General features: G+C 32.6%; 4 protein-coding genes across 7 annotated transcripts; 1 reads left to right on the top strand and 3 right to left on the bottom strand.

Moving 5' to 3' along the window:
• Positions 1-5791: 5791 nt before the first annotated feature.
• Positions 5792-12288, bottom strand: LOC105345130 (aggrecan core protein-like). Its single transcript, XM_066073727.1, has 4 exons — positions 11846-12288; positions 11571-11650; positions 10562-10658; positions 5792-6086 (listed from the first exon to the last, which is right to left on the bottom strand). Exons 1-4 carry the CDS (start codon positions 12210-12212, stop codon positions 5848-5850), a joined length of 783 nt encoding a protein of 260 aa, XP_065929799.1. The 5' UTR covers positions 12213-12288; the 3' UTR covers positions 5792-5847.
• Positions 12289-14310: 2022 nt separating this feature from the next.
• Positions 14311-20289, top strand: LOC105345129 (protein LSM12). The gene is made up of 5 exons (XM_011453173.4): positions 14311-14471; positions 14980-15113; positions 15415-15524; positions 16294-16420; positions 19576-20289. Exons 1-5 carry the CDS (start codon positions 14336-14338, stop codon positions 19651-19653), a joined length of 585 nt encoding a protein of 194 aa, XP_011451475.2. The 5' UTR covers positions 14311-14335; the 3' UTR covers positions 19654-20289.
• Positions 20290-26602: 6313 nt separating this feature from the next.
• LOC105345128 (WAS/WASL-interacting protein family member 1) lies at positions 26603-47420 on the bottom strand. 4 transcript variants are annotated; one of them, XM_066072789.1, is made up of 8 exons: positions 47140-47420; positions 44416-44616; positions 39755-39907; positions 38057-38170; positions 34350-35206; positions 31810-32059; positions 30579-30683; positions 26603-28533 (listed from the first exon to the last, which is right to left on the bottom strand). In XM_066072789.1, exons 2-8 carry the CDS (start codon positions 44603-44605, stop codon positions 28496-28498), a joined length of 1707 nt encoding a protein of 568 aa, XP_065928861.1. In that variant the 5' UTR covers positions 44606-44616; positions 47140-47420; the 3' UTR covers positions 26603-28495. The 4 variants fall into 4 exon arrangements, with proteins under 4 accessions (XP_065928861.1, XP_065928860.1, XP_011451472.3 ...); XM_066072788.1 differs by having other exon boundaries at positions 26603-28536; positions 47140-47419; XM_066072790.1 differs by having other exon boundaries at positions 28471-29697.
• A 6745-nt stretch (positions 47421-54165) lies between these two features.
• LOC109619579 (uncharacterized) lies at positions 54166-57880 on the bottom strand. Its single transcript, XM_034453236.2, has 4 exons — positions 57811-57880; positions 56004-56059; positions 54825-54992; positions 54166-54446 (listed from the first exon to the last, which is right to left on the bottom strand). The coding sequence occupies exons 2-4, from the start codon at positions 56050-56052 to the stop codon at positions 54208-54210; spliced, it is 456 nt and encodes a 151-aa protein (XP_034309127.2). The 5' UTR covers positions 56053-56059; positions 57811-57880; the 3' UTR covers positions 54166-54207.
• Between the last annotated feature and the right edge of the window lie 3068 nt (positions 57881-60948).

The following is a 60948-nucleotide window of genomic DNA, read 5'->3' as shown; positions in this document are numbered from 1 at the left end:
AAAACAAATACCATGAAGAATTATTTTTTAATCAATGACAACGTTGATAGCTTCTTAATGTATCTGGTAAGCACTATACAGTATAAAACTTATTTATTCTCTTAAAATAGAGTCAAAATCTATAATATTGATACAATTATTTTCTAAATACTACTTCCTTCAGAGGATAAAAAGTCGTTTTTTGAAGAAAAAAAATTGTCACAACCATCTAGCCCACTATTAGCAAAATAACTGAACTTTTCCAAATAGTGGCATAAAGTGTAAGATAATAAATTAATCACTGCTACACTAGGTGTGTGCATATTCAATGTAAATTAAGTAAATTCAATGGAAATAATGAGCACGTACCTCCGGTTTCTGGCAAAAGGAATGAATTTTTGACCCAATCTTCTTCCGTTTGAGAATAGATTTCTATTAAGGAGGCGCCGATACTACTGCAATAAGCCTGCAATACAAAAAGACTTTTATATGTTGCATTGCCAACATTTTGAGTTGAAGCTTAAGATGAAAACGCGAGCCGCTGTAAAAAAAAACACCATTTTGTTACGTTAAAACTTTGATTCATTGAAAAACAAATAAATCTGAAAATAAACAGGTTTATATTGTAATTCAACGATAATAATATATGTCTATTATATATTAAGTGTGAATAAGCAGGAGGCAACACCTAGCTATTCTAGTTTTCTCCCTATGTGATCCAATTAGGGGGCTTTATAGTTTATAGCCAAAAACTAAGTTCATAGGTTTTAAATTAGAATTACAAAGATTCCTAAATATTTAGACAAATTTCTTCTTTATAAAGAGTTAACTAAAGTCTGAAAATGACCACGGCTATTACACTTTATGAAATGTACAACCTGTGCGTGGCTCCATTTTGTTCCAATTGCACTGAAATAATAACAGTGACCAGCAAAGAGAGCACAATCATTCTTACACGCTGGAAAGAAACAATGGATAAAACATTAAGATGGCGTTTGAACTTTTAGTTTGTCGTGTCACGTTATCCTTATAATTATTCGCGTTTTTTCATAACTAAGTGTCGATATTATTTAGGAAACGACAAAATAAATATAAAAACAGACTCGTGATCATTGATAATATAGTATAGTACATGAGATAAGTTCTTTTTCAGGATTCAACAACATACGACTGAATCCCAACTGGGAACTCATTTTAAATCAACTACGTAAGTTCTAGTTTAACCTTTTACATGTCACAATTTGTCTTTATTGAACAAATGTGTGTAAAACATGCCAGTGGTTTACTTCAGCATAAAGACATTGTAGTTTAATGCACTCAAACTCAAACTGTAGATATGTATGGGTAGCAGCATGGATTATAGAACATGCTACAATGTACAATAAAAACAAACAACTGAACACATCACTGATTATTCATAACAATGGATAATTTTTTTATCACCTTCTGTGTCCTCCCAGATTTCCCATCCGGATGGAATCTCTACAAGGTTTTCGTTTCCCAGTTTGTCCGTTGGGCGGCATCTAAGAAGTTTGCAAAGTTCCAAAACGCTGTTGTAGTAAATAGCCGCACACTCAGGGAGTTGATTAATGCATCTGTATGTGCACTCCAAACGGTTTAAAACGTTGACCGTTTTGATGAGACATGGAGTTGTTTCCATCTCCACTAATTCATTGGATGATACCTTGTCCAAAAAAATTCCTTGATTTTCCCCAGTAGCAAAAATCTCTTCCACATACCATGTTAAACATAGAAAAAGACTGTAAACGCACCATTTTTGCCTTTCTGGAAATTTCATTATCTTATTAAATTTTCTCAAATGTCAGTGAACCTCAGCTGTGTTTTTATTTTTTGGTTATGAGGCATTGCTCCTCAAAATTATATTTAAATACTAAGGTTATATTGAACTACCGTTCAATAATAATACGAAACAGAATTTATGGAGACATCGAATTTCAATTAGGCTATACTGGTGATGACTGCGACATTATAATGTTGTAAAGATTTTCATTATCATCAAAAATATAATAACAATGATTGTGAACAGAATTCTTAAACTCAAATATTATAACAAGTGCAAAATATTTGTTAGATAAGTTTAATGTTGAATAATTTATTTGGTTGTTTTCATTTTTTTAAAAAGAAAGACAATAACAGAGTAAACACGACGATTAAAAAAAGCCAATACAATGATTTAAATGACGCTAACAAATTATCACATACGAAAAAACCTTTGTTGTTGATTTCAATAGGTAATAAGTGTATGAAGATTTTTATTGACTAAAAAATAGGCCATTGGTATATGAGGTACATATTTAACAATTATATACAAACAAGAAATATATTGACGCAGAGGTCAAATTGACGACCACAAATCACAATTGATTGTTTCTCCATTTAAAATGGAAAATATCGAGTTTTTTATGTGTGCTACAGTTTTAAGTAATGATCGAATTCTTGGCATCAGTTATTCGGAATTATGATATAAAAATAATTTTGAATATCAAAAAAAAAAAAAAAAATTATCGAGTTTTTTATGTGTGCTACAGTTTTAAGTAATGATCGAATTCTTGGCATCAGTTATTCGGAATTATGATATAAAATAATTTTGAATATCAAAAAAAATAATTTTGATAACAGAAAATATTTTTAATATAAAGAATTATAGTATCTTGCTTGATTTCAAAACTTCAATTGTTGGTATCAGATCTACATTAAAAAACGATTGACTTATTAAATGCTCCCTGTGATTCAGTTTTTTTAGTCATATCAAAAATTGTGCTTCGATCCTGAAGAGTTATATAAAGAATTATAAAGTATGCTTATGTTAATTCGTGTATCATTATGGCAAATCCGTCTATATCTAAACTGATTAGCATTATTTTTCTGCCTATCTGCGATTTGTCGTAAACTGATAGAGGTACGAGCAAAACCTTTGAAAATTGACGACAGTAAACTTAGCAGGCATACAGTCAGTGCTTTCAATTAATATAAAAAGAATTTCCAACAACACTTTCAAAGTGCACATTATAAAAACTGTGCAAATACAATATGAAAGGTTTAAATATGAGCTAACATTTATATAAATTTTGACAATGCTTTTAGTTTTTCCACATTAAAGATATTTATCAACTTCTTAAAATCATTATTTAACTTACTTGGATTTTCACAGATAGCACATCATGTTGTTTGACAGAGACACCCGTTAATTTGTGAAGAATGTTTGCTGATCTATACAGACAATCAGTAGGTAACAAAAACTTAAAATATCTAAGCTTCACTTCTATAATCGATAAAGAAGATCAACTGTAAGATAGAAGATCAACTGTAAGATATCTTACTTCTCACGTTTTGATTTTATTGCGCAGATTTTTATTATATTTTAAAGGAATATGATTTTATTAATTTAAACCTCACAGATAAATCATCATTTCATAATTACACAACATTCATAAAGAAAATATATTTCAATTAAAGAAACAAACAAGTTTTTTATGGGAACTATTTTCTCGTTCATAAGGTTCGTTCGTCGAAAATGACAGAAACAAGCAATTTTATGAATTTTCAATATACTTTTCTTTTTATTATACTTTATTCATTAAGCAGTACAGTTAAGGCGGCAAATAAAAATATCGGCAATTTTTTGGTAATGAAAACACGTATACTTTAGTTAAACTGGCATGTCCTTTTTAAAATCAAAAACAGTCACTCAAATGCAATATACATGTATATTCTAAAATATAAATATATATAACAGTACCATATTTTATGTTCATAGTGGTCACGTGATATGACAGTCGCATGGTACAAGCAGATGTATTTGTGGTTTTGAGGTCATTTAAAAAATTCAATATTACAAGGGCATAATCTTGTCAAAAATCACAACTGAATTATAAAATAACTTGATGTTATATCGTAGATTTTGAAAACGTTTCGAACTTTTTTAGATAAGATTATTTGTTAGTAGAAACCGTAATTTATAATGAATATGTTGAATAATTTTGAAGGTCACAGGGTTAATTTCATCAAAAATAATTAATTTGAAAGATTTTACAGGGAACTTAGAAGCTTAAAAGTTACATAGCATATTTCAAATTCACATGTAAAAGTTTGTCAGGATCAGGTAAGTGTATGCCCTTGCAATAAAGTGATTTATTTAGGTACTCAGCTTTAAGATATTATTACTTATTAGGTTAGTTACTGACTCACTACGGAAATTTATTGGGTTGATCAATCTCATAGATGGCGAGGCGTAGCCGAGCCGTCTATGAGATTGATCAACCCAATATATTTCCGTAGTGAGTCAGTAACTAACCTAATAAGTGTTTTGTTTTTCCCAAAGACTATCAAGCGACATATTTTATTTACAAATAGCGATGATCTGCGCAAAGCCTTGTACAAAATGCCTAACATCTCGTCCAATTTAACTCATTTCTTCAAAATTGTCAATCTCACCTTTCAATTACTCTTTAAAAATCTTTGCTCCAACCATGTTTACTTACAATGATTTGTTGCTATTCAATTTTAAATGTTTTCTCTCTTTCTCTGCAGAGATTTGAGCAAATTTCGACGCTGCCATTTTGTTCTGCTCCAGACAAAACAATGTGACGTCAATATTCTAAGGGCAACTACTCTAATTTTAAAGAATTTTAAAGGGCAACTTCTCCAAATACTTCAAGAACTTACGGCATGCGGTTTATGTATTAAATACTATGAAATGTCGAAATGAGTAAGCGAAACGTCGACCAATGACGGCCATATTGCCTAATATTATTTTTCACCAAACAAATATAGAGATATAGGAGGCAATCACGTGCTATGTTTAAACCAATGAAAGTGTGGCATTTCAGTCCGAGGGAAAAGAAATATAAAAATATATATATATATATATATATATATATATATATATATATATATATATATATATATATATATATATACAAAACCGAGGTTGCCTCATTATACGCTGCATACTTATAACAAAATGAAAATAAGACTATATAGGTAGCATTGCACTAATAATACTGTTCAACAGAATATTCTTTTATAATTTTCCGGAAATCTATGACATTTATTTTTCTTTGCTAAAAAAACTGCATGATAGCCTTCAATGACTTATCTAAATGCGTCATTTTGAAGCATATGATGTCATATTTTGTTGTACAGGGAGAACATCTCGCTTATTTTCCGTGTGTACGATATAACGGACATCAAAATTGTAAGTAATATCATTTTTTGTTTTCAAATAAAAGATTAGTATAAATTAATGGTCTGCTAATAAATTAATAAGTACTTTCGAGGTTTGTGATATACTGTGATGCCATAATGCACGTTTCCTGTACTTTTTGTCTGAACGGAATTTATTGACTTTACTGTGCTGCGTATTCACATATTTAACATTTGATAGGTTTGTGCCATGGTCTATAGGTCCTGTGTGACTTCTACAAATCTAAATTCTGAGAGAGTGATAGACGGTTAGCAAAAACTCGTGCTAATATGTGAAAAAAATCTTCGAGTTTTTTTAAGCCAAATTTTGCGAGAATTTTACCTTTAAAGTCATATATCTAAAATTTGACATCATTGACCCAATGTTTTACAAGTATTATGTCAAAATGATACTGAAAATATATCTAGGCATACTGGATAAATCTTATAAAATTCTTGATATTCAAAATGTATAACTTCAAATCAAATTGTAACTATTATAGAATTTGCAAAAAGGTTTAACTAAATTGCCCATAACTCAGAGGGATGAACACTGAGTGTGTTTCGTCTACAGATATCGTTGATATACTTCTCAAGAAATTCTTGATACAACAACATTGAGGAGTGGCATACCTTAAAGTAGGTATGCATTTATTCATGGTATTACTTGGCCTTTTGACAAAGATACTGAACAATTTCGTAAAACGCCCAGTCATTCCCTTCTCCAGACCGCATCAAACCAACACACTCCTGATCCCCATTTTTATTGTTGGGCTGGCCAATGGCCCACTTTGGATATACCATTGATTTTCCGCTGTTATAAACAAATGTAGAGGACCCATGCTGAAACGAAGCACCAATCCAGATATGACAATCCCACTGGGTGGGGCACTGTGCTTTAACTGCAATGAACGTGTAAATCAGTTATATAAGCATAGTGGTCAAATCAGGAAAATAAATGAATGGCAATTGATGGCAATGTAGTTTAGCTTTCTACAAAGCTTTTCTTATACACGGTAATTGATAATGCAATCTTATGTGCTATTCCGGCTCTAACAGTTACTACTGGGCTGGATTAAAGATCGCAGCTGCTACCGTAGTTACTATTTTAGATACCTAGGCCGTTTTGAAAGCACTGAATGAATTAGTGTTGTTATGTTAAGCTAGCAAATCGTTTTAGATAATAGTGGCCACGCATAGCTAGGTAGCTATTAAGATCTTGCTTGAATAGTAATGTCACAAATTGTAAAAATGTATATCTGAAGAACTTTTTAAAGCATGCTTCACTAAAAATAATTCCCATGCAGAAGGTTGAACCTTTCCTGTGTTCATCTTTCAGAAAATTTGAATATTAACGTTAAATTTGTTTTGTACATGTTAAAGGGTTTTGCCCCATACATCCAAGATCTGTTCGATATGCAATGTGTTGTGGTACAGCGCAAAAACTCTTTGCAATATTTCGGTGACGATGATACTCCTGAATAGGTCTATTTAATACCTTTCAAACGGTTTAAACACTCGCCTTGAACTCCGCAAAGCTATAAAATTTTAGTCAATACAATACAGCCAGTCGTTGACCACTGTTTTAAGAATGGTTGAGGATATTAAATAGAAAATTACAAAAGACTTCTGCCAGATGAATGCCGCATTTATTGAAAGATGACCAAAAACGGGCATGAGTATAGGAGCCACTCACGAATTATTATTTTTACGATATCAATTACATATGTTTTGACAAATAATAAACTCAATGCTTAATATTATATGATTTCTTAATTGCTATTTTTGTTCAAATTTCTACCTAAAATATTCATGGGTCTTGAATTCTTTTTTAAAAGTTTTGTTTGTTTATTTTTTTGCGGGGGTGGGGGGGGGGGGTGCTTGTGCACAGATCCAGAAATCAATAACGAAGTAAATTAGTAGGGGCTGGCTTAAGTCAAACTGCCACTTCGCTAGACAATTGCAAGATATTCGTCCCGCTCCTCTATAAATCAAACCCTACAATGTTTTTTAGAACTGACATTCATTGTTTGTGCATTTCAGCACTGAACTAACATAATTTAAAGTATTATATCGATTTGTCATTTGCGCACCCCCATCCCCCCTAACGATTTTGATCTTCCCCCCTTCTGCAGGCATGTCTCGGTCCGAACATATGTTTCGATCTTTTTTTCAATAGTTTATATCAAAATATTGAAAAATATTTATAAATCAGAGCCTTTGTAAAACAGACTGTCATGTCATTTATACGACTATATTAAAATAATAGACTCGAATTTTTGGGCTTTAATACCGAGAAATCGGAAGAGTACTGTCTTTTGTTTTTTATATTTTAAACATTATTGGCACTTGAAGATTACCAATGCAGCTTCATTAGTTTTCTCCAAAATCGTTTCGGAGCGATTCTGCAATTTTTTGCTACATTACGGGTATATGGTAGGCATTTTAACAGTGGTATAGGCCTGTCCCGAGACACAGTTAGATTATTCTAACTAAGCAGAGTGTAGTGAAATTAATAGCATTATTGTAGGCTTAAAGCTTTATTATGTAAATTTATGGCAACAATACGATGTGTCGATGTATCTATTTTGTAAATGTCCGATATCATATACAATGTCAACCCGTGCACGCACGGGTCAAAGTTTAGTATATATTTATTAGTGATGAATGTTTGCTTCTAGATTAAAGTAGTCTATCTAGTATTCATTAAGTAACACATACTTAGAACATTTAAGCTTCACTTTTACATGTACAATCGATGAAGAAGAGCAACTTTACAAAGGAATATGTGTGGGACACCATAACATATCAATGCAGAGTTATAATCGTTCAACTTTGCAACAGCTCTTGTTTCTTTTTTCATATTTCATGCAATTCATTATAAAACACTTAATTTTGGGAAAAGGAAGTGTATATAGTAAATAATTTCAAATACTGAATCTACACGTGTCAGAAGAATCAGAATGCTTGAATAGTCATATCACAAATTGTAATATTGTATTTCTTCTTAAAGAGGTTCTCTCCTCAGGATTTAAGTTGCCATTTTGGATCACCTCCAATCTGAAAATTCTGCATCACATATTTATTCTAGTAGTATATTTATTTTTTTACAACACCCAATAAACTTTTAAAATAAAATTACATTTTTAAAGGGTTAAGTAAGGGACTATATTTTGAGGCGGAAGGTTTTCAAGAAGAAAATGAACAATTTAATTACTGACTAGTTTTAGAGTACTGTTACTTTAGCTTCATAATTTTCAGCGCAGACTAAATTCCAGATAGTTTGCGTATTATGATATATTCATGGCGTTCTAAAAAAAAAACCCATATTAAAACAATATTTTGATGCTTCTATCGATATAATTTGGCATATTTAGCTTATATTTCATGAAAATTAAGAAAAATTAACTCCCATTTTTGCCTAAAATAAGCTTTTTTCATGCTATATCTCAAATTTTTGAGATATGACCCCTACTTTATTTTTATTTTTACATGAGACATTAAATGTTTTGGAAAGATGACATTACTATAATTTTATTTTATTTGCGTTATAATTTGATTACTCCAAATGTTGTTGTGTTCATTATTTACTGGTCTTTGAAGCCACCAGTAAAGCAATTAAGGATTTTTAAACTTTGACTTAGATTTTACTTTAGTCACTACATGTGTTCAACATTTTACTGTTTTTAAATCGTAGTTAAATGATAGTTCAAACTATAAATATTTGTTTGATTTCTTCAAATTATCAATTTTCATGTCAAATTCAAGCAGAAATTTCAGGAAAATTATCATTTTTGTTTGGGGTCCTATATTTCCAAAAAATGACATGGGTCAAATATAAAATAAATGAACATTTTAGGTCCCCATCTTAATATTCAAGAGGTTGTTGGATGAATGACATTACTATTATTTCAGGTGCCAACCTCCTTGAGAACTGTTTAAGAGATGTTAAACTTTATGCATCGTATACTTATATAAAACAGAAAATTGTCTTTTCGTATTTGATAAACCCTAGGGTATGTGGTAAAATTTTCTATTTACATTCTATTGTTTTTCCCATTAAATTCTATGATTTTTTTAAATGCCTCTGAATACAACAACCTCATCATTGCGTATGAATTTTCAATCATATTATATAAGTTGTTTCATAGTATTGATTTCTATGTTATGAATTTAAAGATATATTTAATTCTAGTTCACTTATTAAAACATCGTATTTTACAATTATTAAACTATAAAGTTGAATTAATGGTTAAAAGCAACATTTCAGTTTCATGGATTATATTTCATGCTCACGTCGACAGTCTATATGTGATAACCAGTTTAATCCGGTTTTAGAAAACAGTTGTTACTAATTTTTAAAAAACCCTCCGTGATTTGTGAATTGTACAGATTTATTTAATAAATTAATTGATTTCATCCATGAGGGAATGTAAATATAAGCATTAAATGTATTCGTCGTGTCAGTAACTGCCATCAGCATACAAATTAGAACCATTTTAAAAAGAGCTTGGACTATTGGTAGTTGTGTCAAACAACAATGTGATGTAGGCCTGTCTATTTCACTGCTGGCTCTTTGAAATCAACAAGATCTGTCTGGCTTTTGAGCTAAGACTACGCAATCGGTGCATATTTCGCTTCAAACCGCGTCATTTTTGAACTTGTTTTGACGCAAGAAAAAGATAGTTACGTACTACCGAAAGTCCAAGGTCTTCTTTAAATGGCTCTATCATAAAACTCTCTAACATATGCGTCTTTGTCAGGATTTAGGCATGTTTGGTTACTTCATGATAGTGCTTCGTCACATCCATATGAACTTGTGAAGTTTGAGAAGGTTGTCTCGCAAACCCCATACTTTTCAGATCTAACCGGTACCCCATGCGACTTTTTCCTTCTTTTTTTTTTTTTAAATTTAGCTAAGCCATCAACCGGTGCCTCAAAATCGGCGTACCATAACGAATTTCAAAAATGGATTCATATATTGAAATTTTGAATTTTTAACCGCGGAGAATACTCTGAAGGGATATAATGTTCATTTCATTAATTGAGTCGAATGCTTATGAGATATCGAGCAGTAAACATTCATAAACTTTATCGAACAACCTTCGTATTTACAAGGCAAAATAGTTAGAAATTGGGAAAAAAAATTACGGCTGAACGATGCAGCTCAAGTCCTAATTTAATAAAACAAATCTACTGTTGTTTTCAGTGTGTGTGGATCAATGAAAGACGTTAACGTTATGAGTTTACTTTTTTTTGTTGAGAAAATGCTTATTAGGTCATCTTAAAATAATTTGGGTTTTCAGTTTAAGGTCTCCAACATTTTTAAGCTAAACAGGGTTAAACTATTCATTATCACATAAACTTCAAGTCTTACCTCCCGTTTCTGGTAAAAGAAAAGAGTCCTTCACCCAATCTACTTCCTCTTGAGAATATAGTTCAATCAGATAGCCGCCTCTACTATTGCAATCAGACTGCAATATGATGATAACACAGTTAACAGAGTTTGCTCAAATAAACAAAAAACATATTATATAAAAGCAATTACCGGAATATAACATATCTATGTAGGCAGCTTAGGCATTTATATAATATAAAGAGCGTAATGCTGTTAAAAAAAACAGACGTGGGAATTTGTATATCCGAAAATGCAATCTTTGTTGTTATTTTTTTTTTTTATCTGAGTATGAATTTTGTGCTGTTCTGGTTGTTTATCGTTCGTTATTCTGGCATACGTTTTGAGTTGGAGTACAAACAAAAATCACGTTGAACTTTGAACTCGTTTTGGGTCCCAAGTATTTACCTGGGGGTCACGGTTTTAACAATTTAAAATTTTACTATCATAGAATCGTTGCATTGTGATCTCACAAATTATAACAAAGAAATTCTTGTGAAGAAGATTTATAAACAGCTTTCGTTTATGTCTCTGTACTGAACTTTGACCCCCTCTCCTCCCATTTGGAGCTCCAGTATTATAGTCCAGGGGTCACAATTTTGAACATGCATTTAGTATCTAAACTATCTTATTATGCTTGTATAGTGCAGTTTTTAGAAGGTTTTTTAAACATTTCCCCATATATTTCTATGTTAAACTTTGAATCCCTCGAAGGGGCCTAGTATTGGTCCGTGGGTTGTGGCTTTTACATTTAAGAATCTACAGTTTTCTACACCATTTGAAGATACGTGCATAGTTATTTCATAAATTGTATCATTGTAGTTCTTGAAAGGAAGAATTTTTAAAAATCTCTATGTACTTCAATGTTTAGCTTTCAGGCCCCAGTATTTGTCCGGGGCACGGAATCTACACTATCTGATTTAGATCAAACCCAGATTTTCTAGAATGGGATAGGTAGTGGTAATTTATAAATATAGCAATTTTTAATCACCACGGCGTTGTTCCATATTGTCCCAGTTGCAATGAAATGATAGCAATGGCCTGCAAACAGAATCCAGTCCTCTTCACATGCTGAAAAAGGAAGAAATGTATTGAAAAATAAAGTTAACACAAGTACTTCCATCACTGAAACTTTATTGCTTGTAAAATTATGTAAAAATTCTCAAAAAAAAAAATGACAACCCGACCTAGATTACTGTGCCTTCTTTAATTATTACAAACTTATAGAGATATTTTTGAGCTTTGTGAGGCAATCATTTTCAATACCTTTAATGTCCTCCAAGAGTTCCCATCCAGAAGGAATTCCTACCAGGTTTTGGTTCTCCAGTCTGTCCGTCGGGCGACATCTGAGAAGTTTGCAAAGTTTCATGACTTTATTGTAGTAAACAGCCGCGCATTCAGGAAAGTGATTTATGCATGAATGGGCACACCCCAAGCGGCTTGAAACTTGGGCAGATTTAATGAAACATGGAGTTGTTTCAGCCTGCACAGCTTCGTTGGGCGAGACCTTGTGCAGATAGATCCCTTGAATGTCTCCCTCTGCAGAGATCGTTTGCATATACATTGCCGAAAATAGAAAGATACCAATAACTGACCATTTCTGCTTGTTCTCAAATCTATGATGCTGCGACATTTTCAAAATTTTTGAATGGCAGCTTATCTTTCGTCCGTTTTCAAGATTTTAGTAATGATGTGTTGTTCCTAAAAATAATGTTTATATACATGGATGGTGTTGTCCTTTCGTTCAATAGAAGTAGCCAATGGAGATTTATGTTTTACTGTAATTATGCTATCATAATTATAAAAGCACAATGAATAGATTAAAGAGCTCATGATGTTAAGTGAGATATTATTATAATTAAAGTTATCAATAAGTTATAATAACATACGACGCATAAGTAATTGATACTTGAATGTTTAGTTTAAAAATCAGCACAAGTACTAGCAAAGTAGGTCAAATACGTTAAACTTTGTGGTTTGGCGGGGTTTTTTTTTGTCTGATGAATTTTAAATCACAAAATTATATATTACGAATTGATGATTCTGACATTATAATTAAAACGACGTCCAAATATTAACATGTAAAAAGTCCCTCTGTTGTTATTTCCACCCCGTATTGTATACGTTATTGTTAAAAACTCTTTGATTCCCTCGCAGATTGTTTGTCTCTTTGTTCAATAGAATGCCGTATTTACTGAACGTATTGATTTGAAGGAGGCTGGATGGTCTACACATTTACCATCAGATCTGCCTCATACTTTTAAACATTATATATTTTGCAATAAAATATCATTTAGTTTTTTAAAAAAGCCCAACTATTTTTTAAAATTTGAACATTTGCCTCTACGTTTATACAGAGCTGTACAAAGAAATACCTATATTTGCTCGTTCGATACTGTCAATTCAACACAGATGGTTCTGCTTCTAAGCTATGAATATGATGCTTTGTCTCTTGATTTATATATTATATGATATCACCGAAACGCGAATTTTGTGTTGAACTCGTTCATCAAAAGGAGTATTTGTGTTGTTTAAAGTGCACCATTAACCAATAACAGGAGAGAACAGACGCATGCAGAGCATATAAAGAAATTAAACACAACCGACAAATGTTGCTTATACTTCTTTCTGACGCTTAAAATTAAAATTGACATTTTCATATTTCTGGTAGAGAACACCCCCCCCCCCCTGTTTTCTATAAATTTTGATAATGAAACGTTATTGTTTCTAAATTAAATCATTGTTCCGATATTAGGATTATATTTATAGTTGGATGGAAGGAACGCAATACAAAAGTTTACATAATATTTTAAGTAAGACTGAGGCTAAAATACCAAATAATATTAGCACAAAAAAGGAAAGAAATAGAAGCGTTGTTTCTGATTTTGAGTGTGGAAAACTGAAGTGGGACAAACAGACGGACGGACGGACAGACGGACGGACAGACAGACGGACTGACGGGCGCAGAGGAAAGCTATAGTCCCCTCCGGTGAAAACCGGTAGGGGACTAATAAGAGATGCGTAAGTACGTTATTAATTGGAAATTGTATTTACATTATCTATATAAGTTATAGACTCTAATCAAAAAATTATGGAAGTAGAATGGACACAATACCCAAGTGGCTTGCGACATGCAATTAATGAACTCAATTAGAACCTGATTTAATTATTATTTTTGTTCACATTACTACCTAAAATATCAATGGGTTTTGAATTTTTTTTATTTTTGTTTGTTTGTTTGTTTGTTTTCATTTTTTTTTTGGGGGGGGGGGGGGGGTGATGCACAGATCCAGAAATCAATAACGAAGTGAATTATATTTATATAGTGGGGACTGGCTTGACTCAGACTGCCATATCGCTATAGACAATATTTTTGATCCGCTCCTCTCTATATAAATGAACATGTAATAAAGTATGTTAAAACATTTCATAAATTAACCATTATGATGATTAACATTATGGCTATCGTAGAGTGCTTATGCATTTCAGTACGAAAATTAGCATACATGTAATTTAAAGTAATCGATTTGTCATTTGTGCCCCCCCCCCCCCCCCGGTTTTGATCCGCCCCTCTTCTGCAGGAAACACATTTTTCGATCATTTTTTTCAATCGTTTTGAAAATGAAATTGAAATATGAAAAATACTTATAAATCGTATTCAGAACCTCTGTAAAATGTAGAAAATATTTCCCTCTTATTCTTTTTTACAAATGGTCGTAAATTTGATATTTTGTGCGGGACAGGCGTCTTGAGAAAATGAAGATAGACATGGCTGCCCAAGATGGGGAATATTTTAATATCGGAAGTATTGTCTCCTGCACGACGTGTTACAACCAGAAAATCCAGGGTGAAGTGTTAGCTTTCGACGAGGGCACAAAAATGCTTGCGATCAGTATCCTTTTTATCGATGTTGCCCCGACGGAAGCGTGTAAAATCGGCTTTGTTTACACGAAACGTCAAAGAAAAGAGTGACCTGTGAACGAAACTGCGTATTGTTTACATCAAACAGTCAAGTCTTCAAAGTCGAAAACAGTATATTTTTTATGAATTTGAACTAAGTTTTTGTGTTTTTTTTGTAAGTACAACGATTTTAATGTATTGGTAAATGTATTATGATTAGAGTGATTAGGTACAATTTCCATGCATGTACATGCACATAACATGCATTGATCCGAGGGATCATAAAGCAACCATTCAAAGACTTTTGTGGTAATATTAATCTTTTGACATGAATAACTAGCAACAGTAGTTTAGATTTAAACACAAGCAAAACTAATGTTATTTGTTTGCTCTGATATATGAAGGGTGATGAAATCCATGTTATCATAATGTAAATGCAAAGCAAGGGAAAATTTTTAGAGGGAAATGACTTGCAAATCATGAACCTTAACCAATAATAGAATCATCTGCAGCCAGTGGGAAGCGAGATGTCCATGATATAAGGATGGTCAACTTGTCCTTTGTTAGCCACATCAAGGTGACAAAAGAATGCAATGACCCCCCACCCCCACTCACTAGCATCAGTATACAAAAGGTAAGAGTACTTTTGTTGATTATTTATCAAGCAGCAGGAATTAATAATTGTGTAATTTTTACCATGAACCATTCCTTGTCTTGTAGTAGCTATGACACATACTACTCGATAAAGCTTAATTGCAAACATAAGTCATCGCGAACTAGTTTATCGGAAAGTTAGTCTCGAGATAAAATCCTTGCGAATAAAAATTGGTTTACTAAAGAATAGAAAATGTAGTATAATGCATTGGATAGGTCCAATGTAATGTTGGCTCTTTCTCGTTCTTTCTATGCCTACATTGATATGAATTTTCTTGTAGATACAGAGTAGATTACGACAGAACTTGGACGAGAAGAGAAGGCAGGTGAACTACATAGGTATCGGCGTAACCCCAGAGGGCCAAAGGGCATTTAACTCAATCGTCAAAACGTAAGAATATTCCCCAGAGTGTCAAATTTTGTTCATGGATAAACTGGAGTGGGTTGATACTTGTTGAAGAAATATAAGGCTTATTTTGTTATTTCATAAAGTTATAATTGTAACGTTTATTGACATTGCTGAAAAAAATGAGGAAATGTAAATTACATATTTTTTGGTAATGATTGCAATCGGTTTATGGTAAACATGCTATAAATGCTGTGTAGTGTACATCAATATTTTGGCAAAAATTGATTTTTCAGAAAAGAAGTGTATTTCTTGATGTTCCTATTCCTATGCACATATGTATGGCATTTAGCGATGTGATAGATTTATAGTGGGAAGTTGCTTTCCGCTAAAAACGTAATAAATTTAAAGAATACTCAGCTAAATTTAATACTTTTATAATTCACTATGAAACCAGACAAAACTTTTTACAATATATTATTTTATTTACATATCTTTTTTAAAATCAGGGATATAAAATATTTTCACTGAGATTTTGTTTATCGCTTTTGGATCCACTTGTTCAAGGGAATAGTGTTGTCGTTTATGAATTTCAGAGAAACACTAGCATACTTAACAATCATGACTTAACAAGCTGAAAGTCTTTAAACCAGTTTGTTATTCCTGCAAACTCCTAGAGAGGTATAACTGTAGATCCTTATTGTTGCTGCAACATGAGACATTTTTTAAGAGTTCACATATACTCATACAAAATGCATGGAAACATTTTTGATTAACGATTTGATGTGCTGTACATGTTAATTATTACCAACAGATTGAATGAAGTCAGGTGGAACGGGAAAGACATAGTAGTGATGGATGAAGTCAAAATCGTGCCGCCATATGGACCAGAAAACTGCACAGGGAAGGAGGGACAACTCCTCAGTCACGTCAAAAAAATTGTAAGTGGCAACATGATTCTGTTGGATGCAAATTAAGGAGGCTGGATGGTCAACAAATTAGTCATCCGATCTTCCTTAAATTTTAAAATATAATCTCTTTAGCTATTAGATAACTATTTTTTAATTAAGAAAAATTCCATATGATTTACCTTTTAGCTATGAGCATTTTCTTATAATCTTATATAGAGCTCTCCTATTAAAGGAGATCAATACAGTCTAAAAATGGCCTCGACCATCAAGCCCTCTTAACAGTTTATCAGTTATCTAAGTAGGGTCAGATTTCATTGATTGTTCTAAGAGTATACGTGGTATAATGTTACTTTATATAAATGAATTTCTGGTATACATTTGAACATCCTTGGAGCTTCATGCTGGTATGAAGGTAGCTAGCATTGCAGTACAAATATATGACCAGAGTTTAGTAGATAGGTTAGTATGTAATTTTTTCTGCAATGCTAGTTACCTTTATAGCCGGAATGAAGTACCAAAGATTGCATCATAGTGTTTGTATTTACATCTACCTTTTAAAAATGCTATCAATAATGTTACCATGAAATGTGAGTAAGCTATGTATATTGTTGATTACAATGTGTCACGAAAAGAACAGCCAATTTTCCATAAATGTGAGGGTCACTATAGTAACTACAACTTCTAGGAAGTCTTGGGTCAGTCCTTTGAGTTTGTGATCACAGTGTAGCTCTAGTTTCGGTTAATCAAAAAATAATCCTTGTAAAGTTAACAGAAAAATTATGAAGAATACATCAATGAACAATTCACAATTATTTAAATTAGCTACTTTAACTAAAATTTTCACTTATAAAGCTAAACAAATACACTTAAGGAAGGAGTCTTTTCTGGTTTTCGACTTGTCAAACGTAAATTTGATTAATTGTTCATTAAATCAAGATGAAAGGAAATTAAAATAGTATATTTTTCTTTCTTTTTTACTATCATACAACTTGGCATAGAAAAATGTAATCAATGTTTAGAATGGAACAAGGACTATATTTTTGGCGTAATATTGGCGTAGGAAAATATCAAATGTTGCGCAATTCAGAATTGCTGCAGATTATATATATATAATGAGTCTGTTTTAGCATTTTAAAAACAATAACAATAATGTTGGATTTTTTTTTACTAATGTGAACTAATAATATGATACTTGGGTTTCAGATAATGTTTTTAAAATATGATTTGCCTATCAAATAACATTTTATAAGCTTTTTAAAGCGCCCATTCTATACATTGATTTTTGTGAAAAAATCACTAAAATCAGTTTTTCTCTCTTATGAAACGGTCAATATATTAGCTTTTCTGTCAATTTATATCTTTATATAAAGTCTTCATAATACATAAAAATTAGAAATATTTTATTATTGGAAGCATAAAAAAATAATCAAAATTTCTTCAAAATTTAAGAAAATTAGAGGAAATGCGGGCTAAGCAATATCAATTTTAGTATAAATATTTATTCCAATTTAGTAGTATAAGCTGATAGACACTCTCATGGTCTATGATTTCATTGAAGATTTGAATCTTCAAATCTTAAACAAATGTCTACAGAACTATAAAGAGCTACACCTATTTTTATCAATCTTTACGTTGAGGAAAAAGGTAGTGACCTTGACCTGACCTTTATTCGAAAACAAAAAGGTCAAATTTAATTAAACTGATAGAATCATTAAGTAATATGATCCGTTTGACTGTGTCAAAATTTCATGCATTTCTTATTATAAGAAGTATGTTTGATAATGAAAAGACTCCTTCCTTAAAAGCAGTTTAGAATGCGTACCAATGCTAGGTCGTTTTACTTGATCATGTAAATTTCTGTCTTGTCATACATGTACAAATTACAAGTGATTTTCTAAAAAAATTCAGAGGGAAATACTTAATGGATGTTAATACCCTGTGATGGAGACTGTTTCAATTATGTAATGATATATTTCTGTATTATTTGTGATTTTGCCATTCTTTGAGACTTTTTGCCAAAATTTTCAACTAAGTGAATGAGGTCAGGGCTGCGTTTTACAAAAGAACTGATGGCTTACGACCAAATTAATGAATGCTATTTAATCAGAAACTAATCAATGTTTCATTCTCATGGCTGTAAAATGTTGTCATGGACAACAAAGTAGCTGTATAAATATGGTTCTAAGTGTTGTTCTTTAGATATTAATCCTTGAAACTGAAAATATTTACGACTTTGTTGTAAGTTCTTTTGTAAAACGCAATCCTGGAACATAAAATGTTCAATCATCAACTTTGATATTTGAAATCTGCAATTCAAGACTAGTCTTTGACATAAGGGAGATTGGGATTCATTAATATCAAAATTAGCTACATGTTCTAAACTGCAGCCCACATGCACATTTACAAAAATAATGTTCACAAAAAGGGATAATTGCTAGTAAACAAGCAAAGTGAAATAAAAGTACACATGTTTTTTCCAGAAGTTTGGTTTGTTTTAGATACATACATCGCTTGGGGCTACATTTGGACATAATAACTGATTTTGTCTTGATCAGGCTTTGACACAGTTAAAAATATTTTGCGACATAATGTCATAAAAAAGATGATTAGATAAAAATGGTCATTATTGAATACAATACGTGTAATTTAAAATCTTAAGATGTACAGCATTTGATACTGATTAATGACTCAGACTAACAGATTCAACCAATTTCTTGTACCTCAAAAAGCAATACATATACTTGCTCGATCAACACAGATTCATCACAATATTATATCACCATGTAGGAAAACATCATAATAAATCAATTTTCTTTTTTAAGAAGAGTTTGATTTAATGATTTTTATTCTGTAAACAGAGACATCAACCAAAAAAAAAAAAACTGGACAGAAATACAATGTATGTCCAAGTCTTATGGTAGTTTTTCATCCAATTCTTCTATTGACTGTTTGCTAAAAAAAAAGTTTTGATTTGAAATATACATGTACTAGCATAGAATTAAAAAAGAAAAAGTATCAATGCTCAAAGGACTATCATAAATTAAAAGACATTAGACTGAAATGTACTAAAACAGTAGTGAAAAAATTTGCACATTGTATGATCTTTATAATATTTTTCTCCAGATGAAAAGTGCTGTTGTATCATCGATATAATGAATATTAATGAAATGGTATCTTTTTTTCAGCTACAGAAACACCACACTGAAGAGAGTCAAAAGTCTGAACAGAGGAAGTCTGCCTCCCCAGTTCCTAGTGCATCATGAACAAACTGAAACATTTTTTTACAAAGGGAGACAATTGTATACATACAAATACACACACACAGACATTAAAAAAAAAAATCCAAGAATCTTACATAAACATCTGAACTTTTTTTTTGGATTAAAAAAAAAAAGTTTTTTTTAACAAGATAAAATGCAACTTGCAATATATTTGTGTGCGAATTAATGTAGAGTCTGGAGCACTTTTGTTTTTATGTTTTATTGAAATACTGAAAATGAAAAATACAACTGAAGTACGTAGGAAACACAAGAGGTCATATTTGAAAGTTGTGGAAATTCTTCAACGGTTGTTATGGCATTGTCAAGGAAGCTGGCTAAATGTCCATCAAACTAGCATTTCGCATGGCATAGTTTTTAATTTTTTGGAAAAAAATCTCAATTATGTTGTAAATTTTAAGATATGTTAAAGAAAGAACTGAATACACTATGCAATACCAGATTAGAAGGGAAGAAATTTTGAATCATGTCATCAATTTTAAGGATTTTATATACTGAGAAGAAATGTAATGAAATTGTTATAAAGGGGAAAACAGTGATTGTATGAGGGAAGAGTTATTTATTGAAACAAGAAAACTTAAGTTGTGTTGTTTGAAGATTATTAAAACTGATAATGCAGGACTATGGTGTTTCTCTTTTATGTTTGTTTGGAGGAAAAATAACTCAGTCAATGCCTTTTTATTATGAGATCATTAGATTTTAATTTAAATGGAATTTTTAGGGTGTCCAGCACTTAGGAATTAAAGTGTAAATTTCGAAACACATCAAAGCCATTTTTGGACTATATTAATTTAATGTCCTTTAAACAAATAGAGCTTTGTATAAAGATACTGGAATCTACTATTTAAATTTTAAAACTTCTCTCTATTAAACAATAGTTGTAATGGTTTGGTTGGATGTTATTTACTGCATAAGATATTAAGGAGGCTGGATGGTCAACAAATTAACCACCTGATCTACCCTATAACTTTAGATATGATCTATAAATCCATAAACTTTTGTTTAATAAAAAGAAGTTTTAAAATTTGAATAGATTCTTTAAAACTGGCTCCAATAATTAAAGAATTATATATGATAAGAGTTCAATTTGGCCCCCATAATTCACTATTTTTTAAAGTGTTTTGGGTACAAAATGTTATGTTATGATTTAGAAGAGTTGATATAAAATATATTTTTCACATATTTGTTTGATTTATTTGCACTCACTTGCTGTAAGTGACACTATTTCTATAATTCAATCAAAATCGGACGAAAATTGACATTTTTCACATCTTTTTACGAATGCGAAATATAGAGCCCATGCTTGAACCAGGACAAATTTTTTGTCACTTATTAGACTTAACTAGATACATCTCTGATTAAAATATTTTGTTGGTTCAAGCATGCACTCTATGTTTCCTGAAAGAAAAACTGCTTGAAAACAAGCTATTTTATGCAAAAATGGCGGAAAAAGGTTGTCTTTACAATGCCGTATTTCTAAATTGTGGGCACTTGAATCAAAATGAACATTATATAAGTAAACACATCACATATATATCTGTACAAAGAAAACAAAGAATTACAGTAAAATAATGATATTCCCTTTAGGTGGCCATGTTAGGCCCATACCATGTATAGTCCTTTACATGTAGATAATTCTGTAGTATTTCCCTTCATTCAACAGTATACAATATTAATACGACAAATATTGACTCCACAGTAATCATTCATAAGACAAAAATGAGACATCATGTGATTAGGAAAATATATACTGCATGTACATGAATATGAATGACATTATTTACTTTGGTTTCAAGATCATCAATTTCCATGGATTTTCCGAAACCAGCAGTTTTGTGAGTAATGGCTCTAACAGTATGAATTACTGTCAAGCTTCTTTAGTTGAATTTGGAAACCTGCTTCAAAAACAAAATCCACCAATATTTGCACTCTAAGATCTAGCTAGAAAAATGTAAAAAAGCTGGTGATGCACCCAGTAATTTCTATTCAAGCATCTTTTTTTCTCCAAAATTCACAAAATATTTGGAAGCAATGCATTATTGATCAAACAATTGATGTGCAAAGTTATGGGGCACCTTAAATACTGCAAATGAATTCATATACATTTAGAAGAGATTAAGAAGATTGTAAGCAACTTTTTCAAGGTTTGCAAGAAACATACCTTTTTGTCTGTATGGTAATATTCTAACGATCCATTCCTTTTGCCAGTTTGTCTATTGTATATCTTAGATCATGAACATATGCTTCAGGGTAGATCGGAATGTTGGTCATTGTTACTGGGGGGGGGGGGGGGGGGTATATACTATTTATGTAAATATTCTTCTGAATATTCTTCCCAACAAAAATTCAAACAAAATGACTGTAAATTCAGTCGTTGATTTGACTGGTCTGCTGGTCTAACATTAAGGGGGATGTGTAACCATCTTGTACAGCTGTTGTACACTTGAGTATAAGAATGTAAACATTTCTTGAACTGGCGTGTTTCTGCCCGAAACTGACCAACACTGTTACAAGATACAAAAGCAATAAATATGAGATTCTACATATTATGCTTACAAGAACAGGACAATGCCTTTTTTATAACTTATAACAGCTGTCAAACTGCGCAGCTACACACTTATTTTAAAGATTTAGAAATCTAAAAAAATATGAAGGGGGTTCATTCGAGTCCTCTCTACAACCATTTGTTGAGAAAACGTTTGAATCTTGCACATTGATGTTGTACTAACTTTGCCTCAAAATGGGATACCCTATTTTTATCAGTTGGCATTGGATCTATTTATAGAACAAGAAAAATCCAGTCTATACTAAGCACTCTGGTGTCTATGGAGACACATTAACGTTACTTTTCATAAAAAAATTAAATGTCGATTCAAAACAACCCGTGTTGAATTGATATACATCTCTATACCTGTCCCAGTTTTAAGGGTTTTTGTTCAGTTCTATAGGAATAAGTTGAGGTAAAGTCTTTTTTGAAGTGGGGTACGGGTCCAAAAAGTAATTGTTTTAATTAAAAAAGTATACATTATATTTTAATGAAAAAATGTCTTTAATACACTGCACAGTAGGATACCCTACCTTGAGACAAAGTTACAACTTAAATAAGCAAGCTTAGACCTTTTCATGACGAATAGTTGTAAAGGGGACACCAATAAACACCCTTCATATTTTAATGCCCCCTCCGAAGAAGGGAGGGCATATTGCTTTGTTGCTGTCAGTCTGTCCACTTTAAGTTTCCTTTCATTTTCTTTGCAGAGGTTGCATTTTTTGAGATAAAATTTGGTATACTGATTTATTTTAATGATACTTGGTCAAGGTCGATATAGGGTACGATCGAGCTATTTTCGACAGAGTAATTATTAATTGTATGCCTCTTGGACGTTAAAAATTCTATTTATTTGCAGTTTCCGTTCATTTTCTTCGCTGAGGTTGCACGTATTGAAATGAAATTTGGAATACGGATTTATTATGATATTTTTTTTAATATCTTGGTCAAGTTTGATTTTGGGGACGAATGCGCATTTTTTGACAAAGTTATGCCCCTCGTACTTAAAATAATTCCAATTATTTGCAGTTTCCGTTCGTTTCCTTTGCAGAGGTTGCACATATTAAAATGAGATTTGGTATACTAATTTATCATAATATTATCTAGGTCAAATTTGAATTTAGGTACGATCGAGCAATTTTAGACATTGTTAGGCCCCTTGGGCATAGAGAAATTCCACTTATATTTGCAGTTTCCGTTCATTTTCTTTGCGGAGGTTGCACATATTGAAATGAAATTTGGTATACAGATCTACTTGTATCATAATAATGTCTAGGTCAAGTTCAATTTTCGTACAATTGAGCAATTTTCGACGGAGTTATGCCCCTTTGACTTAGAACAGTTTCAGTTATTTGCTGTTTTCGTTAATTTTCTTCGTGGATGTTTCCAAGGGAGGGGGGCATAAGTGTTTCAAAAACATCTCTTGTTTTTTCAGATTTTTAAATCTTCAAATTAATTAAGTCTTTTGCTGCGCAGTTCGACAACTATTCTAAGAATCGGTCTAGGGCATCATTTGTGTCTTCAGGTTCCACAATTCTTATGTTACCTTCGTACCAAGTCGATAACTGCATAAACTGAACAAATTTATAATCAATCGAATGGTAAAATGCAAAATAAATTTGTTGCTTATAGATTTTTCTCACAAAATCTGCCAACTGAATGAAGAAATCAACAACAACTGAATGACTAACTTATTATTCCACAATTTTGTTATGGGTAAACTAATATTTGAATGAGAGATAACAAAATAACATAAGACTACTTGACATAATGTAAAATAATTAGAAAAGCATAAATGATTGAATGCAGTATTTAATTCACAAAAACTATTTGCAATAATCATTTATAGCATAATGAAAACTCAACGTATATTCACGTGAACAGAGTTTAACTGTGTTCTTAAAGGGGCATGGTCTTAATTTTTGTCAAAAATTATTTTTCATATTTTAATGTTAACATTGCTTCAGTAAGGCATTTTTAATAGGCAACCAACATTTGAGTGTCATTTGTTGAGCTATATTAAGCAAGCTACAATTTTATTTTTTGCCTTGTTAACAGATTTTGTTTCACATTTTGAATGTTAATTGAAGGTAAAACTTCAGTTTCAGACCTAAAATGAATGTTTTAAACGTTAGGAACTGTTTATTTATGGTTAAAATGAATAAGATGTTAGACAAATCAACTTGGAAAGATTTTTACTGGTATATTGAACCCATGTAAACAAAAACGTTGCACGAGCCTTGTTTACATGACAACGAATTGAGAACAGTGTATCTTGCTTATTACTCTTAGACTGGCTCTCAAATTTGGTTGATTGACAGAAATGCATTCTTACAGCACTGCAAATAATAAAAACAGGAAAATAGAATTTGAACAAAATCGTGACCATGCCCCTTAAATAATATGCACAACTGTCTCTCAACACAGTGCACAACTGCTTTCCTAACACAGTCACAACTGCTTTCCTAATGTTCATAGTCACAACTGTCTTTTCACACAGTGCACAGCTGTATCTTCATTAAGTGCACAACTATATCTTCATAAAGAGCACAACTTGCCCACTTCACAAAGTGCACAACTGCCTTCTTCTAACAATGCTCAGCAGCCCTCTCTACATAATGCACAACGTACTGCTCTCTTCACAAATACCGGATGCCCCCTCTACTGGTATATTGAACATGCAGCCCTCTCTACATAATGCACAACTGCTCTCTACTGCCCACTTCACCTAAAACACAACCGTCCTCTTCACCCTCTGCACATAATGCACTCATGTCCACTACACAATACGAATGTCCTCCAAGCAATGCACAACTGTACTCTCTAAAAACACCCAACTGTCCTCAACACAATGCAATGTCCTTCACACAAAGCACTTTTTAGCTCACCTGAAAAAGCTCAAGTGAGCTTTTCTGATCACTTTTTGTCCGGCCTGCATCATTTTGTCTGTCTGTCTTTCTGTAAACTTTTCACATTTCGACTTCTTCTCCAGAACCACTGGGCCAACTTCAACCAAACGTGGCACAAAGCATCATTGGGTAAAGGGAATTCAAGTTTGCGAAAATGAAGGGCCACACTATTTTTCAAGGAAAGATAACTAGGATTTATTTGAAAATTGCTGATATATATTTTTTCAGAAGTCTTCTTTTCAAAAATCATTTAACCAAAAAAGCTAGAACTTGTATGGAAGCATTCTCAGATAGTGTTGATTCAAGTTTCTTCAATCATGGTCCACGGATGATCAGGTGGGGCCACAATGGGGGGTCGAATTTGAAGTTGTACATAGAAATATATAGTGTTAATCTTTAAAATCTTCCTCTCAGAAGCCAATCAACCAGGATAGCTGAAACTTGTTTGGAAGCATCCTTATGTAGTATAGAAACAACTGTGTGAAAATTATGTACCCTGGGGATAGGGTGGGGTTACAATGGGGGTTGAACTTTTACTCAGGAATATTTGGTGTAAATATTTTAAAATTATCTTCTCAAACTAATCAGCCAAGAAAACTGAAGGTTGTGTGAAAACATAGTCAGGTAGGGTAGATTCAAGTTCGTTCAAATCATGATCCAAGGGGGTTGGATGGGGTCACAACATGGTGGGGGGGGGGATACATAGGAATGTAGATAGAAAATTATTTTAAATATCTTATTGTAAAAACCTCTTGCCTAGAAAAGCTGTAATTTTACTGAAATCAACCTCAGATAATGTAGATATAAATTCTTTCAAATCAAAATCTTGAAGAGTAGGGTGGGGCTACACTGGGATTCCAATTTTACAAAGGAAAATATATAACTTTGATTATTTACAAAAAATGAAATGTTATGATATATGGTTTTACTTATATGCAAGCATATTGTCATATTGCTGATTTTTTCAAATTGTTTAGACTTTGGCCCCTGGACAAATATTTGGCCTCACAAGGATTTCAGAGCTTGATGTAGGTTTATATCCCATGTATAAACAATTGTTTAGAATTTTTTGAGAACTGCAATGCTCAACAGGTGATATGGCTATAAAATCATCCTGTTAGAAAAGGGACTTGATTATAAACATAAGAATAACCAGGGGGGAAAATTGGACTTTATTTATACAGGTTCTACAGTATCCATATAGTTTGTATTATGACTCTGTTAAGCTGATTTATCATACCTATTGTTCTTCAGGTGAGCGATGTGGCCCATGGGCCTCTTGTTTCAATTCTTGCAGCTTATACCAATACATAATAACAATAACAGGAATTAATGATTAGTGAAAATCAATTATCCTTTATATATTTTACAGTCTCTCAAAACCGGTACTTATTTTATACACGTAATAGACACCCTTCCAGTTGCATCTTATACTAAACTAAAAGGTTTCCTCCCAAACAGAAAACAAATGAACGCCAAAGTGTTTATATAAATAACTGTATTTCTTAAATAGCATCATGACTGGGATAGAGACATTATAAATAAATATTTTAGAAAATCTGAATGCTGTCAGCCTTTCATATTTAATTAAAACACTCAGTTCAGCATTCAAATAATATATCCTCTATCACCATATTTACGCATTGTTATTGTTATAAATGTCATTTTCGCTGGATGAAATACATGTGCCTAATGAACTACTGTTCATTTCACGGAAGAGAGAATACATCATAAGATTTAATATATGATTTTTAATAATCAATCAAGATATTATTCATACCAGTAATAGTAAATCACAGAATATTCTCTTTCGTTCATTGTATCAACGGATTAGGTATAAATAGAACTAGTAATGTGTTATTAAATCCAAATCCATTGATCATAAAATATCTTAAAAATCTCTGCTCCTCTAAGGGTTTAAGAATACAATCAAATATGTAACATTTTCAAAAGAAAAAAAAATTAAAAACTTTCATATGATAACTTTCCTATGGTTACATTTTGAATATGATAGAGGTATTTTAGATTATACTTGATTTCGGATTAACAAACTCATTATACGTAACAGATCTGACTGTATTCAAGGAAGTGCTGATAGGTTTAAGAAAGAGGAAGGTGTATAGAAATACAGGAAAGAGTAGTAGAAAAAGGGGGAATATAGCACTTTTACATAAACATTCCTCATAAGTTAGCATCACACACACATATAACGGAATGCAGAGACAATGGGTGCACTCAAACTCATAGGTCAAAGAAAGGTCAAGGTCGCACACAGAGTAAATAAAGGGCAAAGTTCACAGAAAGGTCAAGGTTTACAAATTTAAAAGGTTTTAATAAAAAATGTCTTTACTGTTGATTTACTGAATGGAAAGCAAATCAAAGAAGTTATAGTATGAATTGAAAATTAAATAATTAAAGAAAGGCATCTGGAAAATATTTTTTCTTCCATACACATTAAGTTATTAAAAAAAAAGATGAAAGTGTTTGATGGTACATCTATCAAATAAAAAAACAAAATGCTGGGTTGCAACAGAATCTTTGACAATAAGCATGTAACAAACTTATATTTCCTTGAAAGGGAAAATATAACAAAAGAAGCACCTGCATTAAAATGGAAATGTTAACCTATTACCAATGTCATGGCAAAAAAAAATGATAGACAGTTAAGGCAAAAAAGAAAATAAAATATAAATACAAATCTGCTGTAAAATAAAAGGGGTTCACAAGAATATTGATTCCCTAAAACAATACAAAAATAATTTTTGATTACATACAAAATTGCTTTATTTAACTGAATACATTTGAATGAAAATTAACAAGTGCTGTGCGAGATATGCATTTTTACTGTATAGGCTGGCAGCTGATAAATGCACCCCTCCAGTCAATATTGGCCAGAAAAATCCCCAAGTAAATTCCCTCTTTCAAACATTTATACCTGCTCATTCAGACACACACTTATTTCTTTTACTAGGATATATTTAATTCCAAGTTCTGTGTAAATAATTCTCAAGTAATTGCTTTGTGCCCTTTTTTTCAGGTACGAGAAAAAAAAGGAAGCAAATAAAATCATCATTGAAAGACTGAGAAAAAAAAATCCTGCACTTGTCCATATATCAGGAATCATGATATAAGGATATAAATGACAGCTGTCAATCATTAATCTGACAGAGAGAGTGCATATGTATTTGCTAGTATAATGTCTTGTGGGCGGGGCCACTTGTCAATTGGGCGTGACAACTCATCAATGTCCAATCTGATCAACAGATTGTTGTAAATTGATCCTTCTGTGGCCCTAACAGATTCGTCCATTGAACCATTTCCTTTAGTGTCTTTTTTCACTTAAATATAAAGGTTGGTGGATCCAACAACAGCTCTATTTGGGGGGTGGCGGAGGTGGAGCTCGTTGATTGCCTGCTGAAGAAAAAAAGCAAATTGTTACAAGTATGCTCATTTCTACTGTGAATAGCCTTTTATAACAATACAGTGAATTGCCTTCAATATTAATAAATAATGAAAACTATAAAGCAATATTTTGGATGAGTTAAAAACAAATTGTGTTTTCTTTGTATCCTTTGTTGATATGGTGCTAATCTTGGATGATACCAAATACATAAATTGAAGCAATAAAATATTGGAAAGTTATAAATTTACACCCATTGAAATATTCTCCTAGATATGTGGTATTCACAATACATGTAGTTGAAAGTTCCAGTACTATGGTTACACGGGTAAATTCTGTGATTTCTGTCAATCTTGTTTTACGAGATATAAACATAAGAATTTTTTCTTAAAATAAGGCGATCCTTAAAAAAAAATTGCCGCCTGGGGGTTTCTAGATCCAGGAGGGAGGGAGGGATTATTTTTTTTTTTTTACTTTTCAAAAATCAAAGTTTAACTAATTAATATTTGTTAAAAAATAAAAATCTCCATATAAAATAACTTCTTTATTTTTTTGCTAAAAAAGTTTTATCAGCAGGTGGTATTTCAATGAGGAGGGAGGCAATTCCAAACAATCAATAATTTTATTTCGGCCTAGTTTTTACTATTTTTAAATTCTGTCATTTAGAATAACTGAATTACTTGTACCAACAAATAATGTATGTTACAAAGGAAATCAATTCATTACATCACCCATATCTAATCAAGTGGGATCATTTATGTGAATTTTTCTGAGTTATATTTCAAGCATGGTCTCTACATGTCATACAACTCAGAATAAATCTCAATACTGAAAACACCCTTGATCAGATCTATGTAACTTATGTAATAATATATTTAAGTATAATGTTTAATCATATTTCTTTGTGTAAAAGTAAATACACAAAGAACATAACAATGTATATATATTTTTACGATCCATGCAGTGATTGGGTACAAGATTGACCTCCCTTGTACATACACAAAAAAGATGAGAGAGAATATGAATATTCTGATGGTATAATCAACAGTAAGGAAATAAAAATAAATACACAAGTAATACTGATTGTTGTAAACTGAAAATTGTGTATATAAGTACAAGTCATATTCATATAACTTGCTCTCCTTACCAACTTCACTCAATATAAACACTAAAAGCTACAATAAGGAAAAGCTTGGATTTCAGATACATGTATGCAAACTAAACAGATTTTCTAGCTATGATACAAGATTCAATGGTTGTATAGACCTCTGCTTAAAGCTTTCCTCATTGTGCATATTCTGTATAAGATCATATAAAACTTGAGTGTGGCCAAAAACAAAAGTTTGCCCAACTGAATTATAAAGTATATATACAGATTTGGGTAAAAAATTTGGAATGCCTCATTGGATGTTCATTCCCCTATACCTCAGACCTGAAAGTTCTATGCATACATAATTAATGTGCTAATTATTATCATGATTGATTGAAATAATGTAATAAAATACTATAGTTTCCTATCCATTTAATTAAGATTCCTATCCATTTTGTTCATACACAAAAGCAGAAGTTATGAAACAAACAAACAACTATGAAACAAACAGTTTCCAGATTTATGAGAGTGATGGAGCACTGCTGAGGATCAGAGGTAATTTATCAATGAGGAAGCATTTGAAACAATTTGTTGGTGTCCAAAAAATGTGCATCAATCATTTTTCCCACCTAACTTAAATGTTATACATGTATTTTTGTATTCTCTTACTATAGAGGATACCTTGATGATGTTAATTCACATTTGTTATAATTTTAAAAATAGATGACACACTGAAATCGTTGTAGTTAAAATTAAGCATATTAATATAATTAATTCAAACTGTGAAATAAAAACTGGATATTTAACCTGATATTTGATTTACAAGATAAATGCAGTTATTAAAATTGGGGGAAAACAGTTATTTTCCCTGTCGTTCAATTTTATGCTAAACATTATGGGAGATACTTATTTACAATCAGTTATGAGCAATATCTTTAGCAAAACCCTGTAAATGTGAGTACATACCTTGATGTCTGGGATTTTTGCTGGGGTAATTTTTGTTAGAGCCTGTAAATGGTTCAGGAGGAGGTAACTCATTCCCATTGTGGAATCGGAATCTATTTTCAAACTCTACAAGAAATTGATAAAACACAACTTTAAACTCATAGTATGCATTTTAAGAATCTAATTTATACCATATTCAAGAATGTGATACATCATACATGTACAATCAAAACACCCTTTCCCCCCTTTTCAACTAAATTTTTGTCGACTTTAAGGAAATTCCTATCAGTGCTCATGTGAAAATAATGAAATGGATAATCGACACCTACAATTTGAAATGACTCTTCAGTGTTTGACAAAAAATTGAAATCTATAGAAATTTTATGTAAGTTTACAAGTAGGACATTGTTGTTGCCAAGAAAATAAGACATTCATGTAAACTGTACTTCCACACTGAAAAAGTTATTGGCAAAGCCACGAAAGTACGAGCCGCATGTTTCCTGTAGATACCAGAAATTTTTAAATTTTCTTTTTTTTTTAATAGAAAAAATCAAAACACATTACTGTATTCAATTTTACACAAAATCTTAAGCTTACTGGTACATAAAAATCTGACATAATACCAGGCAGGAAGTTGTACACACACAAGGTAGAATTAACTTCTCTAAACTTCCTTAATTTTTTTATATATAACAAAACATGTAGTCTGATTTGAAAAATATTCAGCTTTGAACAAAAAAAACTTGTAATGTAGAAAATTTTTCAAAATCAACTGTCGTAAATCTCCTTATATTATGAAGAACTCTTCCTTAACAGAATAGTTCAAAGATTTTCAGAGGACCATTATAATTGGGGAAAAAGTGACTTTGGTTCGGGAAAAACATTAAAATAAAATCGTAAAAATTTATTGACAGTCCACCACCAGCTTCTAAAAGCTCTCTGTACAGCAAGTGATGGAAATGACGGATCTACTCTTACGCCACTGCAGCAAAGAATATGTTTATATTTCATTAACAATTTAACATCTGATTGAAGAGAGTTTTGAGGGTCATTGCATCTGTTACAAATTGACCTAATGTCTTAAAATCTAAATGAAAAAGTTCATACAAATAATTGAGCAAAAATCAATAAAGCAGGATTAATAACATCCTGTTCACGTATAACTTTAATGCTTTGCACATAAAAAGTCTTAACAACATCACACTGTAAAGTATTTGGTACCTAATTAGTCCACTTTACATTACTGACTCACCATCATTATCTCCGGAGTAATTTCCCGAGGACCGCCGTACTGGAGGGGGTGGGGGTTGCATGCCACCACCGCTGGGTCCTCTTGCAGGAGGGGGTGGGGGTCCTGGGCGCCCACCACCTTGCCTTGATATTGTTCCCCCAGAGAGGGAGGTGTTGGAAGATGTTCTGGCTGGAGGAGGGGGTGCTAGTTGTGATGAGGAGGCACTGTTCCTGGGGAGGGGAGGGGGCCTAGTTGAGGGAGGAGGGGGAACCTGAAACAAAACAACAATAATCATTTGATGGTGACAATTTTTAAAACAAAACAACATAGTCAATGGTGAAGGTTTTTTGTCATCACACAAACATAAATGACTGCTTTTTCTGCAGAAAAAATACTTGCAGTTATTTCAGAACTTCTCAAATTGTGTTTGGTCACCCCCCCCCCCTTTTCTCTCTCTCTCTGTCTTACATAAGAAAGCCTTTCATCCCATATTAAACACATATATTAAAAGAATACATGTCCAGATTTCATACTTGTGACCTTAAAGAGGAAAGTTCAAAGGTTTTATGAATTATATAGTCAACTCATATTCCCTTAACATCATATTCAAATTAAAAAAAAAAGCACTTGAATTTATAGGGTTTTTCTGCTTTCGGTAGAACTGGATTATAAACTAAAGAAAACAAAACAAGTTCTCTTTATACCCACTTTAAAATCTATTGTCACGGCCAGACATGCTTATAAGTCTACAAGTCATACAAGAAGATCAAATATAAACAAGCACAAGGACTTAAATCATCTCAAAACATCTTAACCTAACTTCCTGTCAGTGAAATCTTAGACTCTTAGTACAATATATGTATATATATACGTAACTATCCAAAACTAAATGATCCTCCCTTCAACCCTCTAATTAGAGGAAAAAGAAAGAGAGAATGGGCAAAATGAAACTTAAATTTATAATGATGTATCAAATTAATAAAACGTAGAAAGTATTTTCCTCCTTTGATAAGTATTTGCTTGTTTAAAACAGAGAAACGACTTTGGTGTAGCTTGAATCACATCCATGTAGAGGGGATGACATTGATGAGGAGTCACCAGTGCTATAGAGGATGCACTTGTGAATAATTAAGGTTTTATGAACAAGTTTGTCATTCATTTCTGCATAATACAAATATTATACATCATGGATAATATATACACAACACAGTCACTCCCACACACTAAGTGGTTGTGTACATCACTGGTGAATCAAAAAAAAAAAAAAAGATTTTCCAGCAAGCATGATGCTCATACATCTAAAAGAGATATCTTGATGCTCTTAAATATTAAGATTTCATTTATCTAATAAGAACTCTGGAATCATTTGACTCGATAAATTATATTTTAAGATACACAGATACATGTATTGACGTGACTAAAAAATTAAGATACCAGTACTGATTAAAACAAGAACAGTGTCATTCATTAAATTATAAAACACATAATTATTTGAGGAGGCTAGATGATCAACAAATTCACCATCAGGTCTACCTCAAAATTTTAAGATATGATTTCATGGATTTGTTTGGCTATAAACTATTATACAGTAAAGAAAAAAAAATCCATACTTTATACAATGTACCGGGTACTTTTAAATTTGGGTACCGGGTATTTTCCTACATTATTACATAGAAATCTTCTTCCAAAGGAGATCAAAAAATTTTAAAAATGGCCAAGACCATTGAGTCCTCCTATCCAATACAAGTACACGAAAATCCATAAAATCATCATGAACTTATGGAAAATTAACTTTATACACAAATATTGTCCCCCACAAATTTTAGCAAACCAAATTTTTTATCTTCTATAATTAATAAGTTTTTATTGTTACTGTATATTTAGTTGTAGATCAACTAACATCCATAAGCTTTATATACAACAAATGTAAAAGCTTCAAATTAATTCGTGTTACTGAACTTTGGAAGTTTACCCCCCATACTGTTCAGACAGGAAAAACATTAAATACAAGTGAACATTATGAACAGCTTTTATCTATAAGCATATTTCAGAGTCCTTTCCAATAGCAAAAATTGTACAAATATAGGATCTCTCACAATTCATATATTGGTATATAAATTTTATTCAGTGATTTTTCTATTCCCAAGCCTCGACAAAAGATAGAAAATGAGCTGAATGAAAATCATATACCATTTCAAATTATTGGAGATTCTTTTAATTAATCATATGTTTTGATTCAAATTTATTTTATGGTATTTTTTGAATGCAAATGATCCTTATCTTATATCAATACTAATAATTCAAAAATACATGACTAATTAAATCCACTGCAAATTGTTGCAAACATGAGAAAAAACCTTGTATTTATACAGCTGAACTTCAATATCTTGAACACTCGAATCTCAAATACAATGGATATGTCAAAGTGATTTGTAAGTCACAACCACTTATTGTTTAACTATTTTACCCTCAATATCTAGAATACTCAGAAATCTCACTGTTTTTAATAATAAAGTTTGACTGTACATAAATTATTTTTAATTTTCAAAAGAAATACGTACAGCACCACTTGCTCCGCTTGGGGGTGGAGGGGGTGGAAGGGGTCGCCCCACCATGCTTCCTGGCCTGCTGTTGGTGGGGGGAGGGGGTGGTGTCACTGATGGCGGTCTGACCTGGGGTCTCCCCACCCCTGATGATGGCCTCCCAGGCTTCCCTCCGCCCGGTGGGGGCCTGGAAGGGGGTGGGGGAGGCACCCCTCGGGGCATACCTCCATTCATTCCACTTGTACTGCTGTCCTCTGTTTTGGGTTTTAAAAAGGTTGGTGGCGCCGGGGGTGCCGCCGAATGTCCTGGTTTTCGGTGCGATGAGGGAGGTTTAGGGGGACCTGATCCTGGTCGGATTGAGTCACTACTGCTTAACTCCGGTTTACTATTCTGGGGAGGGGGAGGGGGTGGGCCTGCATTGGGCCGAGATACACTGTCACTTAAGTCAGGCTTGTTTGTTTGGGGTGGGGGAGGGGGTGGCCCTTGCCGACCACCCACATCCCCATTCATTGTGGGCTTGTTCTGTAAGGGGGGTGGAGGAGGGGGACCTGTCCCCCGACTTGAGGGTCCATTATTGAAACTTTGCCTCACAGGTCCATTGAATGAAGGTTTGTTTTGGGTGGGAGGGGGTGGGGGTGGCCCTCCTCCAGCATTTGAAGGTCCATTGAATGAAGGTTTGTTTAGGGTGGGATGGGATGGGGGTGGTCCCCCTCCCACATTTGAAGGTCCATTTGGCACAGGTCCATTTGTCAGTTTTGTTCGCTGTGGAATATTCACTCCACCTTTTGTTGGTTTCAGTTTGGGCATTCCACCTGCAAACAAACCTCCCAGTCCCATTGGAGCACCACCACCGCCCATGGAGCTTCCTGATTCACCTGTAAAATTTTATGATGAAAATTTGAGCAATTTTAAATAACTTTATACAGGTAAGCATTGAATACATTGTTATAGCTAAGCTTATAGTGTTTAGAAATTTGGGTAGACACAATTTATAAATCATACTTTTTCTAATAAATTACAAATATTATGTGAAAAAATTGCAAAAATTCAATTATGTCAGCTAACTAAAAGACTTGTTTTTAGCAAATCAGATGTGAAATTATCTCCTGTTTGCATCCCTTAAAGATAATTGAAATACTTGACACTTATAAAATAAATATTAAATAATAAATATATATTATACCATGTCAATGAATACATGAACAGGAGAAAAAATTAAGTTTTTAACCAGAAATTCAAAGGGAGGGGTCTATCAGAGTAACCAAAGATTAATATGACATATCTTTGGCATTGCCAAATGGTTTTTTATTAAAATCTTGGTGTTTGCATAATATTGTTTACCACAGGGAAATGAGACCAAAGTCAGCTGGTCTCCAACAAAAGGAAATCTTAACAGGAAAACCTTGGGCAATGTTTTTCCTTGTTCTTCCTTTTACATACAATCTTGAATTGTTGGTTGTTTTTTTTTTTAAATTTTCTACAGGATATTATCAAATTTGAATTCAGATTTTGTCTATTACAAACTGATAACAAAGTTCTATAATAAGATGTGACATAATCATTTTTAAGAAAATGTTTCTATTCTTTATTCTTCTTTGCGATTACTTCCCGTAAAATTATTTAGAATTCTTGATTTTTATTTTCTACAGACTACTGTGGAATCATCATTGTCCATGGGGGACCAATGTTCGTGGCTTTCGTGGGTAACCGTTGCCCATGAATTTACATCCCCATGAACCTATACATAATCATTTGTTTAATATTTATTAAAATTATCCTGATTACACCACCAACAAAATTAGGTCCCAAGGAACCAGGGAAATTTTGGCTACCCAAAAACATTGACCCCCACTAATAAAAATGATTCCACAGTATTAACAAATATTTCAATTCAGATTTTGTCCAGTACAAACTGATAACAAAGTATAGGATGTGACATAAACATTGCGAAGTCCTTGGTTTAATGACACACGTAACTGTCTCATGTTCAGTTTTATTGCTGTACATGTAAATATAAACTTCCTGTGGTAAAGCCGATCACTTCCTGTCAAGTGACCTACATGCTGAGCGTTGTACCACCAGTCACTGTAATAACTTGTGGTCAGTACAATTACCATCTTATAACGACTCTTCAGCCAGTGTTTGGTCCGTATACCTTTACAGTTGCTATTTCATGACCATACAGGGTGTAAAATTGTACATGTAGTTAATATAACTCCAAGAGCATATGGATTCTTGGACAAAGTCTCTTTTGAGGTCGAACAAATCGTTGCTGCTAAAGCCATTATTTGGTCTTTACAGTTGACATAAAGTGTGTCAAATAACACATGTAATGTAGTTAATATCAAAGCAGATTTAGGTTGTTGGGCAAAGTCCCTTTCAAATTTTTTTTTTATAATTACTGCTGCTCATTTTTCTTTCACAAACAAACTGCATGGATAATTATGCTTATGGCAAATAACATTTACCACATGCTTATATATACACAACATAAATAGATATCTTTCAATATTATTTGGGGAGACTTTTTTTGGAATATAAATCCTTCTGTGTACAGCTTAAACACAGTGATAGAATAATGACTGCAAAATGACAAAATATATAATATGCTTTAGTTAAATGTATTTATCTTTGAAAATTGATACCTAATATTACCCCAGCTTTCTTCATCAAGGGATATGATTAAATCCTTTTTTGAATTGTTATGCAATGATTTGAAACTTAGCCATGTTATCTGGCTAAATTATCTGAGATTTCAACATCAACTTTTCTATCAAAATAATTCAGATCTATTGAATCAGATAAACATACTGTAAATTCCTAATTAAGACGAGGAATTAATATCCGCATAAAATCGCGAGAACCCCGTCTCGCGAATTTCAAAATTTCGCCTTTAATTTTTGGATATATGTAAATTACATGAAATTATGATAAAATTTTGGCAATCGCGATTTTATGTTCTCATGGTTTGTTGGAAAACCATTCAATCACGGAATTAAGTAATCCCGTAAAATAAGGAATCTACAGTATTCAGTATTTAGCTGTAAAAAGAAAACTATTCCCCAAAACCAACACAGACATTGGTTAGTCATTAACATGCTCTAAATCAGTACAATAAGTCAGTCCAAACAGTAAGAAATAGTGACACAGGTAAAACTTCCTACCACTTCTGTATATATATATATATACAATATACTTTTCACCAGAATAACAAACTTTAAACAATCCATATAATATTGTCAACTCAGAGTTAGTATTTCCACTGCCCATAACATTTTCTAAACATTGACGTGAATTTGTTATTGCTGGAAATGAAGACCTATTGCTAGAAAGCTATTGCCGACAGAACACAGGCTTTTTTTTTTTTTTTTTTTTTTTATTGAATTCAATAAATTTAGCATGCACAACATCAAAGCTTGTTTTTAGATGTAGTTTCCTCAAGCTTTGGCATTGTGATGATCATATTATCAAATGCCTTGTCCATTCAAAAATTATTTAAGTCATCATAAACTGAACTAACAATCTCAATTTTGCCCCCATTCCGATTATGATACAGAATAAACAAAAGACCTTTAACACACAGAGACCAAATTAACATGCGATTAATCACATTGGACTTATTTCAAGTATCAAGGGTTAATATTTCTTTTTTTTTTCCAAAACCATTCATGACTGAATGCCTGAATAGAAAAAAATTGCCAACTCCCAAGGATATATAAAATTACCATGGGACTCGAAAGAATACGACTGCGAGTGCCTCAGTTTGGTTTTGCTCGATTGGTCGTCCTGAGTGAGGCTCAACTTACGACCTTTTTCAGCTAATTTTTTCGCAACTTGATCTGTAAGGATGTCAAAGCAAATTACATCTATGCGCATTTCTAAACTCTGAGACTCATCGAAGATGTCAAAACAATATTACATATTTACAAAGGCATGGGACTTTACAATACAAGTCAACAACATTATCGACAAAAGAAAACTTATGCTAGAAACAATGCCAAAGATTTGGGAATCCAAAAATCTGTTTACCTACAAATTAAGACACTATCCTTTATTATAACAACGTATCAATATGAACAACTGCAAGTTCTGAGGGAAATCTGGTACACATGTCCCTATGTACACAGTGTGTATGTCAAGTTATATGACTTACTTGATTTAATCAACTGAATCTCATAGGAAACATGGGTCAACCACCCATCAGTGAATAAATATAGTTACAGAATCATTGTTAAGTTATCGCAAAGGACAAATATATTTATTTTACTATTTTTCAAAATTATAAACACAAGGAACTTGTCATTTTTTTTTTTTTTTTTTACAAAAAGTGTCATTTGATTTTCAATACTGTAATTGATATACATATCAAGGACAAAAGCCGTATTTAATATCCATGTACTGGTAATATCAAGGAAATGTAGGCTTCAGAAACCATAGTTAGTTAGCTGTCTTAATTAAACTTTTGAAAGATTTCAATGTTTGTTAACTATTTTATAAATCTTCCTTAAACCTATTATCAGCAAAAAAAAATAAATATAAGGAAAACGGTTTATAACGGTTCAACTTATAACAATATACCAATCCCAAGGCTTGCTTTAGGTACTGAACAGCAACTAATATTTGCAACAACTTTATTCCACTATTCACAAGAGATATAATCTGCTTTTTGACAACTTATTTTTGCCGTCAAGCCAGATCCACACCAGTTTAGGCCATCAACAAAATTTTGATCGCTATGAGAAATATCTGTGGTCTACGAAACTCTTGCGAACCTTGCAAAAATTTCTCGCATCGAAATAAAAGCTGGTTAACAGTATTCAGAATTTTGATTATAAAATAAGTTACTGCAGTATGAGTGTTGTCTGATAGAAATAAAAAAGTTTGAGGAAATTCCTTCTATTGGACATCCTGACACTTCATCCTATAATTCTACTCCAGTAAGTACATTAATTCAAAATAAAAAGAACTTGTTTTGTTGAAATGAGAAAAAAATTATGCATGGGTAATATTTATTTAGACAATGATTGTAAATACCAACCAATGTTTTCCTACTAGTTCCCCTATATGTGGACAACAACACAATTTAGAGAACTAATCCTCTTTAAACACAGTCCTTACATATTTATCTTTTCAAATAATAAACTGATCCTCTATTAACGCAATTAACAATGTTCCTACATGTGTATTTACTCTAATTATCACTTATGGACCTTTTTTCTATGAACACATCTTCCTACATCTAAATCTACTCATTAATGAACCAATTCTCTATTGATTAATTAACACAATTCCTAAACATACATACATCTTTTCATATTACAAGATAACCTTCTCTATTAACACAGTTTCTACACATATATACATCTTTGTACTACCAGTGGTACTACTAGTTCAAACTCATTAGTACATAGTAAAGTACTCACTATCGTCATGACTACGGTTCCACGAGTTTGGAATGTTTCTGTCCGGGGCGCCACTGCTGGGTCGGGCCGCCACAGTGTTGAATTTACCTCCCCCACCACCCGGGGTCATGGGCATTCCCATCATGCCTCCACCGCCGGACGGCTTCTTTGTATCTAAAAAACAAAACAAATTTCCATTAATTTCTGGTCAATTTGGTTACCTATGTTATAAAACAAGAAACAGTTTCATAGCATATCAGGCAAAACAATGTGCTTTCTTGGCATCTGCAAGAAAAATTTTTGTTAGTAAGTTTTGGTCAATTTAGGAATTAGTGTATTACTAACAATGCCTTACTTAAAACAGGTATAACACTGTCAATATAAGCAATTTAAACAAGTCCATGAAAACTCTCCGGTCGGCGCACAGTCATATTATTGAATTGTTCTTCATTATTGTGGTGGTACTAACTGGACAATAATTCAGTATTCCTGGTCAGCTGTTCAACATAAGATAAAGCTATGCAGTATCAGCAAATTCTCTTAAAGTGTGACAAGCTGACAGAGATGGTCAATATAAAAAGATAAAATGCCCACTCGTCCACGCATTATATCATAAGGGAGCAAAAGATATAGGAGAGCCAATGAAACTCTCTTTCAATATGATACCAGAAATTTGGAAGATATTTGATGAGGGCAAAGATGGGGTAGATTAGTAGTACATTACAGTAACGAATATTTATTATAATTATATTGAACAGCATGAAAAGTGAAATCTAGCTTATTTGCAATATTACAAGACAACAACCTGAATGAAGGTCATTAATTTAAAGGACCATAGAAATTTAACATAGAGATCATATTTTAAAAAAAAGTTCAGGAGCAAACCATTTATGAAAAATCATTCATTCAAATGTAAAATTTAAATCATTATTGAGAAGTAGTTCCTAGAAACAACAATGGATATATATCTAAGTATTTCAACACCTTCTGGGAAATATGGAAACAACACCAAGAGAAATAAATACAACCACTGAAAATATTTCACCCCCCCTTCCCCCCCCCCCCCCCCCCCCCGAAAAAAAACAATCTTCATTCTACAATGTGACTTTGGGATAGGCCTGTTGCATGCTGCACTAATAAAGTACTATAAAATTACCTCTTTCAATGAAATGGACACTCTTATCCCAGTGTACATGCATTTTGTTCTAGGAACTTAACACAATAGCACAAATTGAAATGCATGCAAGACCGATCTTCTGTTTTTGTAAGAAAAAGAGATGCCCTTTTAAAAATCATTGCTCACGCATGCCAGTAAATTATAATGCACATATGCAATCTATTCTGCGTTATGAAAACGATGAAGTCGTGACTTATTGCAAATTATGATACCGAGGTCTGTTACCATTAATCCCAGTGATGCATATCTACAAACGCTCAGATTACCTCCATTATGGACTCAATTCACAAAGATCATAAATAACGTTGCTTAACCCAATGCATAACCTTGTGTGAAGGAATGCATACAATATAAAGGTTTGTTTTTAGGGTTTCAATCTAAACAGAGAAAAACCAAAGACCTGGAATCAATTTATGAAACATCGTTTAATTAAATTTTCTGTCCCTTCTTTCTCCGATGTTGACCATCGAGTGCTCTACCTTAATGTTTTTATGACCAATCGGTCAATAAAGAGTGTTTACACAGTCAACGAAAACAATTCTAATGGCTGCAGTGATCTCCTGACCCAGTCAGCTGTCAATGTCACTGATCTCCGTGATTCCTGCCACGGGCCATCATTATGTGGGCTCAATCAAACGTTACACAGACCTAGAATGGTCAGCGTTATTTAACAACGAACTACAAAGAAGGCCAAATCTCATGAAAGGGAATGAAACAGTTACACAAGTTTTACTAGTATCCTCAATGCAATTTATGAAAACTATGAATGCATGAAAATGATGAATTGCATTGAAATGTCATACTGTGGTTTCATCAATATTCGTTAAATACCAATTTTCATGGATTTCGTTGTTAAGTTTATCCATGAAATTAAATGTTCATCGAAGTGCAATTTCTACTATTTATTTGTATTGAAAGGATCATTGGCCACGAATGTGCGTATCCTTGAAACTGTGATTTTCAATTTATCCACAGAAATTAATACCCCTGAATATTAATGAAACCACGGTATTGTAAAATCTTGACACATGTACCTATTTTATATTAAGTGTAATGATACCTTTATAATAACACATGTACAATACAGATCATTGGATTCTACATCATACAGTAGAACATGGTTATAGCTAACACACTTTCAAATGAATTAACGCTAACAGCGAAGTGATTTGTATTCCCCCTGACTTAATTATATGATGTCAACTTGATGGATATTATAGCATTGAATCATGATTTTTTGAAGTATACACTCACATAACTGCAGCGGTGTGTGCATACAAATTGAGTAACGCGCGTTAGAGTGTTATGAAAATTTGTATGCACACACCGCTGCAGTTATGAAAGTGTATACTTCAAAAAATCATGATTTAATGCTTATATTTACATTTTTTAACTTCTTGCCTTGTCTGCAAATGTGATTCATACCTTAAAATCCCTATCTTATCCTAAGGGTAAGTTAATATGAATGAAAGAGCCACAGTAACAGCCACAAGCGTAAACTTTGATTTTCGCTTGTGACGTTGCAGTTTACAGCGTTCAACGTTTGTGACGTCATAATAAAACTCGTCATTTTAACCTTTGACTAATTGTTGCATTTAGAGGCATTTGAAGATCATAGAATTTAATTGGAAACACAGTAGAATGTAAATATAATGAATTACGCTCATAACAAAGCAAAATCACATATCCCCGTTACTTCGTTATAAGTACTTTACTGTACATGGTCTACAAAAGACTTTAGTTATATCGTGATTTCTATTTGTGACAGCTGTCATAGTGATCAGATATTTCTCATCTTCACACAGAAATTTAATCAGGATTATATAAGTTCAGACTTGTACACTAGACATTTCCCTGTTTCAATAATTGTCTGAGCGCATCTGTGTAGGAGGAGAAAAATATATATATATTTTTTTTTTAAGCAAAAAGAAAATTCCACATTTAAAATAACTTCACACTTTTAATCCTTTTACAGAATCACTTTCATCTTTCACTTGTCTAGATCTGAATGTTTCCTTGGCAATCTGACACCAAAGCTTTCACTAAAATTGATACAAATGATAACATTTCATTGATAGCGAAGTTATCATCCTAGTGCAGATATGTGTTTGTAAGATTCTGTTCAAAAGTTCAAAAATAGTTAAGTACTGTATCTGTTGATTTTATGCTGAGGACTTTCAATGAATTTTGTTGCGTACTGCCTCATGTCATGTACAGATTCAATATAAATAGAGAAACTACAAAGAAATAGTAACTGTATCTGTTGAGTTTATCCTGAGGACTGTCAATGAATTTTGTTGTAAACTGTAGAGTGCCTCAACTCATGTACAGATATAAATAAAGAAACAACCAAACTGGTACCAAACTGAAGAAATAGTTCTGTAAATGTATATTTATATATAAAAGTGGATGGCATTTTAAAATAATGATTGGGAGAAAATCAAGAGACTGCATGATGACCATAGGACCCAACATCCATATTGTATGTGTTGTACAATAATGTATATTTCAAATTCAAAACTTTAATTTTATTAATGCAGAGTTAAATAAACTTTAGGATAGAGAGAGAGAGAGAGAGAGAGAGAGAGAGAGAGAGAGAGAGAGAGGAAAGTATACTTTCCACCTGTGATCATTAAAACTGTAATGGGATTATGTAAATGTTCTAGTGTTTTCCTCATATAGACATTAGATAGTATATATACATGTACTTACAGGGATGTAAGTATAATTTAAATTAACCGTTCAATTGATTTGACAGGACATTAGGATTTCAGCAAATTACATAAACGAACAAGATATAGGTTTTACTTTGGATACATTTATTACACATACAGGGCTTTTTCAAGGCCAATTTAAATGGTTGGAAGTTCAATGTGCCTCTTTTCAAATGGATTGAAATATTTCCTTTCCTGAATGAACTATTGTTGTATTATTTTGCATCTTTATGATTCGATATTGACTACAATAGATTCAAATAATAGGCCATTTAACACAATGTCAGATTTGCTTTAGTTTCAATATGAATTAATTTGACTGTTTTTATCTATTCAATTTTGAAAGAAAAGGACATCAACAAAATAATTTGATAAAATCCATGATATTGGATTGCTAAATATTCCATTCTTTATTATTTTTTTTTTTTGCAATGACCAATTCTACACACTTTTGCAATGATTTTCAAATCAGGAAAAATAAACTCATCAGTTAGTATGTGCTATAAAAAATAAACCTCTCACAAAATAGCAAGAATTTACAAAACACAACAGTAAGTAACACATCAACAAAATTTTACAGCTGCACATTATCGATGTACATTAAAAACACACTTATAACAAAGTCCCAGGGATGGGTGGTTTTGCTTCGTTGTAAGCGTAATTCGTTATATCCATCAAGTTTACAACATTTACATTTACAGGGAATGAAAAATCACTTCGCCGTAATCATTAATTCACTTTACGCTTGTTTGTAATATCCCTGTTTTACTGTAGTTGCATAATATACTTACTTCCAACCACCGGAGCGCTCCTATCATTGGTGACGGTCTTCTTCAACCTTGCCCCCGTGTGAATTTCCGAGAGGAGAGCCCCCCGACTAACCGCCCCTCCTCCCCCTCCTTTACTCTTTGGGGGCGCCTTCGCCGGAGGTGGGGCAGCTGGAGCGGAAGGGGGTGGGGGTGGTGGAGGCGGGGGTGGCATTGTGAGGAAATCTGGAAGTACATAAAATCAATGTAATGAAAGACTTGAGAATTGTTAAACTAATATTCAATAATTCATGTGTACATGCAGTTTCAAACTTCCTCATATACTATATATATTTAATGTCTGCAAACCAACCATTGCTGCTTCAAATTGGGTTGAGACAAAATCTATTGAAATCTCAAATTTTTTTTTGAAGGTTTAAATATCTCTAACTAATAAATCTAAAACTCATAAAATAGTATGCTATCCTTGGGTACTTATTTTCAGTAATTCTGTTTGAAAACATGTGAACGTAAGTTTGATTTCATTTAATTACTAGAAAATTTATATTAAATATGTTAAAGTTGGTCATTTTTTTTCTTCCCCAAAATTCATCATAGTTAGATTTTCAAAGAGTACATAATATCAAATCATCATTTGACCATTTCATTTGAGTAGAACTGATTTCAGGGTTGTCTCTAAGACCCGGGAGGTGGGGAATTCCCCCACCTAAAGTGACGTAATTACCCGGCTATTATTGCATTTCAAACACAATCTAGTTATAAGCTAGACCTTCAAATCCCCTTCTACTTTCTTATTTCTCCCTTCTACTTCAATTTTTAGAGACAACCCTGGATTTTATGATATAATGGGCGGGTCATTCATGAATCATGATTTATTTGAATACAAAATTATATATTGTGTTAATCATATAGTAACAAGATAGTAAGATGTATTTGTATATATCTGTAACAGGAAGCACAAATGTACTAACCTTTCTATCAGTTTAAACAAATATCTGATAGTAAACAAAATGGGTCAATATTGAAAAAAAAAAAATTAATCTTGCTACTTTATATTGTATTGTATTACCATACTAATGACGTACCGGTATATCAAAATACAAAAACCAATAGGCGTCTGACATCAAATAACAAAACACTTGTTTTAATTCTTTGTGTCAAGTAGCAAATCATAATACAGCAGCATTTTCATGGAATCAGAAATTGGCCGTAATTCTACTCTCTGTGAGCAATAGATGATTGAAGAACAGCAGTGAGTCACACGCACATTGAAAACAAAATGCATGGGTTTTCATATCATAAAAGTGAAATATATATCAGTTTTCACACAGCTGTTGCAAATCTATCTGAAGCTATGAGACAATTAACTATTAATTACAAACAGGGATGGGGTAGGTTACTTTCAAAAGTAATCGATTAAATCACAATTACATTGAATTTTTAACATTTTTAACAAAAATGTTTGAGATGGCAAGGATTTAACTTTACAAAGCATCCTTGCCATTTTAATTTTTTTCCGACGACTTATTTTTGAATTTTGAAAAACCTTCTTCATCATCAAATTATCTTTGTGTCAAATGATTTATTAAAGATACACAGAGTAGGTATACAGCATATTCAAATAGAGAGTACACACACATATACCATGTATACCACAACATACTGTAACAATTCCTTATACATCATCAAACCATAGTCCAAAGAATTTCATATTTCAATCTCCATGTCTAAATTCTGTAAGATCGCTGTAACACTGGAGCTTAATGTTGGGATTCTGATAGCAAATGCCAATCACCTCACAAATAGAACTATCCATGCGCGGATCTAGAGGGGGGGTCGGGGGGGGGTCCCGACCCCCCCTGGAAAATGAAAATTTATTAAATTTACATAGTAAATTATCGCGAAAATATGCCTCGGACCCCCCCTGGCAAACACAATTATCCTTCGGACCCCCCCTGGAAAAAATTTCTGGATCCGCGCATGCTATCTATAGGCCTACAACATTTTATCAAAGATTTACTTGACAACTTTATGTACGGTGTTCATTTTTGGACTTTGTCATATGTACTTATTCATCAATATAACTGGCTAATGTTTTACCCCAGTGGCATGTGCTATGCCTAAAAAATTGTTATGTTCTGATAAATTGTGCACCGGATGAACTATTGTATGTGCCAAACCCTGAATAACAGGGCTATACAACATGATATACCGGCATGTACAAGATGCAACAAAACGTAACAGTAAATTCAAAGAAAGCATCTCAGACTGGGAGATCTGTACTATTAAAAGTAAAAAAAGATGTGATAGGAAGGTGTAGTAACTCAAGTTATGCAACCCTGAGCATAGTACACTATCCCTATTATCCGAGTGTCTGCAAGTGTAGACGTCTGAGGTCGCGGGTTCAATCCCTGCCGCTGGCAAAAAATAGCCATATCATCAATAATCAACGAGTTTCGCCTTAGATAGCAGTTTACGGGTATAAATACTAAATCACTAGCATATAATGCTTGTTTATCATTCATATTTACAGTATTAGTCTAGCGTTTATGTCCGAATATATGCACAGTCTACTTTTCTGCAATCCGGAAATGTTTATGCAGGCAGACGGCATTTGTCAACGATCGTTCTCAACATTATTGAATGTGTGCATTCAAAAAGGACGGATATTCGAGTCATCAATAACCATTCTAAAATAAAACTTTTAAGCCATTCGCTCCTTACAAAATAAAAAAAGATGTCACCCACCTCGCCCTACTTGTGACACATCTATCGAGTTGTTTGTAAAAGATTCGTCAGTCTGCTGGGGGCATGAACAATGGCCTTAATATCCGCTCAGTTCTCTGAGAACGTCAGATTGTTCTCAGATGATGAAACATCCTCCATTTTCCTTCGCTGAGTTTATCAATGTTGTTATTTTCCACCCGGAAGACTATGTATTTTCGGACAGTAAGCAGGAAGCGAGCAATCTCGAAGTTTCAATATGGCTGACTTACGTACAGGGGGTCACGATATTGATCCAATAGCGACACCCCCAATGCGGATACGACTAAAAACCCGCTAGAACGCATATTGCTTCGTCACGGCAAAGTTTCATACTATTTTTTTGACACTATTAATATCGACAGCAATATTGAAGTTATTTTATGAGATTGAATATTGTCTTTTGATATATCTTCTATATAAATGTTCATCTAGATTATATTTTCATTTTTGCGTGCAATTTGAAAATCAAAATAAATAAATCTTCTAAAAATACTCTAAAATGATTTTCCCTCGTAATTTTTGGCATTATTTTACCATATTTTCCTGTCTTATATACATACCGGTAAATGTCGAAGATTTTTAAAGTATGTCAGCCCTTGAATACATCTCAAATGCATCACAACTTATGAGCAAATCACACTTTTCAACCGTTAAGAAATATGATTGTTTTCATAATCATATTATAAAATTCTTTCTTTCTTTTCTGTCTTTCTTTTTGTGCAATATACATTACAATGTGTGTGATTAAATGTGAGGGAGTGTTTATAAAGCTGATTTTATATAATGAATGAGTCTACAGTTATTTCTCATTAGGCGCGCTTATCCAGGAATTTTTCCCGAGGGCGGCCGGTGGGGGTGCCCAAGTCAAAAGTTTTTGATCCGCTCCGCTCTATAAGGGACATAATATATACTAGTTCCTTATATGTCCATGGTCCTACAATGCGAGAAGCGGAGCGGATCAGAGTTAAAACCCTTGACTTAGTAAGACTGGGGATCTATTTTCAGTAACTTTACTTTATGAGTTTAATTACTCTATACCCCCCCCCCCCCCTTAAATGTAAATATGCGCACGCACGTATTCACTAGAAATTGAAGGTCAAAAATCGATTATTCCAGTCATAATTCACGAGGGTTGTCCCAAATTTGCGTACACTGGGGGCAATACTTAAATTAATAAATTAATTTCTTCAGATAACTGTTTTTTAACCATTGACCCTTTATCAAACCGCGTAGCCTAAAATTCATATGTGTGCTCAATATATTCTTTGAGAAACAAAATGATTAACATGTACATCATGTATATCAGGCGGCGCAAAATGTGCGAATTTATCGAAAATAAAAAATAGCTGTACGTCGTTGTTCAACCTGCGCATCGCTCACGATAAAATTCATGTTCGATTTCCGAAATGTCCTGGAAATAATATTTTCATTGAACACATACCCTGAGTGCACATTCACTATGCATTTCTACAGTTTTGCTTTTAAAACTCTCCCAAAGCACAGAAGATCTGCCTACTTTAAACTTTTGCCCAATGTTTGCCTTCCCGAAATGTGTCGTTTAGCATTTTGTTGTCCTGTTTTCACCGGTTGGGGTTTTTTCTTCACTTCATCAATATGTCATAATAATTGTTCAAAAATGTTCGATGATGCGGAAAATACATTTAACCAGAAGGTTGTGTATCTATTCTTTTTTTATTCTTGCAATGCTATCAACTCAGCTCAATCTTCCCTGCGCCGTCAGGTGCTTGAGGCGTCTACAAGGGATTTCCACCTGGCTCGGTCTGCAGCTACTCTAGGTGCTGTCTCCGTGGTCAGGCCTCTGCTTTTAAGGTCTTTCAGGGCTTTATTGCTAGTACAAATAACACCGAAAGCTGTTTAATTTTACACATACCGTTAAAACATTGAAATCAATTATCCATTAAAAGTTATTAAAATAAGTAAATTATCAAAACATTGTCGGTCAGAACTTCACATGCACAGAATGAAAACTTAAAAGGTTAAACAAATGCGTGTATTCATAAGCGAACCTCGTTTTACTCGATCGCGTAGATTTCATTCTTGTAATTCTATATGACAGTATACGAATTACAATAGATTTTCTTAAGTTTTAAAGAAATATAAAGAACAAAACCTTTTGGGTGTAAATACATGTATCAAATTTATGACTGTATATTGATTATATATACACACGCGTAACCGTAGTAAAGCACTATTGGTGAGATTTCCTTCAAAAAAGTTTGAAGGAGGTAATCAGAAAAGGGCATGAATTATTCATGAGAACGAGTAATTTTAAGAGTTGTCACCCGTCACTAAGTTCATGCATTTTAAAAGTTTCCGACGATGGATACTAGTGCCCAGCTTTAGGGGAGTAACCAACTGTATTTATATTATGATTTATTACTTTTCTGCCATACATGTTCATTTTAAGCTTCAGAAGCCAGCTTTACCATCTTTAACATATGATATCAGGTGCATGTGTTCATCACCTATAAGTTTTGACACTTTCAAAGGCATGATCAACAAGGAGACTTTAAAATCGAGCGTATTATGTTACTTATTTTATTTCCTCTGTCTGGGATATTGTTTACATGGTATACAAGCAATTATTTGATATTTTTATTTTGTATACTTGTAAATTCATTTTTTTTAACATGACATGTTTTCACAGATGTATCCCATTCGTTGAGTTGGGCCCGCCGCTACATATCCCCACTGGTAGTCTCCCTTGAATATGGCGGCGTAGTTGACCACCACTGAGGGCCACTGCCGTCCTCCCGGTCTAAAGGTGCGCAACACGGGAGGGAAGCTGTCGAACACCATTTCTGAGCTGTCTGCCCATTTCCAGACGCCATTTTCGGATCGCCCTCCAATGAACCAACCATCACCTCTCCTGTCTGTAATCGGACATATTTATAGTTTTGGAATGTTCCATAGAAGATCGTTTTAACTGAACGAAAGACCTTTATATATATATATATATAAATATATATACCACAGGACTGTAAGCAACGACACGGTACTTACTTCTGGCGCTTGCCGTGTCTGTAAAACGTACAATCATAATTACTAGTATCATGATTAAAGAATACACAATGGATGTTACTAAACGAGGCACTTACGTGTAATTTGCATCGATTTTCAAAACGAAAGGCTGGGGCCAGAAAAAAAGTTTGGATCGAGGAGTCATTTGACTTTAATGGTTAAATATGTCTTTAAAGAAATACACTACACATATAACCCCCCCCCCCCCCTTCCGCCTGTATTTCCCCTAGTCGTGAGAAATCTATGTTTTAATAATAATATCACCAGGTTGAGCACTCAGACCTTACACATCTAGTAGACATCAAAATGAATATCCTTGAAGAATGTTTCAATTTGAAAAAAAAACTATAGGAAAGTTTTGATTGAAGATTTTTTTTCTTCAGTAAAGTATAACTTGAATACAATATGCATAAAAACCATACAAAAGAAACAAATCAATAAGTAAATCACAGGCATGCACCTGAATTTTTATCAATCAGTCGCTTAATAATTAAGTCATATATCGATAAATTCTACCCCTACTATATAGAAATACACAAGGGTGTATTTATATATATAGTAGGGGTAGAATTTTTCGATATATGACTTATTAAGCGACTGATTGATAAAAATTCAGGTGCCTGTGAGTAAACCAATCTTGAAAATTGTAAGATTTCTATTCCTAACAGTGCGCATAAATTACTAGTATCTGAATTGAAATTCCACACAACTGTAGTTCCTTCTCCCATCCCACCATTTTGGAATTACACAACGATCATACTATTTAATTATTCATTTCAAAAATATTGAAATTAATAATTGAAAAAACAAACAAGCTAAGATTTAATGTTAATCAAGGTTGAAATATTAATTTTTGTTGGATAAAATAACTGTCAAACAATTAATTTCTAAAATTAACCAAAATTAAAGATTTATTTACTATAACCGTAATTTTTCTTCAAATTTTCATTGTGATAATTTAAACAATACCTTGTAGTATATTGACATATATTCACACCCCACCCCATTTTTTGCTTATTCAAATTTTGAATACAAAATGAAAATAACTTTTTCGTTTATTTAATTTCACGCAAACTCTCATCAATTCTTTTTTTCATACTACCCAATTAAGATGAAAACAGCGAGTCCAAAATTAGCGAGCAGACCAGTTATTTTTGATCTTAAAAAAGAAGTATATGATTTAAGCTTTAATATCATGCAGCAAAAATAATAAACTTTATATTGACGATTCCAATTTTTAATAAACTGTCTAGAAAATCTGATTAATATTTCGAAAACTTAATAATGTAATTATCAATTATCAAGTACTTGAATTCTGAATTGAAACATTTTTTTTTTATTTATTACAAAAGAAAAAAAATTTTCTTTTAATTATGCTAACGAATTGTATATTATTTTAAATTGTTTTTAATTATATTTATAAACCTTTAATTGAGACAATTAAAGAGTAGTAGAATTATAATAACACAGTAAACTTTAATTTCAAATGATAGGTTAAATGTAATTAAAGAGGCTGAATGGTCAACATATTGCTATAGAATTAAATTTAAAATTAAACTTACAATTTATGATTTGTTTAGCTATTAACTGTTACTAATATTAAGTTAAAACAAAAATACGTTTCGGAACTTTTATTTTTTTTTAAATTTTATACAGGCCTCAGTGGCTCACCATCAGCAAAATATTATATCTTAACTCAGTCCTCAACTCAATCCTCCAAGGAAAAGTGCATAAATTTGATGCTAAATCTTAGACTTGAGGCTGAGAATTAGCTTAAGGAGAGTTGGTAACGGCGGGGCCTGAGCTTTTCTTCTAAAGAAGATCAATATAATCCAAAAATGGCCATGACCATCCAACCTTAAATTAAAACTGTCAAAGAATTGAAACAAATTGTCAAGATGTGTAAATCAGGTACGAGGGTTTTAACGTTTATCCTGAATTTAATTTAAAATATCATTTTACATTATGAAAAAGTCGACTTACTTTGTTTATACAAAGGCTTTGCTTCGGATCTAGACAAACGTGATTTTCAAACCGGTTTACATAACAATTTAAAGGACAATCCCGCATAGAAAACGTGAATAACAGCGCAGCTACACTTGCTAATCAGTCATTTACCATTTGTGTTCAATTTTCTAGCCAGAAGCAAGTTTACAGGTTGCACATATTGAAAAAAAATTCCATGATCCGTTTTTGCCACTAACAGAATACCTGCCTCTTGTGTTTCATGACGCACTCCATACGCATAGAAAACCACAATAATACCAAGACTGTGTTGTTGGCGAACTTGCTTATTTTTTTTTTTAGATAAATTGAAAAAGAAATTGGGAACTATTTATTACAAATATAGGAAATGATGTCCCTAATCATTATCAAAAAAAATCTTAATTAATAGGTTATATTCAATACAGATCTAAAGCAAAATGTGGAATATGATAACAGACGGACGAGAAAGTCACAAGGTGATCCAAAAATGATTACTATACATTGTATACATGGAAATATTCGCGTATATTTTATTTCACCCGTTTTGCCCTCGTTGTCAGTTGGCGAATATAACACTTGGCAATTCCGATGTCTCAAATTATCTCCCTTTGAAAATAAGTGTTTCTGGGAGAATTTAAGACGGGGCGAAACTGTTTGCAAATGTAGAAGGGCGATAATACGTGGCGCAAAAATAACACAGTATATCCGGAATTACTAGTATTAATTTGTGTATATATATCACAAATAATCTCAGACGGAGCATAAAATACCTGTGCTTAATTTTATATGTATACATATGTATGCATCATATATGAGTTTTATGAGGAGATAATTTTTGTTGGGGCGTGGTCAAAACCAATAAAGCCCAAAGGGCTTTATGATAGATTTGACCATGCTCCGACCAAAATTATCACCTCATAATACTCAAATAACGATTCCTTATTACTTAAATTTATATTATTTTTCAACTTCTACACTTTAAAACACGAATCAATGTTGAAGCCTAAAACCCAATTATTTCATAAAAGATGAGCTACACAAAATGGGCAAGTCTTATAGCATAACCGAAAAATGGTTATTATGGCTGCGCCGCCGCGTAGACATACAAATCATGTGCTACATGAAAAAATAGTGTTAACTTTTTAAAATGTTATGTAGTGTTATCACAGACAAAGACAGAAGGAAATGTTAATTTTGTTATTTAAATGCATATTCTGGGTCTACAGTTACTGCTTCTGTATTACAGTATATAACTGACCAGACCTTACAATTGACTTTTCAAAATGCATGGATGAACAGATTCATTCATTCTTCCAACACAAAAAGAGACTCAGTTTGTCTACTGATTGGATAGAATGATCTTACAATGGGGGAAAACACTTACCGTGACATTGTCACATTTAGAGGTGAAAAAAATTATTCTTCAATATTTTCTTAAAATTTTGATTTCAAATGGTCTTCTAAAATTTGAATGTATAATATCAAGAAAGGTAAAGTCTTGTTCCTTTGTTTAGAAATGTGACCTCTTTGTACTCTACATTTATCAATTACATTTTAGATGTCCTATAGAAAAAAAACACTTTCGGAATCATTTTGAACAATTAAAGGTGAAATAAAAATAAAATTTGAAACTTCAGCTCAAATCATGGCCATGCTTATTTTAAAAGCATAGTTACTAGTAATTCTTGAACCTAGCTGTGAACAATTTATATCAAATTCCAGCTTCTAACTCCAAACTTGGCGAATGTAATGTTTCAAATCCCATCTAATAAAAATATTACAGCAAAGTATATAAATTGTGTGTATTAAATTTATATCTACAGTGAATTTCAGTTTTGCATTCCAAACTGGACGAACAACACACTAGAAATTTCTTAAATGTACTCGACGTTTAAGACTAGCTAAAGACCGTATCATAATATTTCTTCTACAAAATTTGGCTTGCGTTCGCTGTCGCAACTTGAAAAATATAACAAACAATTAACATGGACAAATGAATTTTATTATGCACCAATTTCAATCTTAACAGGTCATGTTTTCACAGACGTAGCCCATTCTTGGAATAGGTCGAGGGGCCACATATCCCCACTGGTAATCTTCCTTGAATATGACGGCGTAATTGATAACAATGGTTCGTCGTAAACTCGGAATAGAAGAGCGCACGGGAGGGAAGTTATTGAACAGCATATCTGAGTTGTCTGCCCATTTCCAGACGCCATTTTCGGATTTTCCCCCAATGAACCAACCATCACCTCCATTGTCTAAATCAAAGAGAAAAGTGATACCTTAATATTAAAATATCAGTTACATGTACCTGCGCCAGAGTTTAACTTACAGAATGTTTGAATCGTATTATCGATATCGAAATTGTCCTATTATATAATAATGTAACTAGTTGTATCATTTTTAGGCTCATTATTTAAAATATCAACTTTCCGCCGTATTTCAACTTTCTCATCTTTGGAAATAAAATAGAAAGATGAAACTTTAAATTCAACAGGTTTGACATCAGTATAAATAATCATATTCGAAATTTCAAATTTCAATATTTTCAATCATAAGGCATCGAGACAGTATTTAACTTGAATCAACATAAGTCGATCTAATGCTGCATAATGCATCTTGTGCTCTGTACTTACTGCATTCCGTGGTGAGGAGATATTTCAAGGCCTCGTTCTCCTGCCTGTTCTCAATCTTAGCCAGGTCCCAACCTCTTGACCGGCGGCACGCGTCACGTGCCCGCTTCCAGGAAGTGACCCATAAGTTGTGCTGCACAATACGGTACTTACTCCCGGCACTGGACGTGTCTGTAAAACATTGAAGGTTAAATCAGAGAGAGAGAGAGAGAGACAGAGAGAGAGACAGACAGAGAGAGAGACAGACTACTGGGTAAATATGTTCATTTATTACACTGTGAAACAAATTAAAACCATTCATTCTTCATTGAGAGAGAGAGAGAGAGAGAGAGAGAGAGAGAGAGAGAGAGAGATAAAACTCCAAATCAATCATTACATTACAATAATTTTTCTTATTGACAATGTCCCCAAGATCGAATTAATCCCGAATATCGTTAACCATTATGAAAACGTGTGCAACTGTTGTATACATGCAGCAGACCACTTGAATTTTAAATGTTCTAAAATCTGTCTTTTGTTCCCTACTCACACTATTTTAATGTACCATAACAACATTATTGTGGTACAAAGATATATATTCAGACGTACACTCAAAGCTTTTTTGGGGTTTAAAGGGGCATGTTCACGATTTTGATCGAAATTTTTTTCTTCCGATTTTAATTTTTAAAATGCTCCAAAAAGGCATTTTTAATAGGCGAAAGAAATTTGAGAGTCATTCGTTGAGTTATAAGCAAGTTACAGAGCTTGAAATTCTTTGCTATGTAAACAAAGCGTCTGTTTACATTTTGAATGTTGAAGTCAAAATTTCAGTTTTAGACCTCTAATGAATGTGTTTAACGTTAGAAACTGTTTATGTATGCTTAAAATTAATAAAAAGATAGACAAATGTGCTTGAAAAAGACTTTTAACTAGTATTTTGGACCTAGGTAAACAATAACAGAGCACGAGCCTTGTTTACATCTCAAAGAAATTTGAGCCCTGTATATTGCTTTTAACTCTACGAATGACTCTCAAATTTCATTTGATCATTACAATTGCATTTCTAAAGCATTGTAAATAATAAAAACAGAAAAATAAAAATTGACGAAAATTGTGACCATTCTTTTTTTCAAATAAAAATACGTATTTTGCTGTGATTGGTATGTTTCCACATATACATTTCCAGTTTGGTTTCATGCTTACCAATCATAATGAAAGCAACAAGCCCAAGAACAGCATATAGTCCAGTCATATTGAATCTAAAATGATAATGATCATATTAAAATTTTGTAAATATGTTTATTTCAGTATTATAAAGATGATAATTATACAAAATCACTCAAGAACACAGTATTATATATTTTCATCGAAAAAAATGTATTATACAAATTAAAAAATTTGAGCAATCTCGATCAAAACCTTGGACTTGGACACGATTTGACTTAAAATTTTCAAATTTTATTTTTTCCATTTTCAATGTTTATACTGATAAATATAGAAGTTTTTAATGCTATGTCAATATTGAAAGTCAGATATGAAGTTATAAGCAAAATACAAAGTACATAATTCTTTGTTTTGTAAACAAAGCTCAAGTATTGTCATTTTTTACATTTGTGTTGTATTGGTGTAAGTTTCAATCAAATGTATCTGTCTTTTGTTGATACTAGTATTTATGAAGATATTGAGTTAGTTCAAATTGTTTTTACATGTCATTTTGTCTAAGAAATGGTAAACCTCTACATTACATATTTTGTAAACAACTATAAGACTCGAGCTTTGTTTACAACCTATTCTTACAGCTGTATCTCGCTTGTAATTTGACTTTAACATTCAATATTTTGGTTAATCATTTGAAATGCACCAGTTAACCATTTTATAATAAAATGTTTTTAACTCAAATCGTGTCCAAGTCCCTTTAGTACATATATATCTGTTAAATATTTAATTTAAAAGGCTGTATCTTCTCGTTGATATAATGATTACTTTCACTTAGAAATGATTAGTTTTATTTTTACAATGGATGATCTCAAACCTATTATACAATTTTACTTCTATGTAACCCATTGTGGATTTATATCCGGTAGTGGCTACATCCATTTTCTTAAGATAAAAGCTCTGTATATAGTCCATTTTTAAAACAAATATTCACATTTTAAAACCAAATCATTTTAGATGATGCCTTTACTACTAATTGTGTATGGCAAATAATATCATGTCTAAAATTTTGAGGCAAATCAGATTTAGTGTGGAAGTTTGCTGAACATTCAGCCGGCTTAAAGCAAAATAATTTATTTATCGTAAGAATACATTTCTCCAAAACTATTACAAAATATATCACGCTGAATACTATTAATGTTCTTTATTCTAAACTGTTAGAAAACCCATTTAAAGGTTCAGTCTTAACAAAACTGCACAGTTGTCGTTCTGAACCAAAAAAAAAACCAAAAAAAAAACTAAATTGCAATGCATACAAAAAGTACAGGACTTTTCCTTGAATATAGTTAAATCAAGCTGCTGATTCCTAATTACCTGCAAGTAATTTATATCTGCCTAAAATTGCGAGAAGCTCATCTCGCGAATTCAAAAATTTACAGACAGCTGTATCATGATAAAAATTTCGAGTTTGCGATTTACTATTCTCGTGATTTGATGCAAAATGTTTGAATCGCGAAATTAAGAACTTAAGGAAAATAAAGAATTTTGCGGTATGTTTTTGTATACATTAAAGGTCTAATGTACATTTAAATTTTTCAAAAAGCATGATTTTGCAGAAAAATAATATTTCCAATACAAACAGCTAATTTTGATAAAACCTTTTAACCCCTAATTAAATAACTTAAAGGTTTTACAAGTCAATATTGAAGTTTATTTAATTCTTGAATTCCCGAATTCTTCAATTTATTCAGATTCATGATAGAAACATGTTTGAATCTTAACGTTGACCTAACTTGGATTCGTGTGTCTGATTAGCAATGGCCATTATGATTATAAAAACATCGTGCTAACTTACCTTGTTGAATGCCCTTGATAGAGATAAACAAACGTGCTTGGCCCTTCAATTTATATAGTATTTGCAATAACAAATTCGTATAGAAGGTGACCAAAATTCAGCAATATATTGTCAACAAAAGGCGCAGCGGTACTTGCTCATCTGTCATATTATAATTTATTATTTTTTACCTGGATGCAAAATACAATGTTTTTGAAAACAAAACATCAAAATTTCTATTCGTGTTTTCCCAACTAACACATTTTTGTTTAATTGCGCACCTTAAACGGAGTAAACATAGCAGTATGGAAATTCAAATAAATTACAATAATTCAAATCATGAAAATATCAAAATGAAATGATAATAAAGTATAAACAAAAGTAAAATCTTATCATTATGTCCTTTCTTAAATCTTATAAGATATAATTTTTGCACAGAAAGTAAATGCGGCTTTCATTAATCAAATATGTGCTTAAATTCTATAGAAATGAACATTAAAAAAAAATTACTGTACCAGTTAACAGGTACTTATTTTTACAAGTATAAAGTTTCTAAGCACATCTCATTAATATAATTGTTAGTTATTTTATAAATATCATCATAACTACAGTATTTCTTTCTGTTCTCTATACACGCTACTACATTAGATACTTACAATTAAGAAGGTACTTAATAATACAGTTACTTATGATACTAATATTCATAATTAAAATTACGAATACCGACCGTTTAAGCACTAGTATTAACATAACAAATATAGATTTGTAAAGGTTTTAAATGAATATTTTTATTCATTTAAACAGCGTGACTTACTTCTCAGCTCAAACTGTTTTGTGTATTTATAATTAAAAAATATGAATAATAAAAAATTATTTATCACATATGTTTGTCGGATGAGGGACACCACGTATCATACCGTTAAAAAAATGGCAATCGGTTTTTGGAACGCAGTTCGCAGTTCGCAATTGAATACTGGACTGCGTTCTAAAACGCATTTCGCAATTCAAAATATAAAATTCATATTTGTGGCCCGATATTTTCAGGGGCATTTACTGGTGGATTACCACTGCCACCCTGGAAATATGGTGAAATGGTCTTCTCTAGTTTTGAAGATTTTGGCTTATATGCAAGTGAATAGTAAACTGCGGTCTAAAACGCAGTTCGCGATTAAAAATTTAGAATTTAAATTTCGGGCCTTAAATTTTCAGGGGCATAAACTGGTGGATTACCACTGCTTTGTGAAAATTTGGTGAAGTGGTCTTCTTTAGTTTTTGAGATTTTGGCTTTTTTCGCAAATGAATAGTGAACTGCATTCTAGAACGCAGTTACCAATTCAAAATTTAGAATTCATATTTCGGGCCTGAAATTTTCAGTGGCATCTACTAGTGGTTTTTCACGACCACTGTGAAAATATAGTGATGCAGTTATCTATAGTTTCTGAGAATCGGGCTTATATGCAATTGAATAGTGAACTGCGTTCTAGAACGCAGTTTGCAGTTCAAAATTAAGACTTTATATTTGGGGCCCGAAATGTTCAGGGGCATCTACTAGTGGTATTTCATTACCACTGTGAAATATGGTGATCCAGTTATCCATAGTTTTAGAGATTTTGGCTTTTTTGCAATCGAATAGTGGACTGCGATCTAGAACGCAGTTCACAATTCAAAATTTAGAATTTATATTTGGGACCCGAAATTTTCAGGGGCATCTACTAGTGGTATTTCACAACCACTGTGAAAATATGGTGATGCAGTTATCTATAGTTTCTGAGAATCGGGCTTATATAATTGAATAGTGAACTGCGTTCTAGAACGCAGTTTGCTATTCAAGATTTAAAATTCATATTTGAGGCCTGAAATTTTCTGGGGCATCTACTAGTGGTATTTCACTACCACTGTGAAAATATGGTGACGCAGTTATCTATAGTTTCTGAGAATCGGGCTTATATGCAATTGAATAGTGGACTGCGATCTAGAACGCAGTTCGCAATTCAAAATTTTAAATTCATATTTGGGGAACGACATTTTGAGGGGCATATTCTTGTGGATTACCACTGCCACCGTGAAAATATGGTGAAGTGGTCTTCTCTAGGTTTTGAGATTTTGGCTTTTTTGCAATTGAATTGTGAACTGCGTTCTAGAACGCAGTTACCAATTCAAAATTTAGAATTAATATTTGGGACCCGAAATTTTCAGTGGCATCTACTAGTGGTATTTCACTACCACTGTGAAAATATGGTGATGCAGTTATCTATAGTTTCTGAGAATCGGGCTTATATGTATTTGAATAGTAAACTGCGTTCTAGAACGCAGTTCGCAATTCAAAATTAGAATTCATATTTGAGACCCGAAATTTTCAGGGGCATCTACTAGTGGTATTTCACTACCACTGTGAAAATATGGTGATGCAGTTATCTATAGTTTTTGAGATTTTGGCTATTTTGCAATTGAATAGTGGACTGCGATCTAGAACGCAGTTTGCAATTCAAAATTTAGAATCCATATTTGGGGCTTGAAATTTTCAGTGGCATCTACTAGTGGTATTTCACTACCACTGTGAAAATATGGTGATGCAGTTATCTATAGTTTCTGAGAATCAGGCTTTTACGCAATCGAATAGTGGACTGCGATCTAGAACGCAGTTTGCAATTCAAAATTTAGAATTCATATTTGGGGCCCGAAATTTTCAGGGTCAACCACTAGTGGTATTTCACTACCACTGTGATAATATGGTGATTTAGTTATTTATAGTTTTTGAGATTTTGGCTATTTTGCAATTGAATAGTGAACTGCGTTCTAAAACGCAGTTCGCAATTCAAATTTAGAATTCATATTTGAGGCCTGAAATTTTCAGGGGCATCTACTAGTGGTATTTCACTACCACTGTGAAAATATGGTGATGCAGTTATCTATAGTTTTTGAGATTTTGGCTTTTTACATTTAAATAGTGAACTTCCTTCTAGAACGCAGTTTGCAATTCAAAATTGAGAATTCATTATTGAGGCCTGAAATTTTGAGGGGCATCTACTCGTGGTATTTCACTACCACTGTGAAAATATGGTGATGCAGTTATCTATAGTTTCTGAGAATCGGGCTTATATGCAATTGAATAGTAAACTGCTTTCTAGAACGCAGTTTGCAATTCAAAATTTAGAATTC

This window comes from Magallana gigas, chromosome 10, assembly GCF_963853765.1.
Source record: "Magallana gigas chromosome 10, xbMagGiga1.1, whole genome shotgun sequence".
Taxonomy (NCBI): domain Eukaryota; kingdom Metazoa; phylum Mollusca; class Bivalvia; order Ostreida; family Ostreidae; genus Magallana; species Magallana gigas.
The sequence above is the reverse complement of the archived record's forward strand: the minus strand, read 5'-3'. Positions and strand labels throughout refer to the sequence as shown.

Bases quoted from the DNA above. Each gene is read 5' to 3' on its own strand.
- LOC109619579 (XM_034453236.2), bottom strand. From the start codon at position 56,052: ATGACTGGACTATATGCTGTTCTTGGGCTTGTTGCTTTCATTATGATT. The intron at 54,993-56,003 runs GTAAGCATGAAA...AATGTTTTACAG, and splicing joins TGTTGCTTTCATTATGATTG to ACACGTCCAGTGCCGGGAGT. The intron at 54,447-54,824 runs GTAAGTACAGAG...TCTTTGATTTAG, and splicing joins TCTCCTCACCACGGAATGCA to ACAATGGAGGTGATGGTTGG.
- LOC105345128 (XM_066072788.1), bottom strand. From the start codon at position 44,605: ATGCCACCCCCGCCTCCACCACCCCCACCCCCTTCCGCTCCAGCTGCC. The intron at 35,207-38,056 runs GTAATTTTATAT...AAAATTTTACAG, and splicing joins GTATTCTTTCGAGTCCCATG to GTGAATCAGGAAGCTCCATG. The intron at 32,060-34,349 runs GTACGTATTTCT...GTTTTGTTTCAG, and splicing joins CAAGCGGAGCAAGTGGTGCT to GTTCCCCCTCCTCCCTCAAC.
- LOC105345130 (XM_066073727.1), bottom strand. From the start codon at position 12,212: ATGTCGCAGCATCATAGATTTGAGAACAAGCAGAAATGGTCAGTTATT. The intron at 11,651-11,845 runs GTATTGAAAATG...TTCCTTTTTCAG, and splicing joins ACTCTTGGAGGACATTAAAG to CATGTGAAGAGGACTGGATT. The intron at 10,659-11,570 runs GTGATTAAAAAT...ATCATATTGCAG, and splicing joins CAATATGGAACAACGCCGTG to TCTGATTGCAATAGTAGAGG.
- LOC105345129 (XM_011453173.4), top strand. From the start codon at position 14,336: ATGAAGATAGACATGGCTGCCCAAGATGGGGAATATTTTAATATCGGA. The intron at 14,472-14,979 runs GTATCCTTTTTA...AACCAATAATAG, and splicing joins CACAAAAATGCTTGCGATCA to AATCATCTGCAGCCAGTGGG. The intron at 15,525-16,293 runs GTAAGAATATTC...TATTACCAACAG, and splicing joins TTTAACTCAATCGTCAAAAC to ATTGAATGAAGTCAGGTGGA.